Source organism: Apium graveolens, chromosome 1 (assembly GCF_009905375.1).
Source record: "Apium graveolens cultivar Ventura chromosome 1, ASM990537v1, whole genome shotgun sequence".
Taxonomy (NCBI): domain Eukaryota; kingdom Viridiplantae; phylum Streptophyta; class Magnoliopsida; order Apiales; family Apiaceae; genus Apium; species Apium graveolens.
The window spans coordinates 85,787,930-85,860,018 of record NC_133647.1 but is presented as its reverse complement, the minus strand read 5'-3'; positions in this window follow the sequence as shown (position 1 = coordinate 85,860,018).

Here is a 72,089-nt window from a genome sequence, read left to right as displayed (position 1 = left end):
GTCCTGAGTCCTTCGCAAGTACTTAAGGATGTTTTTCACTACTTTCCAGTGGTCTTCACCTGGATTGGACTGATATCTGCTCGTCACACTAATTGAATAAGCAACATCAGGCCTCGTACACAACATCGCGTACATGATAGATCCTATTGCTGAAGCATAAGGAATCTTACTCATACGCTCTCTTTCCTCAGGTGTCTTAGGAGACATTTTTTCGGAAAGGGACACTCCATGACTCATCGGTATGAGACCCCTTTTGGAGTTTTCCATGCTAAACCTTTTAAGCACTTTCTGGATGTATGTACCCTGGGTAAGACCTATCATTCTTCTAGATCTATCTCTATAGATCTTCATACTGAGAATGTAGGAAGCTTCTCCCAAGTCCTTCATGGTGAAGTTCTTTGATAGCCATACTTTGACTGATTGCAGCATCGGTATATCATTTCCTATAAGAAGTATGTCATCCACATACAATACAAGAAATGTTACCGTGCTCCTACTAACCTTCTTGTAGAAACATGGTTCATCCATGTTTTTGATAAAATCAAACTCTTTGATTGTCTCATCAAAACAGATGTTCCATCTACGAGAAGCTTGCCTTAAACCATATATGGTTCGCAGCAGCTTACACACTAGGTGTTCATTTCCCTTGGAAAGAAACCCTTCCGGCTGTGTCATATACACTTCCTCCTCAAGTTCCCCATTGAGGAAGGCCGTTTTCACGTCCAATTGCCAGATTTCATAGTCGTAGTAAGCAGCAATCGCAAGCAAAATCCGAATAGATTTTAACAGGGCTACAGGTGAATAGGTTTCATCAAAGTCAATCCCTTGTCTTCGATTAAATCCTTTTGCCACTAGCCTAGCCTTATAGCTCTCCACCTGGCCATCTGCTACAATCTTTTTCTTATATACCCACTTGCACCCAATAGGCTTAACACCTTCAGGCGCTTCAACCAGAGTCCATACTTGGTTGGTATACATAGATTCCATTTCGGATTTCATGGCTCTATGCCATTTCTCTGAGTCAACACTACTCATAGCCTCATTATAGGTCTTAGGGCCGTCTTCATCAATGATTGACAACTCATTGTCATTCTCAATGACAAGGCCATAATACCTCTCAGGTTGGCGAGACACTCTCTCTGACCTACGAATGGGCTATTCCACAGAAGGTTGTTCAGTCTGAACAGGTGTTTCCACTTGAACCGTAGTAGTTTGTGCTTCTTGAACTTCATCAAGTTCAATTTTGCTCCCACTGTTTCCTTCAAGGATAAACTGCTTTTCCAAGAAGGTAGCATGTCTGGAGACAAACACCCGATGATCGGTGTAAAAGTAATACCCTAAAGTCTCTTTAGGATATCCCACAAAACTACATTTTACGGATTGAGATTCCAGCTTATCTGGGTCAACTTTCTTGACATAAGCTGGACATCCCCAAATCTTAACGTGTTTAAGACTCGGTTTCCTTTCTTTCCATATCTCATATGGAGTTTGAGGAACAGATTTGGAAGATACCTTATTCAGTAAATATGTTGAGGGTTCCAATGCGTAACCCCATAGGAATACTGGAATATTTGCATAGCTCATCATGGACCGAACCATGTCTAACAGAGTTCGATTTCTCCTTTCAGATACCCCATTCAACTGTGGAGTATATGGAGGAGTCCACTGGGAGACTATACCATTTTCTTTGAGATAATCTAGAAACTCTCCATTCAAGTATTCTCCACCTCGATCTGATCGAAGAGTTATAATACTGTGTTTGGTTTGTTTCTCCACTTCATGTTTATATTCCTTGAACTTTTCAAAGGCTTCAGACTTGTGTTTCATCAAGTACACATATCCGAATCTAGATCTATCATCTATGAAAGTAATGAAGTACGAAAATCCTCCCATGGCTTGCGTAGACATTGGTCCACATACATCTGTGTGTACCAATCCTAGCAAATCTGCAGCCCTCTCTCCATGTCCACCAAATGGAGATTTGGTCATTTTACCCAATAGACAAGACTCGCACGTAGGATATGATACAAAATCAAAGGGGTCTAGTAACCCTTCCTTATGCAATGTCCAAAGTCTATTTTCACTAATATGACCTAGCGTACAGTGCCATAAATAGGCGAGATTTTCATCATCTCGTTTTCTTTTATTAGTTTGTTCAATCTGAAGTAAATCATGTTCTACGTCACATACATATAGACCATTATTTAAAATTCCACATCCATAAAGAACATTATCTCTAAGGATAGAACATTCATTATTCTTAATAATAAATGAAAAACCATCCAAACCCAACATAGGGATAGAAACAATATTCCTCACAATAGAGGGAACGTAATAACAATTATTCAAAATAATAGTCTTGCCCGTAGGCATATGTAAACTAAATGATCCTACAGCTATGGCCGCAACCCTTGCTCCATTGCCCATACGTAGAATCACCTCATCTTTTTCAAGATTCCTACTTCCCTTTAGTCCTCGCAACGAATTGCAAATATGAGAACCACAGGCGGTATCTAATACCCAAGTAGAAATTTGACCTAGTGACATATTAACTTCAATCATGAACATGCCTGAATCAGAATTGGTAGTCTTACTACCCTTCCTCTTCTTCAATTCTGCAAGGTAAACCTTGCAGTTTCTCTTCCAGTGCCCTAACTTGTTACAGTGAAAGCATACAGCTAAATTAGGATCAGTCAACTTGTGAGCATCTAGTATGCTCCTGAGTGATAGTGCAGAAGACATAATATAGTAAATCTGTAAATGATAAACACATAACAACACTCAGCAAAAATTCGATTTCATTTTAAAAAACACTATATGAATCGGGTCTTTATTCATAAGTGGCTCCCACTAGTTTACCTAATTTATTCAACCCCCTACGTGAAAAATTAAGCATTCATAATGCTAGTGGGAATAGGGATCCTACATTCCATTACACAACCCCGGCTGTGGCACGAAACGCCATGTAATGTTCAATAGGCAGACAACTCTTGTCAATTACATCTAATGTTATTCCCTAATCAAACTTTAGCCTCTTTAATAATTGAGTCACAGTTGTGGCACGACAAACTCAATATTCTAAGTCAAGTCTAACCCAATATTCCGTACAATTGAATCAGTCCCCAAAGGCCCACGGCTGTGGCACATAACGACCTTTAGATTCTTATTCAATGTACACATCTCTATGTAATAGACAAGTATTTCTTATTTCGAAATCAAAGCCCTCGGCTGTGGCACGAAACGACAATGATTTAAAAATAAGAACTACTTTCTATCATGTTGGAAGGCTATGACCGACACAAGCCCGTTGTGTCATTGGCCAATTACTACTTGATATTATTTAATTTTAGAGGGATTATATTATGTTACAATCATAATCATATTATAAAGAGATTCTTCCTTTTAAATTAAATATTTCAAATCAATAATCAATAATCAGATGATTCCCAGATCGGGTGGAGCATTGTCAAGAGGCGTCACTTAATAACCCTTTCTTACAGATAGAAATCTGTTGTTGACAGAATCATCCTTTCTCTCATATCGAAAATTCATATTCAATTACGTGTTTCACAAACACAAGAATCTCATGATTGTATTCATTATATTGTTCTTAAGGTTATGAAACAATTTCACTATACTAGGTTGTCTAACAAACGCCTTATGTTCATTTAAGTTCACCTAAATCTATCATCGCATGATAAACTAAGCATATATCACATATATCAACATGAATAAACATCAAGGTGGGCATGTTATATCATCTAGCACATTAGTCTAAGCATTATACATCTCTATGTATCACATGAAGCATTTAAAAGCAATTAAAAATAGTCAAAAACAGCTTTAAAACACTTCATGGAAATATAAACAGTTCAAAACTTTTATATAAACTAAAATTGATCACTCCATTAGATCCGTCTCGGAAAAACGAATCCAACGGTATATTGCACGCCTAAAACGGAGTTACGAAACTCCCAGAAAATCAATTTTAATGTAAACAGTCGGGCTGTAACGCATTACAGGAACGCGTTACAAGCCCTGTAACACATTCTGGTGATGCGTTACAACCCTTTTAAGCCATTAAAAGGTGTAACGCATTCCGTGAATGCGCCACAAGGTGTAACGCATTCCCGGAATGTGCGACACCCCTTTATTTTATTTATTTTTTTCCCTGCAGCAGCCGCCGTCTTTTTCCTCAAACGTCGTGCCGCCGTACATCTGACTTTTCTCTGTCTGCTTTTCCTTTTCTCTGTGCAGAACAACACAGACAGCAGTACAGATATATATACATACTTACAAATAATATATATATATATAATTTATTTAATTACGAATTTAATTGCAACAACTTCAAAAATTCATAATAAATAATCTATACATCATAAAATTATGAAAAAAATACCCAGACGATCTACAACACTTGTAGAACCCAGATCAACATTCAAAATTATTCTGAGAAATGATTTCTCATCAGACAAAATTAATCCATGATATAACTTGTAAAAATCATAATTAATTCATACAAGCACATAAAATTCTGAAATTTTTACCACAGATCTATATGCATACAACCTATGCTCTGATACCAATGATGGATTTTAATCGCAGCGGGAGCATGGTAAAACACTTTTAGACATATAAAATCCAAATAAAAGCATATAAATCGTGGTAAAAACATAGGGATCGATTACTAACCTTTAATATGCGATCCAAAAGCAACGTTCGGAGATTTTTAGCAGCTGCTCCTCAAACGTGAAGCACTCCACCGGTATCCACCAATAAAACGACGTTAAGGAGGAGGAGGAGGAGGTGGAGAGAATTTGGTTTTCTAAAACTTTTGGGTTTTTAGGTTCAAATGAAAATTGGGTCTAAAATAGTATATTTATAGGCAAAATTTTCAGCTGAAATTTTCCCATAAATAATATTATTATTATCCCATTTATTATTCTCATTAATAATTAAAACACTTTTTAATTATTAATCCTTTTTCTAAACACTTTAGAAATAATTCTCTCTCTTGATTTAATTTCCAAAAATTAAATCCTTTAATTAATAATATTAAGAACTTTTCTTAATTAATTTATAATCAATTAAATCTCATTTAATCAATTATTAAATTTGCCAATTAATTATTTATTTCATAAATAAATAATTATCAGCCATTATTAATTAATTCCTCCACCATTAAATCATTCTCTTTTTATGGTGTGACCCTATAGGTTCAATATTAAGCCGGTAGTAGAAATAAATAATAATAAAACTATTTTATCATTATTTATATAAATTCTCTAATTTATTAAATATGATTAATTAATTAATCACATTTATTCTACATCATGAGGGATACTTCTCAGCATATCGCGACTATCCGGATAATATGAATTCACTGCTTAGAATACCAAGAACCTATTCAGTGAATAGTTACCGTACAATAAACTCCTTCTACCCTACAATGTCCTGATTAAATACAAGGCATGGATCTCGTGTCAAGCCTATCTAATTCAATCACTTGCTTACCATTTACTATGCTTAGTTCTATACAAATTAGAAACTCCTTTCTAATTTCATTTACTCTGCCCAGAGATTCCTGAACTAGCATAAGTGGATCAGCCTTGAACATTCGCTTCCTTCACTAGAAGGGGTAGATCCTTTATTGATCGTACACTATCTTCGTGTACAAATTCCTATACCCAGTAGAGCCCTAATAATTGTCCCTGGAGACTAAGAACTAAACCAAAGCATAGTTCAGTGTACACGAGATGACTATGATGACCTCAAGTCTAAGGATACTTGTACAACTATGACTATGTGAACAACTGCTGACACGTGAGTGAACTCCATCAGTTGTTCAGCTGTGCGAGTCATGTTCAGTGAACTTATTCTATAATAAGCACCTACATACTAGCTATAGTGTCACCACACAAATGTCTATGAGAACAGACATCCTTCATAATGAAGCAAGCATAGTATGTACCGATCTCTGCGGATTATTAATTACCAGTTAGTAATCCTACGACCAGGAACTATTTAAGTTTAGAGTTATCATCTTTTAGGTCTCACTATTATGATCTCATCATAATCCATAAAAAACTTTACTCTGAACTATGGTATATCTTATTTAAACACTTAAATAGATAGAGCCCGTAATAAAAACAAAACAAGTCTTTTATTAATATCAATGAAATCAAAACAGATTACATAAAAAGTTATTCCTAAATCCTAATACATGATTGGACTTAGGACATATTCCTTTCACCTCCATTCCCGATAACAACCAAAATTGGAGGAATAGTTTCGTCGGGTTATGTTGGGAGAATGGCGACTGGGGCACACTCTTCAAATCTTCCTTCGGGAAGGTTAGTGATGGTAGCCTCAAATCCATTCACTTAACTCCCGAGGAAACTGTTATTTATAATGAGCTTACTCGGGATGACGGCACTACTACTAGCTGGACTCTCTTAGAGGAGTTCTCCCTCATTCATGTGGGACTATCCTCTATTTCTCAACAGGGTATTTTTCTTCCCTTCTCAATTTTATTTCGTTTCATACATTATTAACACCACTTATTTTGTTTCTATCTTGTTTTGCAGCTGCTAAGGACATCAAATAGGATAATGTGCCTCCCGTTGAAGAGACTGCCAGGATGAAGAAAGCTCGGCTCATAGGCCTAGACACTCGAGGAAAGGCCACGGAGCCTATCTTCTTACGGAAGCACAAGGAGCCCATGAGGGAGGCTTCAGCTGAGGGAGCCGAAGCTCCCAGTGCTCCTATTACTGTTGCTACTCCTGTTGTTGCTGCTACAGGCGCCTTCCAGCCTATTTGGGGATTCCTCCGAGGGGATACCATGGTGGGATCCACCAAGCATGCCTGGGATTGGTCCTACCATGGCATGACTCCCAAAGATTTTACTGACGTGGTTGCCACCCTGACCTAGAGAGAATAAAGCTCATGGGAGCTCAGTCTCTGGCTTCGGTATGACCTTTTCTTGAATTTATCTTTCTTATTTGTAGCATTCACTTGCCTTACATTTTGCTTATTGTTTCATTTCAGTCTAACGCCTATTTTCAAGGTGCTGTGAGGCAAGCCGAGTCCTGGAAGCGGGCTTCTGACAAGGCCGACAATGCCCTCAGGAGGCAGCAGAAGAAGTATGCTGCTCTAGAGAAGAAGTTCAAGCGCAAGGAGGAAGAACTCAGAGAATCTAACGCCGAGCTGGTGGTGCTTCAGGCCGAGAAGGATAAGGCTATAGATAACTATCTGGACTCGGAGGAGTTTGCCCAGTCCATGAGGATAAGGGATGACTCAGTCTTCCCCGGGTTTTTTAGGACTGGTTGGGACACGGCCCTTGGGACCGTGAACGAGGCTTATCCTGATATTAACCCGGCGGACTATGTCTGCCCTGATGACGAGGCTTTGCTGCAGAGGTTTCGCACTCGAGTAGTTGTCTCGGATCACATCCCTCAGGACCCGCTTCTTCCTCCTCCCAAGTCTTTTTCCAGGCCTGCTGAGGACGACAGCTCTTCCTCCTCCTCCGAGATGACATAGACTTCTAGCGAGAGCGGAGGGGATGACGATATGGATGCCGAGGGCACCTCAGCTCCTTAGAGCTTTTCCAGCCCTGCGTGGCTTGTTTACTTCATCTTATTTTCGAGACTTTATTTATCAAACTCTTGTAATATTTATTTGATCTATTTTATTTATCAAATTTTATGCTTGCATTTCACGCATTTAGTTTTACTTGCCTTGCCATAGAGATTCAAACATATTTCAAAAAGTTTATGAATTTTCATAAATTATTTGGGATTCATCCCTTACACGACTCTTAATAAACCTCAAAATAAAACTAGAACATATAAATCCTAAGCAAGCAAAGCTTCAAGGTGCTTTTCAACCTTCTTGTCATCTTGACAAGTGAGAATCGTATCCAATCGCCTTACACATAGTAAACCTTCAGGTTTTGTGCATGCCAAGTTCTCGGGACTTCAAAACCATCCATAGTCTCCAGCTTGTAGGTTCCTCTACCTTGAACACTCTTGATCTTGTATGGCCCTTCCCAATTTGGGGCAAGCTTCCCTTTCTGTCCTACACCAGAAGCTTCTACCTTCCTCAAGACCAAGTCACCCTGTTTGAAGAACCTTTCTTTAACCCTTAGGTTGTAGTAAAATGAAGCCTTTTTCTGATATTCCACTATCTTCACATGTGCCTCATCTTGTACTTCGTTAATTAGATCCAGGGCTAATCTTTGCCCATCCTCATTTTCCTCAGCATTGAAAGCTTGAATCCTGGGAGAAAAATGTGATATCTCCACAGGAATAACTGCTTCTGCCCCATATGCTAACATAAAGGGAGTTGCTCCAGTTGTAACTCTACAGGTAGTCCTATAGGCCCACAGTATTGGAAGTATCTCATCCACCCAATTATTCCTCGATTTCTCGATCCTCTTCTTCAGTCCATCCAGGATTATTCGATTCGCTACTTCTGCTTGCCCATTGGCTTGCGGTGAGCCACAGAGGTGAACCGTAACTCAATTTCATTTTCCTCACAGTACTTCTTAAATTCCTCGTTGTTGAATTGTGTTCCATTGTCAGTGACTAGGATGCGGGGAATCCCATACCGGCACATAATATTTTCCCACAGGAATTGTGCAACCTGCTTAGTTGTGATTTTGGCCAAGGGTTTGGCTTCAATCCACTTAGTGAAATAATCAATGGCTACAATCAGGAACTTCCTTTGTATCGTGGCCATGGGGAAAGGCCCCAGAATATCCATTCCCCACATAGCAAAGGGGATGGGCGAGTTGATAGAGGTCAGCATCTCGGGGGGTTGTCTAACGACCGGTGCATGCTTCTGACAGCGGTCACACTTCTTCAAATATTCTTTGGCATCAGCCATCATTTCTGGCCAATAGAAGCCTAAACGGGTTATCTTATGAGCTAAGGCCCTGCCCCCCAAGTGTTGCCCACAAATACCTTCATGTACTTCTTCAAGAGCCAAGCTTGCCTCATCGGGCCTGAGACACCTTAAGTAAGGAACCACGAAAGATCTTTTATACAGAATCCCATCTATCAAAGAGTACCTTAGTGCCCGAACAGCTAACTTTCGTGCTACAGTAGCATCGTTTGGAAACCAACCGGTTTGAATATGAGTCTTAATGGGATCTATCCATGACGTCCCCAGACCTATAGGAGCTACAAGCTTAACATCAATGCTCCGTGTCTTCAGGACACGGAAGTAGACACTTCCTGAACTTTCCTCAATCTCGAATGAAGCAGACTTTGATAAGGCATCTGCCTTAGCATTTTCCTCCCTTGGAATGTGCTCAACATGGCATTCATCGAATTGGGTCATCACAGCCCTTACTAGGCAGACATATTTAGCCATCGTATCATCCCTTGCCTCAAACTCTCCCTTCACCTGGGATATAAGCAACTTCGAGTCTCCACAGACCTTCAAGTTCTTGACTCTCAGTGTCCCTGCTAGACCGAGACCAGCTATCAGAGCTTCATATTCTGCCTCATTGTTTGTGGTTGGGAAGTCTAACTTCATGGCATACTCAATCAAGAACCCAGCAGGGCTTTGTAAAACCAAACCTGCTCTGCTTGAATTTTTTTTTGATGCTCCATCAAAATAGAGAACCCAATATTATTTCTCCTTATCATCATATTCCTTGTCCCCCTTATCAACTTCCTTGTCTTGAGGTATGGTATCCTCCTACCCCCCGACTTCTTGGTTGGGTATGGTACATTCCACCACGAAGTCAGTCAATGCTTGGGCTTTTATTGCCGTTTGTGGCTTATACTTGATGTCGAATTCTCCCAGCTCTATTGCCCACTTGATCAACCTCCCACTAGCCTTGGGACTATGAATGATACTTCTCAGGGGCTGATTTGTTAGCACCTCAATTTGATGAGCCTGAAAGTAAGGACGTAGCTTTCTTGAAGCCATTACCAGGGCTAGAGAAAATTTCTCAATAGTTAAATAATTCAACTCAGCACCATGCAGAATTTTGCTAACATAGTATACGGGTTTCTGGATTTTCAGTTCCTCCTTAACCAATACAGCGCTCAAGGCACTCCCTGAAATGGCTAAGTACAACTATAAAACTTCATTCAAAACCGGCTTGGCCAACAACGAGGTCAGGGCCATATATTTCTTTAATTCCTCGAATGCCTTCTGGTTCTCCTCACTCCATACAAAGTCCTTAATGTTCTTTAGTGACTTAAAGAACGACAAGCACCTGTCTCCTGACTTGGAGATAAATCATCCTAGCGCAGCAACCCTTCCTGTGAGCTTCTGAACATCCTTGACAGTTTTGGTGGTTCCATGTCCAGGATTGCCTTTATTTTATCGGGGTTGGCCTCGATCCCTCTTTTGGAGACCATCAATCCCAAAAATTTTCCAGATCCTACTCTGAAAGCACACTTCGTAGGATTTAACATCATCTTGTGGTACCTCAGGACCTCAAAAGCTTCCCTCAAATGGGTTATATGATCAGTCTTTACTAGACTTTTGACTAACATGTCATCAACATAGACTTCCATAGTCTTGCCAATAAGATCCTTGAAAATTTTATTTACCAACCTTTGATAGGTGGCTCCTGCATTCTTAAGACCAAATGCCATAACAAGATAACAATAAACACCGAATTCAGTGATGAATGATACCTTTGGAACGTCATCCTTGTGTATCCTAATCTGATTATACCCACTAAATCCATCCATGAAGCTTAGCATCTCATGCCCAGTAGTGGCATCTATCAAAGTATCAATCCTTGGCAACGGAAAATAGTCCTTACGGCATGCATCATTCAGATCTGTGAAGTCTATACACATCCTCCATTTTCCATTGGCCTTCTTCACCATTACAGGGTTTGCTAACCATTCAGGAAACTGTATCTCCTCAATGAAACCGGCCTCTAAGAGCTTCTCAACCTCCTGTTTTATAGTTTCTTGCCTTTCTGGAGCAAAGTTTCTTTTCTTTTGCTTCACTGTCTTCCGATTTGGTTCCACATTTAACTTGTGAGCAATCAGTTCTGGGTCTATGCCTGGCATATCAGCAGCTGACCATGCAAACACATCACTATTTTCTTGCAAAAATCTCACCAACTTCCCTCTGAGGGGCTCCTTGAGTGTGGCTCCAATGAAAGTCATCCTCTCAGGATTCTCGGGGGCTAAAGAAATCGAAACCAAGTCTTTCGATGGCTTTCCTCTTTTCTCATCATTCTCTCGGATATCCATATCTTCAATAGGAAGAACCTGCCCCCCAACTCCATCTGCCCTCAAAAAGGCTACATAACAGCTTTTAGCCATTTTTGGATCTCCTTTCTCTTCTCCAATCCCATTCCGGGTCGGAAACTTCATAACTGAATGGTAGGAAGACGGGACTGCCTTGAAGGCATGTATCCCTGTTCTCCCCATGATAGCATTGTAAGTTGAACTAGCTTTTACTACCACAAAGTCCAACATCTGTGTTGCTTGCCTTGGTTCCTGTCCTATGGTTGTTGGCAACTTGATTATCCCTTCCACGGGGCACTCCACTCCCGCAAATCTATATATCGGCATGTCGGTTGAGGTCAATTGGGAGTCATTATATCCCATCCTTAAAAAGGTGTCATGGAGCAAGATATCCACTGAAGCACCATTATCCACACGGACCCTCTTAACCGGGATATTTCCTATTATAGGTGTTATGACCAACGGGTCGTCATGAGGAAACTTCACACCCTCTAGGTCAGAATCATCAAAAGCCAATGCCACTTCTGTCCTGGCCCTCTTCGGTCCTCTTGGTTGGGGATTCTGCCCCTGATCGTCTTGGTCCCTCCTACGATCCTCAAAGTTCTTTCTTCCATTGTTATTCCTATCCCCTCCTTCTCCAGTGTATTTGTTCAATCTTCCTTTTCGAATGAGGAACTCAATTTCATCTTTCAGCTATCTACACTCATCGGTGTCATGACCCACATCTTTATGAAATCTGCAATACTTGCTCTTATCTAACTTGGAAGGATCAGCCTTCAAGGGCTTAGGCCAACGAATATCTCGATCTTTCTCGATTTCCATCAAGATTTGGCTTTTAGGAGCGTTCAGCTTAGCGTATTCAGTGAACTTTTGCCCAGGTCCTCCCTTCTTGGGGGGTGAATCGGGGTTTTGCTCAATTCTAGGATATTTGTCCTTAGCAATATATTCCAGGTCAGTTTTCCGCTTCTTGCCTCCAGTGGGCTCATTACTCACTACGGTCTTTCTCATGCTATCTTCCACCTTTATGTACTTCCCTGCTCTATCCTGGAGCTGCAACATACTTTCAGGGGGCGTTTGGCCAAAGACATCTTGAAAAACTCATCCCTAGTTCCTTGTTGCAGTTCTATCATTGCGACCTTGTCATCAAGGTCCGGGACTTTTAAAGCTTCCTTCGTAAAATGATTCAAGTAGTCTCTCAAGAATTCCTTTGCTCCCTGCACAATGCTCATGAGGGATGCTGAACTTTTCTCATGCACTCCCCCACTGATGAACTGCTTAATAAAAGCCTGACTTAATTCTCTGAAGGACCCGATAGAGTTCGGGGGCAGACGACTATACCATCTTTGAGCCATACCCGACAGGGTTAGAGGAAAGGCCCGACACTTAATAGCGTCGTTCACGGGCTGCAATAACAGTGCATTGGAGAATGTCCTGACATGATTAACGGGATCTCCCCTGCCATCATAAGCTTTGATAGTGGGCATCTTGAACTTCCTTGAGATGTGGGTATTCATTATCTCTTCAGTGAATGGTGGAGTAGGATCATCAGGATCTCCAAGGGGAAGAAGATTGCTTGGATCAGCTCTTGGGACTACAGCCCTTCTTCATGTCGGACCATCCAGGTCTATGATTGGGGGAGGATTTCTCCCCCTAGGTGGTAATGGGGGCCTGGGAACCTGGTGTGCCTCCAAGTCACGCTTCAGCCTTTGAATCACAGTCTCATGGGCCTTGATTCTCTCCTGCACTTCTTGGGGATTCACCCCTCGGGTGCTCCGAGGGCGTTAGTTACCATCGGCTCTTTCCCAACACGTCTCCTTCTTGGGGCCACTTCATCATCCGAAGATTCAGAATCTCTCTCAGTATAAGGACCGGAAAATTCCCGGTCCTCCGGGATAGGAACCAAACCTTGTATGTAGGGGGTGTTTGCCCCCGCGTTTCACTCCGTCCAACATGTCCACTTCCTCCAACCTCGGGGTAAAGGGGCATCCCATAAGGGGGGTTAGTGGTTAAAACAGTTGAATATTCGTACCCAATGGGTCGAGAATTCACAGGTGTATATAGTTGCTGAAGTTGGGGATTCGTACCTTGAGGAGCCGTGGGAATCGTCCATTGAGGTTGAGGTTCAGTTGCCCCTACCTGGGCTCCTCCTTGGGTGACGGCATAGGTTGAATGTAATAACCCCTTTTGAACTTTTTGTAACCCTTATGAATAGTGTTTTTGCTGATTATGCTGAATAAGAAAACTTTTCATGCCACACTATGTAGGGGTTCTTTTATTGTTATTCTGAGATCTTATTAGTACTCTGTATGGTATATAAGTATATGTAAAGATCGTCAGAATCCAAATTCGAACACTTTGATTTTTCCCGAAAATCCACCAGATACCGAAAAAATTAAGTATAAGGTAACAGGATAAAAAGGATTTAAATTCAAGGATTATAAGAGAGGATCATAAAAGGAATATAATGTAGTGAGAAAGGTTAAGGAAACCCAAGTAATAAGATCCCGGGTATGATCCCTCAAATGATAAACGAAAATGAAAGTTAAGCGAACCGTATAGCAGATCAGCGGTCATTAGCCAAGTAATTAGAAGATAATCAAAGAGGTTATTGATGATGATGTCATCAAACCAATAAGAAGAGGACAAGCATGTGAAGATAACATAAGAATGATGACCTAAGCATGACCAAAAAGGGAAGGAAGTGTGGTTGATTTCAAGCCACACAAAAATCACCATGGTTAAAAGGTAATTAATTAAAAAAAAAGCAAAAACAACCAATAAACAAATCATAACACCAAAAACACAAAGTTGACTTCCCATTTTCAAGCAAAAGCTCTCGGCCCCTTCCATTTTGCAAGAAAAGAAAAACCCAAATCCAAGTTCCAAGCTTCATTAATTAGTGAGGTAATTATCTAAGGTTCCTTGTGCATAGATATAAATATCCTATAAGTTTAAGCTTCAAATTCCTTCAAAATATCTTCCTAAAATTCATGGAAGAAGAGGGTGAATAGTGTTTTTCAAGAATTTGAAATTTTGTTCTTGAGTTTTTGTTTAGATTAAGCTTTGGTAAGGACTTTCAAGGGTGATTCCAAGCTCCTTAGTTACTTTTACTCACCAAGGAAGGTATAATCTCATACCCTAGCCCTACTTTTGTATATTTAGAGTTTTTGTTTTTGGTATGGTTCATGAGAAGCTTGATTATTGTGTATTTAGAGATGTGTTGGTTTTGTGATGTGTTTGGAGTTGAAAATCTTGTTGATTAGTTAAAGAACTTAAGTAAGCTTTTAGTTCATGTTTGGGAAGTAGTATAAATTGGAAATATTGTGTTTTTGGGGCTGTTGTAGTAGTATATGGAGGAAGTTTGGTTGTAACAATGATTGTGGGTTGTTTGTGAATTGAATTGGAGTTGTACGAAATTGGTAATCGCGTAAACATAGCCGTCGTAATGTCCGATTACCCTAGACTGTTTTTGTTCTTAACATTGGGACCCGTGAACTCACTGTTAGGTTTTGACCATTGCCATGATTAGATAGTTCATGTTACGAGCTTCGTTTTGATATGTGGTTCGTTTGAATCCGATGTACGGTTTAGGAGAAACGACCGTTTTAAGTAACGGCGCTTTGCGACCGAACTATTACCCCTCCCCTTACTTTGAAACATTGGTTAAAGACCTTAAATGACTAATTGGAGTATAAAACATTTATTTAAAGTGGATTAGGCAGTTGGAAAGGTGCTCGCGAAAAAATCGCCTTAAAACTCTTAATGGTTAATTTATTAAAAATGGTGGAGTCGGGTACTCGAGCGACTTAAGAGAATCGTTGAGCGCAAAGCGAGCGTTAGAGTCTAATTGGTTAAAGTATAGATTCATAAGCGACTTTGGTTTAATTCCAACTTATATATGGTTTATAGGTTACCAGACTCATCCCAGGACTTTTACCACCCCCAGTCGCTCAGGCAAGTTTTCTACTCGTTATACTATTGTTGTGATGTATATATGTATATGCATTATCTTGTGATAGATGCATGTTGGTTAATTAGCAATCTATTGTGATATATTGAAGCATGCTGATATGGTATATATATGCATGTCTGTTTCGTAATCTGGTTATCTATCTGTTGATTTCAATGCTTATAGTTGCATAATACCTATGCTAGAGATAAGCAGTAGTTGCGTATACCCTTAGTATAGGGGACCCAAAGGTGAACATTTTCTAAAACCGGGAGTCGATGTTCCCGAGTATATTATATATATATATATATATTTATATATATATAGATATAGTTTTCAAAACTATTAATCGAATAAGGTTTATTCGATAACTTTATTTTTTATTAATGAATATTATTTGAATATTCATTCGAGGACTTATGACTCCGTTTATTCTATTTAATGAATATTATTTTAATATTCATTCCAGGACTTATGACTACATTTATTCTATTTAATGAATATTATTTGAATATTCATTTGAGGACTTATGACTCCGATTATTTACTAATTAATATTCTTTATTTTATTAAAGAATAATGTGTCGATAATCAAACTTACTTTTGATTATACAAATAAAGATAGTACTTTCGTATACGTATGTCTTTGGTTATTTAATATTCATTTCAAGTATAAGTTTTAAAAATTCTACTTCGATTATATTTAAAAAGATCATCCTTATGGGAATATTATTTAATTAATAATATTCGGATATTTTCTAATATATCGGGACTGATTTATTTCGTTAAATCAACATTACTCCAAACATTCTTAAAAATGTTTTCGAGTCTTCAAAATGATTTTTAAAAGTTAGGGTGGATCCCAAAACCCATTTTTATATTTAAGATCTTCCATTCGAAGGGGATTTAAATACTCATTCAAAACCTGAGGGATCCGGCTCTGTGGTGTGTTTTATATTTGCAACAAGTTTGCTGTGTTGACAAAAGAGTTTTTGATTACTTACCCAACACTCGGGAAGTAAAATTCTAGGAACAAGTTAATCCATTAATAGGCATCGTCTGGGAAATATCGGTGAGTTTTCCTTTCCAACTAGATACGACTTCTTAGTGGAGCCGTATCAACAAGCTTCTACTTGGGGAAAGGGAGAACGAGATTTACGTTTCAGGGTCATGGATTTCATCTGAACTAGGAGTGGAGTAAGTGGTCGAGTGGCAACGGCCCAGCCTTATTATATTGGTCCAAATGGCCTGGAAGTTCCGCTAAGAGGGTCCATTCCTTAGGAGTCCAGTGTTCGGTTGACAAGTAAATCCGACAGGTTCTCCTCTACATGTAGAAAATGGTGGGGTTGCACTACTACGACTGATCATCGTAAGTGGTCTTCCTGGCGCGGTAAACTCCTGTAATGAGTTCATCATCCAATTGGATATTTCTGCAACATTACCCGGAGCATTTCGGTCGAAAGGCTACGAATGGGTGGTTGCCGAAGCATTGACAGGGTTAAGCAATTATAATGGTGTTTTCATCAAATGAAGTATCTCGTAACTTCATTTCATTCAATAATATTTCAAAGATTGGATCTATTTGAGTCTTAACTTGTGGTCTCATCTATGAGATGACCTTTTAAAACCTATAATACTTTGAACAGTGGTAGTTCAAGTAGTTTTATAAAATGGTATAAGTATAGTGAAGTAATCGGTAACTTCATCTTCCTTTAAGCTTATATCCAGTAAGTAATTACCTTACACTCGATAAAGGTTTCCAGTAAGTTATCCATTTAGATACTTGCATTATTGTTACACTATATATTATCTTGCGAGCTGTAATGCTCACTCTTGCTTCATTTCTTCATCACACAACAACAGTTAGGAAAGATGGCCAGACTCAAGCAGACCCAGCGCAAGCGCGTGGGAAGCGTCCCGCGTCTTCCCGTTGATGTTGTAGCTACTATAGCTGTAGAGGTAGATCTATTGGTAGATCAGGCATTCTACTTTTGGAAACCAATTATGTATAATTATAACTTGTGGCAGATAATGGCAATTAACTGTAAACTTATCAAGTAATCATTTTGGGTTGTAATAACTTTTAAATTGTGGATTCAAGGACTTGTACTTATTTCAATTTAATCTCTGAGACTATAACGGGTTGTGGTGTGTGTTAGTGTGGGGTCACAGCATGAGGTTATTTATTATTAATTAAGTTAAGTGATATTGTGGAAAGAAAGACTGTGACGACCCGGATCCCCGACCCCGGATCTGGGGGTGTTACAGAAATGGTATCAGAGCCAAGCGTTATAAACCTCAAAGATGATGCGACGATATAATAATAAACTCACAAAGATAATAAGAACTCTTTCCAAGTTCATAGTCGGACTACTTAAAGTAGCACTGATAGTTAAAACCCTTACGGGAACCCTTATAAGTATCATGATAGTAACTTAGCTCGTTTAATGCGTAGGCACATGAGATAGAGGACCCAGAGATGTTCGAGCGTGAGCATGATGAGGCACTGCTAGATGCTGAGGATCAGGAGGAGCCTGAGATGGAGGAAGAGGAGGAGGAGGACCCCTCAGAGGAGTCAAAGACGGAGGTTGTGGCAATTTTAGATGAGGAGGACCCGGATGAGGTCCTAGTAACTGAGGAGCATGTCGGAGCTATGGTAGAGTACATTGGTATCCCTTTACCCTCACTCTCGGTGGTCAGAGCTCCTACCCCTCCACCACTATCCTGGAGCCCTTATGAGGACAGCTCTGAGACCCATACTTCCGAGCCTAGGCAGACCAAGGAGACACCCCCAGTGGCTCCCGATTCACCACCTCTCGACCCTGCTCATAGGCAGTCTTTGTTAGCTCACAACTATGTTCAGGATGTACTGAGGACCCGAGTGGCTGTTGTTGAGGCCCGGCTGGATGAGGTCAGGAGGGAGTTGGATGCGGAGAGGGCGGGTAGGTGTGCCCGAGCTTATGAGACTAGGGCTACTATACCCCGATCCTTGAGGAGGGAGCTGACGGGGATAGAGCTCACGGCCCGTGCGAGACTCCGATCGCTCTAGGGGGACAGGTATGGTAGGATCTCCAGGCGGCAGGCTGACTACATCTTCCGGCGTGCGATGGAAAGGGTGTGGGAGCTGACCCGCTCTGGTGTGTGATTCAGGACCGGTGATGGGATAGTTTAGTCGTCTAGTTAGTCGAGGCCATAGTAAGAGCCAATTTTCCGGGATAGTTGACTTGTATATAGCATCCCTTTCTCTAACTAGACAGATAGACTCTTGTGTATCACTTTTGGGCAGATGGCTGTAGCACTATTGTACTTTTGACCAGATCAAACTATGTATTTCTCGCATTATGTATATATTTGTTTCCTTTCAGTTCAGTTCCTTAGTGACGAGATCAGTGTTTTTATCATTATTATTTCTGCACTTCTTTTAGAATTGTCATAATATAATAGAATTCCGAGATACATTCTCCCCATTATAGAAACTGTGCAAGGCACAATTTTGTGTATGATTGTGACCTAACGTCGAATTTCCCCAAAAAAAAATTTATCAGTATCATGCCGCCAAGAAAGATTGGAACTAGGGCGAACCCTGGATCTGAGGACCAGGAAAGCCATAACCAGGACGGTAGGAACCAAGAACACAGTGAAGAGGAAGATGAGGATTATGTTGAATAGGATGACTCTCTGTATGAAGAGGAGGAGGAAACATATGATATTGAAGGATTTCAGATAGAGGCTGCAGAAGGAGAAACTGAGGTTGAGCAACCAGTACCAAACCCAGGCATGGATCCCATGGGACAGTTCAAGCAACTACTAAGGCAGAACTTGAAACGTCAACCCAACCCACCCCCTCAAGGAAATAACAATGTCGTGGCAAACTCTTTCAGGGCTTTTAAGTCCCTTAAGCCCCCTGAGTTCCACGGATCAGCCGACCCAGTTGAGGCAAGGGCATGGTTAAAGGAAATGGAGAAATCCTTTGAGATTCTGAGTACCGATGAGGCACAGAAGACTGTATTTGCTACCTACCTTCTGAAAGGAGAGGCCAATTATTGGTGAGAGGCCAAGAAAAACATGGAGACAGATGCTATCATAACCTGGGAGAGGTTCAGTCAGTTGTTTTTGGGAAAGTATTTCCCGAGGTTTATGGAGAACCAGATGGAGCTCAAGTTCTTGGAGCTAAAGCAGAATAACTTATCTGTAGCAGAGTACGAAGCAAAATTTACCGAGTTATCAAGGTTTGTGCCGGAGTTTGTGAGCACCGAGGAAAAGAAAGCTAGGAGGTTTCAGCAGGGACTGAAACCGTGGATTCAGAATAGGGTGGAAATCCTTGAGCTTACGGATTATGCCACTCTGGTGCAAAAGGCAACAATTGCAGAAGCCGAAAGTGAACAGATGCAGAAGAAAGGAGAGAAGAAGGGAATAAAGAGGAAAAGTATGAGCATGGGTGGAGGTTCCGCCGGAGGGAGCTTCCCAACTAGATTTAATCGAGGAGCAGTGTCCCTATCAGGAAGGAGCACTGGGTTTAAGCGGCCCGTGAGTGTGAATGTGAGCCAGAGCGGCCAGAAGTCAAGAGTGTCCTATTCCAACCAGTCTCGACCCCCATTGCTAGCCTGTAACACTTGTGGAAGGATGCATTCTGGGGAGTGTAAGGGAAAGCCAGTAACCTGCTTTAAGTGTGGTCTAGTGGGCCACTATTCCCACAAGTGCCCTTCATCAGTCCCTGCCGTCATTCCAACCACCACTTGTCATCAGTGTGGACGCCCGGGTCATTGGAAGAGGGAATGCCCAATGAACAAACCAGCAGCTTCAGGAGCAAGCAGAGCTGCTTCTAATAAGCCACCTACTGCGAGGACTTTCAACATGACAATCCAGGATGCTATGAAAGACTCAGATGTCATAGCAGTTTTCCTTTCTCTAAATTCAGCTAGTGCAAATGTTTTATTTGATTCAGGAGAAACTAAATCTTTTATATCAAGAGACTTTGCGCGTAAATTAAGACTTAAGGCTGAACCCTTGATAGAACCCTTACGAGTAGAAATAGCCAATCATGAAGTTATTCCTGTTAACTAGATTCACCCCGCCTGTGAGTTAGGCATAGGGGAACAATCTTTTAGTGTTGATCTGATTCCTTTTAAATTAGGGGAGTTTAATGTAATTTTGGGAATGGAATGGCTATCTAGCAATGATGCTCAGATAGATTGTAAGGGGAAGAAAGTTAAGTTGAATATCCCAGGAAAGAAAGAAGTCATATTTAGAGGAAAGAGGCAGACGCATAAATTTTTGACTATGGCCCAGGCCAAAAGGATGCTACGAAAAGGAAATGAGGCTTACCTAGCCTATGTGGTGGACACGCAGAAGGAGGTGCCCAACTTACAAGATATTCCGGTAGTCAACGAATTTGAAGATGTATTCCCACAAGACCTTCCGGGATTACCACTCGATAGAGTGATTGAATTTGCTATTGAGTTAGCCCCGGGGATGGCGCCAGTTTCAAAGGAACCTTACTGGTTAGCCCCATTAGAAATGAAGGAATTAGCTACCCAATTGCAAGAACTCTTGGATAAGGGTATGATAAGACCCAGTGTGTCTCCGTGGGGATCACCAGTGTTATTTGTTAAGAAGAAAGATGGGAGCATGAGGCTGTGCATCGACTACCGAGAGTTGAACAAGCTAACCATAAAGAACAGGTACCCGTTACCTAGAATAGACGATCTGTTCGACCAGCTAAAGGATGCTGTTTATTTTTCCAAGATTGACCTGAGAACGGGATATCACCAACTAAAGATTAAACCCGAAGATATTCCCAAGACCGCGTTCCGTACCAAGTATGGGCACTATGAGTTCTTGGTAATGTCCTTTGGATTAACCAACGCCCCAGCGGCTTTCATGGATTTAATGAATAGAGTATTTAAGAAGTACTTGGATAAGTGTGTGATAGTTTTTATCTATGATATTTTAATCTACTCAAGGACTGAGGCAGAACATGCAGAGCATTTGAGGATAGCTCTAGGAATACTCAGAGAGGAACAGTTATTTGCCAAATTCTCGAAGTGTGAATTCTGGCAGAATGAAGTACAGTTTTTAGGACATGTGATCAATAAAGAAGGAGTATTGGTCGACCCCTCCAAGATAGAGGCGGTCTCAAATTGGGAAAGGCCAACCACACCCACAGAGGTAAGGAGTTTCATAGGATTGGTCGGCTACTATCGTAGATTTGTACAGGACTTTGCGAAGATCGCAACCCCTTTGACACGACTTACTCGTAAGACAGAGAAGTTTGAATGGACGGAAAAATGCGAGAACAGTTTTCAGGAATTAAAGAAAAGGTTAGTAACGGCCCCGGTGTTGGCATTGCTAGACGGAAAAGGAGGTTTTGTGATATATAGTGACGCGTCGCACAAAGGATTAGGGTGTGTGCTTATGCAGCACGGTAAGGTGATTGCGATGCGTCGAGACAACTGAAGGAATATGAGATTAGATATCCTACTCATGACCTTGAGCTCGCGGCAATAGTTTTTGCCTTAAAAATTTGGAGGCACTACTTGTATGGAGAGAAGTGCGAGATTTTCACAGACCATAAGAGCCTCAAGTACATATTTACGCAGAAAGAGCTCAACATGCGCCAGAGGAGATGGTTAGAGCTAATCAAGGACTATGATTGTGAGATTCTCTATCATCCGGGGAAAGCCAATATGGTGGCTGATTCCCTTAGTAGGAAGGAAAAACTCAGAATGATAATGACTTCGGAAGAATTGATAAAGGATTTCGAGAGAATGGAAATAGAAGTAAAGGTAACCGGAACCGGAACTGAAAAGCTGTTTGAGATCTCGATGCAGCCAGAGTTATTGGAAAAGATTAGATTGTGCCAAGGGAAAGTAATGAATGAAGGCAGAGAGTCAATGACTGGAGAAGAGATCCATACTGAGAGAGATGATAAAGGGATAATGAGGTACTTCTACCGGATTTGGGTTTCGAACGTTCAAGAGCTTAAAGACGAGATTTTGGCAGAAAGCCATAGTTCAAGGTATTCCATTCACCCGGGAAGCAACAAGATGTATAGGGATTTGAAGGAGTATTACTGGTGGCCCAACATTAAGAGGGACGTAGCAGAATGGGTAAGCAAATGTTTGACTTTCCGAAGAGTAAAGGCAGAGCACCAGAAACCCAATGGACTTTTACGACCCCTGGAGATTCTCGAATGGAAATGGGAACAGATACTTATGGATTTTGTTATCGGCTTACCAAGAACGAAAGCCAACCATGATGCCATATGGGTGATTATAGACCGACTGACAAAGTCAGCTCATTTCATTCCTATCAATGAGAGATACACAGTCGATAGACTGGTGGACATTTACCTTAAGGAAATAGTGACGCGACATGGAGTCCCAGCGTCCATTATCTCAGACCGAGACCCCAGGTTCAACTCCAGATTTTGGAGGAGCTTTCAAGAATGTGCGGGGACCAAGTTAAACATGAGTACCGCTTACCATCCCCAAACGGATGGGCAGAGTGAAAGGACGATCCAGACACTAGAGGATATATTGAGAGTCTGTGCAATAGACTTTAAAGGAAGTTGGGATGATCACTTGTCGTTGATCGAGTTTTCTTATAACAATAGCTTTCATGCTAGCATCGGAATGCCGCCTTATGAGGCCCTGTACGGAAGAAGGTGTCGATCTCCCTTATACTGGGATGAAGTAGGAGAGCGGAAGATGCTCGGACCAGAAGTGGTCCAAAGGACCAAATATATAGTGGATCTCATCAGAGGATGGCTGGTAGCAGCCCAAGACAGACAGAAGAAATATGCAGACCTAGCCCGAAAGGACAAGGAGTATGAATTGGGGGACTTAGTACTGTTAAAAGTGTCCCCTTGGAAGGGATTAATGAGGTTCGGAAAGAAAGGGAAATTAAGCCCCAGGTACATTGGACCTTTTGAGATATTAAGACAGATCGGGAAGTTAGCTTACGAGCTAGCCTTGCCCCCGAACTTGCAACAGGTTCATAATGTGTTCCATGTGTCAATGCTAAGGAAGTATCATCGGGATGCCAGACACATAGTGGAGTACGAGCAGGTGGATATGCAACCAGATCTGACTTACGTGGAGAGACCAGTAAAGATTATGGATAAGAAGGAGCAGGTGCTTCGGAACAAAGTGATCAAGCTAGTCAGAGTGCTATGGCAGAATCATAATGTGGAAGAATCAACTTGGGAACTAGAGAGCGCAATGCTAGAAAAGTACCCCCATTTGTTTTCTATTTGATTCCGGGACGGAATCCTTTTAAGGAGGGGAGACTGTAATAACCCCAAAATTTTGAACTTTTTGTAACCCTTATGAATAGTGGTTTTGCTGATTATGCTGAATAAAAAAACTTTTCATGCCACAGTATGTAGGGGTTCTTTTATTGTTATTCTGAGATCTTATTAGTACTCTGTATGGTATATAAGTGTATGTAAAGATCGTCAGAATCCAAATTCGAACACTTTGATTTTTCCCAAAAATCCACCAGATACCGAAAGAATTGAGTATAAGGTAACATGATAAAAAGGATTTAAATTCAAGGATTATAAGAGAAGATCATAAAAGGAATATAATGTAGTGAGAAAGATTAAGGAAACTCAAGTAATAAGATCCCGGGTATGATCCCTCAAACGATAAACGAAAACGAAAGTTAAGCGAACCGTATAGCAGATCAGTGGTCATTAGCCAAGTAATTAGGAGCTAATCAAAGAGGTTATTGATGATGATGTTATCAAACCAATAAGAAGAGGACAAGCATGGGAAGATGACATAAGAATGATGACCTAAGCATGACCAAAAAGGGAAGGAAGTGTGGTTGATTTCAAGCCACACAAAAATCACCATGGTTAAAAGGTAATTAATTAAAACAAAAAGCAAAAACAACCAATAAACAAATCATAACACCAAAAACACAAAGTTGACTTCCCATTTTCGAGCAAAAGCTCTCAGCCCCTTCCATTTTGCAAGAAAAGAAAAACCCAAATCCAAGTTCCAAGCTTCATTAATTAGTGAGGTAATTACCTAAGGTTCCTTGTGCATAGATATAGATATCCTATAAGTTTAAGCTTCAAATTCCTTCACAATCTCTTCCTAAAATTCATGGAAGAAGAGGGTGAATAGTGTTTTTCAAGAACTTGAAATTTTGTTCTTGAGTTTTTGTTTAGATTAAGCTTTGGTAAGGACTTTCAAGGGTGATTCCAAGCTCCTTAGTTACTTTTACTCACCAAGGAAGGAATAATCTCATACCCTAGCCCTACTTTTGTATATTTAGAGTTTTTGTGTTTGGTATGGTTCATGAGAAGCTTGATTATTGTGTATTTAGAAATGTGTTGGTTTTGTGATGTGTTTGGAGTTGAAAATCTTGTTGATTAGTTAAAGAACTTAAGTAAGCTTTTAGTTCATGTTTGGGAAGTAGTATAAATTGGAAATATTGAGTTGTTGGGGCTGTTGTAGTAGTATATGGAGGAAGTTTGGTTGTAACAATGATTGTGGGTTGTTTGTGAATTGAATTGGAGTTGTACGAAATTGGTAATCGTGTAAACATAGTCGTCGTAATGTCCGATTACCCTAGACTGTTTTTGTTCTTAACATTAGGACCCGTGAACTCACTGTCAGGTTTTGACCATTTCCATGATTAGATAGTTCATGTTACGAGCTTCGTTTTGATATGTGGTTCGTTTTAATCCGATGTACGGTTTAGGAAAAACGACCGTTTTAAGTAACGGCGCTTCGCGACCGAACCATTACCCCTCCCCTTAATTTGAAACATTGGTTAAAGACCGTAAATGACTAATTGGAGTATGAAACATTTATGTAAAGTGGATTAGGCAGTTGGTAAGGTGCTCGCGAAAGAATCTCCTTAAAACTCTTAATGGTTAATTTATTAAAAATGGTGGAGCCGAGGGTACTCAAGCGACTTAAGAGAATCGTTGAGCGCAAAGCGAGCGTTAGAGTCTAATTGGTTAAAGTATAGATTCATAAGCGACTTTGGTTTAATTCCAACTTATATGTGGTTTATAGGTTACCAGACTCATCCCAGGACTTTTACCACCCCCAGTCGCTCAGGCAAGTTTTCTACCCGTTATACTGTTGTTGTGATGTATATATGTATATGCATTATCTTGTGATAGATGCATGTTGGTTAATTAGCAAATTTTTTGATATATTGAAGCATGCTGATATGGTATATATATATATATATATGCATGTCTTTTTCGTAATCTGGTTATCTATCTGTTGATTTCAATGCTTATAGTTGCATAATACCTATGCTAGAGATAAGCAGTAGTTGCGTATACCCTTAGTATAGGAGACCCAAAGGTGAACATTTTCTAAAACCGGGAGTCGATGTTCCCGAGTATATTATATATATATTTATATATATATAGATATAGTTTTCAAAACTATTAATCGAATAAGATTTATTCGATAACTTTATTTTTTATTAATGAATATTATTTGAATATTCATTCGAGGACTTATGACTCCGTTTATTCTATTTAATGAATATTATTTGAATATTCATTCCAGGACTTATGACTCTGTTATTCTATTTATTGAATATTATTTGAATATTCATTCGAGGACTTATGACTCCGATTATTTACTAATTAATATTCTTTATTTTATTAAAGAATAATGTGTCGATAATCAAACTTACTTTTGATTATACAAATAAAGATAGTACTTTCGTATACGTATATCTTTGGTTATTTAATATTCATTTCAAGTATAAGTTTTAAAACTTCTACTTCGATTATATTTAAAAAGATCATCCTTATGGGAATATTATTTAATTAATAATATTCCGATATTTTCTAATATATCGGGACTGATTTATTTTATTAAATCAGCATTACTCCAAACATTCTTAAAAATGTTTTCGAGTCTTCAAAATGATTTTTAGAAGTTAGGGCGGATCCCAAAACCCATTTTTATATTTAAGATCTTCCGTTCGAAGGGGATTTAAATACTCGTTCAAAACCTGAGGGATTCGGCTCTGTAGTGTGTTTTATATTCGCAACAAGTTTGTTGCGTTGACAAAAGAGTTTTTGATTACTTACCCAACACTCGGGAAGTAAAATTCTGGGAACAAGTTAATCCATTAACAGGCATCGCTTGGGAAATATCGGTGAGTTTTCCTTTCCAACTAGATATGACTTCTTAGTGGAGTCGTATCAACAAGTTTCTACTTGGGGAAAGGGAGAACGAGCTTTACGTTTCAGGGTCATGGATTTCATCTGAACTAGGAGTGGCGTAAGTGGTCGAGTGGCGCCGGCCCAACCTTATTATATTGGCCCAAATGGCCTGGAAGTTCCGCTAAGACGGTCCATTCCTTAGGAGTCCAGTGTTCGGTTGACAAGTAAATCCGACCGGTTCTCCTCTACATGTAGAAAATGGTGGGGTTGCACTACTACGACTGATCATCGTAAGTGGTCTTCCTGGCGTGGCAAACTCCCGTAATGAGTTCATCATCCAATTGGATATTTCTGCAACATTACCCGGAGCATTTCGGTCGAAAGGCTACGAATGGGTGGTTGCCGAAGCATTGACAGGGTTAAGCAATTATAATGGTGTTTCCATCAAATGAAGTATCTCATAACTTCATTTCATTCAATAATATTTCAAAGATTGGATATATTCGAGTCTTAACTTGTGGTCTCATCTATGAGATGACCTTTTGAAACCTATAATACTTTGAACAGTGGTAGTTCAAGTAGTTTTATAAAATGGTATAAGTATAGTGAAGTAATTGATAACTTCATCTTCCTTTAAGCTTATATCCTTTAAGTAATTACCTTACACTCGATAAAGGTTTCCAGTAAGTTATCCATTTAGATACTTGCATTATTGTTACACTATATATTATCTTGTGAGCTGTAATGCTCACTCTTCCTTCATTTCTTCATCACACAACAACAGTTAGGAAAGATGGCCAAACTCAAGCAGACCCAGCGCAAGCGCGTGGGAAGCGTCCTGCGTCTTCCCGTTGATGTTGTAGCTGCTATAGCTGCAGAGGTAGATCTATTGGTAGATCAGGCATTCTACTTTTGGAAACCAATTTTGTATAATTATAACTTATGGCAGATAATGGCAATTAACTGTAAACTTATCAAGTAATCATTTTGGGTTGTAATAACTTTTAAATTGTGGATTCAAGGACTTGTACTTATTTCAATTTCATCTCTGAGACTATAACGGGTTGTGGTGTGTGTTAGTGTGGGGTCACATCATAAGGTTATTTATTATTAATTAAGTTAAGTGATATTGTGGAAAGAAAGACCGTGACGACCCGGATCCCCGACCCCGGATTTGGGGGTGTTACATTGAATGTGGAGGCACCTCCACGGTTGACGAAATCGTTTGGATTGTCCCCGCAGGTGTCCCTCCTTCAAGGACGCTGCTTGTTCTCCGTGTTCTCGCCATGGTTGTTGTTGTGCCTTCCCACAGATGGCGCCAAATGTTATGGATTAAAAACTGAGATATATAATTGTTGTATTTATCACTAAGGAATGTGAGCTTCGAGGCTCGATTTGACTGCTCTTGTGTTTCGTGACTCAATCTGCCTTAACAAGATGCCTACGTACCTTGCTGATTGCCAAGGATCAAGTCAAAAAACGTAGTTCTGATTTGTGGGGTGAGGCCCCTTATATAGATGTTGGGAGTCCTTGAATTGGACTTGGTATAGGAGACTTGGTGGTCAAGTCTCTGAATTAGAATGGATTTTGGAGTCCTAGGAAGTAGGAAGCTGATTCTTTATCCCATGAGGTTCCTTGGAGGCCAATCTACAAGGATTTATATTCCCACTAGGACTTATCTTAATAGCTGTTTTTCTCCCTTATTAATTAATTACGAAATTAATTAATAATCAAGGTTTTGGGCCTTCTTTGTTCCATCAGGCCTGATCAATGTGTCAACCTTTTTGGTCTGAATATCATACATCTTCTTATTGGGCCTTACAGCCCAAATCATGTGTAATTAATACAACATTAACTACGTAATCAGGATTTATTTATTCCCTATCAAACCGTAATCGCAATTGCGACCAAGATTGAAAATTTAAGATAACCATTATATGAAGTTTAGTGTGATTTTAACCTCACAACCAAATCAAACTTAACCGCGTACACCCTTACCTGAGGGTGACCACAGAGCCAGCTCATAAAATATTATATTTTGTTAACAAATTCTCTCTCTATCCCATTTATTTACAATTTTCTTTTTCTCATATTCAACACGCATTTTAAAACTATTATAAATTATAAATTTATAAATTTTTAAAATTTTTTTATTAAATAAAAGTTTAAACATCATATTTTTATTTAAAAAAATATAAAATAATTATAAAAAATATATTTTATAAAAGTTTTAGAATGTGTACTGAATTCAAAGAGGGAGTATCTATTAGCTATAACTCATTACTCGTTACTAATTCTAGAGATTAGCATGAGAGAAACAGGAGAGATAAATGTTCAAAAACAGGAGAGAGAAACAGGAGAGAGAAATGTTCAAAAAAGGAAAGAGAAGCATGAGAGAGAAATATTCAAAATCATGGAAGCATTGAGCCAAAAACTTATGGGAAGATAGATGAACTTCAGTTTATCTTCAATTATGCTCACCTTGTTGATTGTGATACCCTCCAGGTTGTTATTTACAATCAGGATTGTAAGATAACGGAGGCGTTAAGGCAGATTCATGCAAAGACACTTAGGTTCAGTAACCAATCTAAGTTGGCAACTAGCTCTTCTCCAAAAAATCAAGGCACATCTAATCAAAGTCAAGATTATGGGAAGTCTTTTGCTGAGGTGGTAAAAACCTCGGTGCATGTTTTGTCTCATCAAAAGACTGTGAAGCAACACAATAGGAATGACCAAGTAAGCGTCAACAGGGGAAATCATAGATTTTCTTCACTAAATTGCATGAGAAGACTTCTCAGACTGAACTCTGGAAATCTCTTAAACAACTCTGTCCAATAAAATACATCAAGTTCCCCTTAAATAGAGATAGATTTGGTAACAGATTCGGGTTTATCAAAACAATGAGCAGAGAAGGTGCAATGAAAATAATGGAAAAGGGCAGCTCATTAAGTTTCTATGGGGAGCCACCAAGCCTCTCATGGAGTAGACATGGGAAACCACAAGCAAGGAACAAGTTTGATAAAACTAGAGCGGAGAAAGCTATTGCTGGCCAGGAAAGGCGATTGGACCATCTAAATATAGCTAAAAAAGATAAGGTAACACCTGAGAAGGATAGCAAGTCACATAGGCCACAAACTAAGAATATGTCTGTCATGCATAGAGTTGAAGAACTTAAGGCTGGCTGGGAAAATCAACATGAGCAACTCAATACAAGTTATGGTAATAAAGAAATTTCTGTGAAGGGGATCAAATCTCCACTCCATATCAAGGAGGTAGAAAAGGTTAGAATCAACAATAGTTTGACTGTAGAAATGTATGAAGATTACAGTCCTGATTCATTATCAGAATTGCTGCTTAGTCAAGGTTGTCCTTGTCTCTTTGTAGCTAAGGTTCAAAAATGTATTTTCATTGTCACCTTCTTAAACATTAAGGATAAGGAGTTCATTGTTTGGGATGATTTATCTATCTGGATTAAATCACACAAAGACTCTATACTAAAAGATTTTGTAGCACCTAGAAAAGCCTGGATCAACCTCATTGGTCTTCTAGATTTAGATTTTAAAGTCAATACTTAGTGATTGGGGTAGTCTGGTGGCGGTGGAAAATAGTAACAGGATTTTTAGTGACCTCAAGACCCCAACCATTTGTATTAATACATTTATTAAGGAGAAGATTAGAGCTCCGTTAAAATTATTCGTTGAAGTTGATCCTTTTGATGTTTATTTAGTTGAAACCCATGCCTGCCAAATAGCTCAAAAAATATTAAATCAACCATGTTGGAAGACCAAGTATATGAGGACATTAGCAACATGAAGCAAGATGAATTATAGAGGCACTCTTCAGCTGAAATTGAAGTTAATGAACAAGAAGGGATAATGGCTCAACCTAGTGTAAGCTCAATAACTAATTGTAGTACTAATACTGATGATAAAACTCAAATGGATGAGGTTCTTTCTAGTGATCCCTCTGACATAGAGCCGGTGGCTAAGGAATTGGAGTATAGTGAGGCTAGGATTCATGATTGGCGTCAGAATTTCAAATTTGAAGACTACTTTGTGGACAGTGATTTTAGACCTGTCAATTGCATTTGGAGATATAAGGATGATAATAACTCGGAGAAGGATAGCCTCATCTCAAATACAGAAATTTTATCGAATGCAGGGAGTGGAGATGAAAATATTCAAATGGATGAATTTGAAGAGAAAAAGGTGTGCTCCAAGCTTGGGAAACTTAAAATGAAAAGGGGAGGTGGAAGACACAAAAAGACGAGTACTTTCAACTTTTTTGATTAGTCTTTGAAGAGTCAAAAGCAAAAAAGGCAATGCAAGAAGAAAAAGAAATAATATAATAGTGAAAAATCTTCATCAAATCAGGGTGTCTCTTCTCTGGTAAAGAAGATCTAGCTAAAGAAGTATACGAGGTAAGGGTCCAACTCGGTCTAACTTTTGGGAATGATGAGAAAGAGGATATTGAGTTAATTAGGAAAAGGCTCCAGCATTCCAATTAATTGTTTCTTTGGTTCGCCTTCTTGATTAGTTGTCAATTTCATGCAGAACTTAAGTATCACCAGTTGGAATATTAGAGGCATTGGCAATGAGGTAGCTAAGGCAGACCTCTGTAGATTAATCAGAGATTCTGGTTCTTCCATAATCTTTATCCAAGAATCAAAAATCCAAGGCTGGTCTAAGAGAAATATAGATGCAATCTAGGACAATATGAACATCTTTTGGGAATCAGTTGATGCTATCGGTCTATCTGGTGGCCTTCTTACCCTCTGGAATAGCATGTGTGTTTCCCTCGTTAAAATATTTTCTTCTCACCATATACTTTGGTGTAGAGGGGCTTTGAGGAGTTCGGGTAATTTTATTAATATAACTAATGTTCATGGTCCGTATTTTGAACGTTAAAAAATTAAATTATGGGATCAGCTTGGAAAGTTGTCCAAGGATTTTGTTAAAGAAGCTATATGTATCATGGGAGACTTCAACAGTGTTCAGAAAAAGGAAGATAAAGAGGGTTGCATTTACCATGAGAGGGATTCTAATAGATTTAAATTATTTGTAGAGGATAATTTGTTCGTGGAAGTGTGTGGGGCGGTATTGATTTTATATGGTTTGGTCCCAGCAACAAAAATGGTAAATTTGATAGAATTTTGATTAATGATGCTTGGAGATTAAACCTAGAGTAATGTTGTAAAAGGTGGTTTAAGAGGCACTCTGATCACACCCCAATCTCTATCTACATTTCTGAGATGGATTGGGAGCCTAAACCGTTCAGAGTTTTTGATGCCTGGCTCGAAGATGTTAGTTTCCAGGAGTTCGTGATCAACCTGGAAAAATCAGAGATCATAATTGTTTCAGTTCTATAAAAAAAGGTGAAGATAGCTATTAAGGAATGGAAGGCCAGGGAGGATATTAATCCGGATAAGGAGATTACAAATCTGGAAAGAGATATAAATATGGTTGGAAGTAATAATTGAGAGGTTAATATGGGGTTATAGGATCTTTATAGACAAAGATCCTTACAAATAAAGCAAAGAGCGTGTCTTAAATGGAAAATTGAGGGTAACTTTAACTCTAAGTTTTTTCATAAACTGGTATAAAGAAAAAGATACTGCAACATAATTCAAAGTATCAAGGTAAATAACATCATTCTTATTGATGCAGATAGCATTAAACAACCTTTCTATAGTCATTTCATGAGTTTTTTAAGGAGCATGATAATGCCCTTCTTTGCTCGCTAAAGGGTTATTTATTGGATGAAGGTCTTAAAGATGATGTGGAGTGTTTAGAAAAACCATTTTTTATAGAAGAAATTAGTTCAACCCTGGATGACATGGATTCTTCAAAAGCTCCAGGACCTGATGGTTTTAATGTTGGTTGGATAAAAGTCTTGTGGCCATGGTTCAAAAAAAATAATTTAGATTCTTCTTAAATTTCCATTCCACTGCTTTTATCCCGATAGGAGAAAATTCCTCATTTATCACCTTGATCCCTGTTGTAAAAGACATGCATGTACTTTAACAAGACTAAGACAACTTATCAACCCTAAGTAAGTTGTATTGTTATCTAAATTTATATTATGTACTTGTAACACTTAAAGTCTGTAAAAATGCAAAGGAGCAGACTGGAGTCTTTTTCCTAAAACAGTATCAAGCCTAAGGATTCTATCTGGAAGAAGATCAAGAAGATTATGCCTCAGAAGAATTTTGAAGAAGTTTGGAGTTGAATAAATCTGTTTGGAGAAAAATGTTTTAAGTCAAGATCTCTACAAGTCACAGATTTAATGTTATAGAGAAGTCATTCGAGAACTCTAGAATGACTTATCGAGAAGTCATTCAAACTCTAAAGAGTACCGACGGATAAGAAATATCTACTCGACGGATGAGCTATATATCCACTCGATGGATGAATAACATCTACCCGACGGATGAGCAATATCTACTCGACGGATAAGCTATACATCTACTCGACGGATGAGCAATATCTACTCAACGAATAAGCAATATTCACCGGGAGTAGAGAAGTCAGGAAAGCTACTCGAGAACTCAAAAATATATCGACAAGTCATTCTTTCATGAGAGAACTCAGAGTTATCGACAAGTCTATATCCATTCGAGAACTCAGAGATATCTACAAGTCAAGTGAAGTTATGAAGACTAGAGATCTCGATGAGCTGAAGACCTCTACAAGCCAAACTCATTATGGAGTACTAGAGATCTCGATAAGCCTTTGTACTTATTGAGATATCAAGTGTTCAAATGAATCAAACTGGAGATCTCAAAGTACTGTCTCAAACTACAAAATTGCGGATCAGTTTAATATCCAAGATAAACAATCAACAAACAATCCAACAGTTGGATTGACAAGTCTACAAAAAGCAGCTTGAAGTGTGTGCAAGATCAATGGCAAAGATTAACTGACAGAGGAAGATTAAAGTAAACATGGGATACTAAAGATATGCTAAGCCAGAAATGGAAGATTTGCTTTTGTATAAATAGAAATGATAAGTGACAGTTTAGAAAAGCTAATAGCATGTTTATTATCCACTGTGTAAACCAGCAGTTAATTGAGCTATAAAGTTAACACTGGTCCTCTAGTTAGAAGTAACAATTTAGATCAAAATTCTTGTAACACTCTCGAGAAGAAGCTGAGCTCTTGAACTTCGAAGAGCTTAAAAATTTTGTAGGAAAGCATCTTAATTTTTAATACAAAAATTAAGTGAGTTTTGAAGATCTATGTTCTTTATTTTGTGCAAGTTTAATTTCTGCATGAACACTTTTCTATATAAGATTTAATTTACTTTGTTCAACCATTATCTTTCAAGAAAAGTCTAAAATCAGAAAAACACATTCACCCCCCCCCCCCTCTATGTGTGATTCATTACCTAACAATCACCAAGGTCCCAGACCCCTCCTCTGTCAATGATTACTGCCCAATTAGCCTTATTAACTGCCAATTTAAGTTACTCCTTAAGGTCCTTGCAAATTGTCTCAAACCCCTTTTCACTAAGATCATTGCAAAAGATCAGTTTGTCTTCATTCAAGGAAGGAATATTGCAAAATGCATTCTGTTTTTCAATGAGGTAATCCATAGTATCAAACTACAGGAAAAGGATATGGTCATAGTTAAGATTGATTTTTCTAAAGCTTTTGATTCTATAAACTGGAGTTGTCTTCTTCATGTGATGAGATGGCTTAATATGGGAGATAGATGGTGCACATGGATTGAACAAATTCTCTCATTTGTGAGAATTTTTATTCTTATCAATGGTAATACCAAAGAAGAGTTTTCTCCACAGAAAGGTGTATGTCAAGGCGATCCTTTAGCTCCATACTTGTTTCTGATTATTGGAGAAGTGCTAAATAGATTTATAAAAAAGCTCAGCAACTAGACATTATTCAGGGTTTTAGCTCTGATGAGCTAAATAGGCCTGTGAATATTGTTCAATATGTAGATGATGTTTTTTTCTTTTCTCACGACCTGAGAAATATTTGTGGGGCTTGAAGAATATTTTGCTTCTCTTCCAGGTAGTTACAGGGCTTCATGTAAACTTTAGCAAAAGCAACATCTATCATGCAGGTAACATGATGCATAAACTTTCTCATGGTCTTGGCATTTTTCAATGTAAGCAAGAAAAATTGCCATTTCAATATCTAGGATCCTGGATTGGAGCAAGTAGCAAAGATAAAAATTACTGGTATTATTCCCTAACAATACAACAAGAATTACAGAAGGGGGGTTGAATGTAATTCTGGCTACTTTTTCAGATTATAAAAACGGTTCTAACTGAATATATATAAGTGTTTGATTTACAGAGTGCGGAATAAAAGAATTATATAAATCAAAACACAAAGTAATAAAAAGACAAGCTTTTAAAACTTTCTGGTGGATTTGAATGTATCCACCAAATATATATATATATACTTATATTTATATATCAGTTTGAGAACTCTGTGTAGCTTAAAATGGCTCACATCTGCTTTACAAGTAGAATAAACAAACTACAGAGAAATTCTTGACAAGTACAGCTTTTTCTATCTCTTTTTAAAATGTGTTTGCTTAGTTGAATGTTCTACTAGCTACACTTGGTTGATATATCACCAAGTTTACATGACAATGAGACAAGATAATAAAACAAAACATATCTAGTCTAACTCCATGCTACTTCACTACTCTATTCCAGCATCTTTGAATATCTTCACAATTGCATGGAAATGGTAATGCTTCTTTGTCTCAAATTCCTCCTTAACAGGCTGCCACATTCCTTTTGAAAACACCCAACGCATGTGACTGTGTTGTCACTGTCAACAAATATTTGAATTTGATCATCCCTCGGGTACATGTTTGTCATCCGTCGGGAGGCTTTATTGATCATTCATCGGGTAGCTTTGTCAATCATTTGTCGGGTAGTTTTGTTGATCATCCGTCAGGTATCTGTTTATTATCCACTATGTAAACCAGCAGTTAACTGAGCTATAAAATTAACACTGGTCCTCTAGTTAGAAGTAGCAATTTAGATCAAAATTCTTGTAACACTCTCGAGAAGAAGCTGAGCTCTTTAACTTCGAAGAGCTTAGAAATTTTGTAACAAAGCATCTTAATTTTTAATACAAAATTAAGTGAATTTTGAAGATCTGTGTTCTTTATTTTATGCAAGTTTAATTTCAGCATGAACACTTTTCTCTACAAGATTTAATTTACTTTGTTCAACCATTATCTTTCAAGAAAAGTCTAAAATCAGAAAAACACATTCACCCCCCATGTGTGTGATTCATTACCTAACAAGTGGTATTTGAGCAAAATCTGAAAGAAAACAGATTCAAGATCTTGGAAGAATGAATACACAGAAAATCAGTAGCATCAAAATTCCTACCTTTGACAAAGTTAACTATATTCTTTGGAAAAAGAAAATGATGTTGTTTATCAAGATGGCAAATCCATTCTACATTCAAATCCTCAAGAATGGACCCTTCATTCCTATGGTAAGGGTTGAGTAATCTACAGATGGAGACATTGTCATACCAGCTCATTATGCTCCAAAAGATCCTGCTGAGTTGACAGATTCTGAAAAGGAGAAAGTTTCCCTGGATAGCAGCTTGCAAATGATATTGATTGAGTCACTTGACAATGTGATATACAACAATATTATCAGCTGTGAAACTGCCAAGCAGATATGGGAAATATTGAGATACTGTGTGAAGGAACTGAGGAGGTTAGATCAAATCAAAGAAGGATACTGATTTCTCAGTATGAGGGTTTCATGGCTAAGCCTAAGGAAAGCGTTACTGATGTGTTAGAAAGATTCAACAAGCTGATAAATGACTTGCAGCTTCAAGACAAATACTATGAAACTGAAGAAGTGAATCTAAAGTTCTTGCTTACTCTCACTGACCATTTGGAACAAAAGATCTCAACAATCAGGGAAGGAAGAGACTTGAGCAGAATAACTCTGGAAGTTCTGTATGGGATTCTTAAAACATATGAACTAGAGATGATTCAAAGGCAATCGCTGAAGTCTGGTCAAGGACATGTGGTGGATCGCTCAAGTGTTTTAATTGTTAATGAAAGTCACTCCTTCAATAATGAACTAAGATACCAAACTTCAGATGCCATATCAAGTGAGCAGAGAACAAATGATTTACAGGAGCAAGTCATCTTAAAGTTGGAAAATGATGAGTTTTACACTCTTGAAGAACTTGATGAGCTAGATCAGTCAATGGCTTATCTGGCTCGAAAATTCTCTAATATTAGAGTAAAGAAGCCAAGGTACTTAGGAATAAAGGATAATCCTTCAACAAAGACAACAGCCGGAAAGAGAAAGAGAAGTACAATTCTGACAGCAACAGTGGTTACAAAACTGGATCTGTTGACAGATCTAATATAAGGTGCTTCAATTGTGATGAACTAGGCCACTTTGCTACAGAATGCAAGAAACCTAAAAAGGCATAGAAAGACAAAGCTTATCTTGAACTGGAAGCAAAGTATGAAGCTCTTCTGAAAAAGCAACAGAGCAAAGCTTACATTGCAGAGGGAAAGAGTTGGGATGATTCAGATAATAATGAAGATGAGGAAGTTGGAAACTATGCTCTAATGTCCTTGGAGCAAGGTGAATCATCCTCATCAAAAGGACAAACATTAATTCTTACCACTATTGATTTAAATGTAAATCAATACAAGGAAACTGTTGAAAAGATGAGCACAGAAATGTTTCACATTCACACGAGCATAGTTGCTGCTAATGAAGAAGTTAGCAGATTAACAAAGATAAATAAGAAGCTTGAGAGTGAGAAGCAGGAAACTGAATTGTTGATGCTTGAGCTTGAAGCCTTAAGACAAGAAAATGCCTATCTTAAGAACAAGCTCAAGTGTGCAAATGAAATTGAAGCAGTGTTAAGGGAGAAATTAGAAAAGAATGAAGTAAAGATGAAATCTTTCAGAAATGCATCTGAACTGGTTGAACAGTATCATGAGAAGAATAAGCCATGTGCAAACATTGCTATTGGCCTCGACTATGAAGACATGAGTGATAAAAAGATGACTGTTGGTGATAAAGGGAAAGCCAAGAAGACTGAGAATGCTCCAACCTTTTTGAAAGAGGTTAATGCACCTACATTCAAAGCATGTGTAGTCAACTTCAGTAAAGAAGAATTGATAATCAAGCAAGAAATTGTTAATGTAGATAAAGAAATGAAAACTGAACAATCAGTTCAGACTTCAAAAAATGAAGAGAAGCTCATGAACAAACACAGTCCCAAGACTCATGTTCAAGAAACCAAAGCTGTAGATGCAAGAAAGAAAAAGAGAAATAGAAATGGAAAAATAGGAATAAATAAAAGCAATAATTTTGCTTATGTTGTAAATGCTCCTAGAAAGAAGTGTGAAAAATGTGGCTCTTCAAATCATCTAACTCACCTTTGTAAAAAGGTTGTTAGCAAGCCAGATGAAGGAGCTTGCAAATACAATGAAGCTAATTCTAATGATCCCTATTCAGTTTGTGACAAGTTTGACTGCATTCCTTGCAACATGAAGATAATGAAGAGTTGCCATAAACTGAGAGTAGACCTTAAAGAATCAAGGAATTAATCTACATCAGAAGGAAAACATGGACAACAATCACTAAATTCTGTTTCTTCCAAAATTACTCATTCTACTTCTCCTGAAAAAGTTACCAAGAAGAAATTGCCCAACACTGCTTGGGTTTCCAAACACACTTAAGACTCATTGTGTACATGGCAAGTGAAGAAAGTCATATGGATCATAGATAGTGGATGTTCCGAGCATATGACTGGTGGTAAAGCCCTGCTATCACAATTTGAGGAGAAAGTTGGCCCATTTGTGACCTTTGGAGACAACAACAAAGGACTCAAAATGGGATATGGCAAGAATGTATTGAAAATATTGTCTTTGATTAATGTAGCACTGACAGCTGATCTTGAAGTGAGTCTTTTCAGAATTAGTATATTGTAGACAATGGTCTCAAGTCTTATTCTACAAGGAGAATGCAATGTTATTAGCAAGAAAGATGGTGAAGTTGTTCCTAAGTGAGCAAGTAAGGGAAGCTTGTTTGTTGAAGATTTTGACTCAACAAATAACAAATGGTATTTGCTACTTCTACACCAAGGTATCAGGAGAAAGAAACAAGCTTACTCAAGTTGAAGATTGTAAAGTTTGTCAAATTAAGGAAATGAAGAAACTCCTAATAAGAGAATCATGAAAATGGAAGCTCATCTCATACACCTGAGTTTGATTGCACAGCCTCAGGGGGAGAAAGAGGATCTTCAAATAATGGAAGGAATCTCAACTTGGGATTATGACATTCCAAGGGAATCAGGTTTGGAGCTGTTGGTTTCATAGATGCAAATTATGTCTTTCTAAGTCCTGTATCCTGATTTAGCATTAAAACTTCTTGCACCAACAGAAAAATAGCTAGCTGGCATTTTTACTAAACCTTTGGATGAAGAAACTTTCACTAGACTTGTAAGTGAAATTGGATTGCTCAATTCTTCATCCTAAGTCAAGAACTCAGCAAATGTTGTGCAGCAGATTAATCTCCAGTAAATCAAAATTAATTTGATTAAATTAGAAATTAACTGAAATATGAATTATAAATATTTCAGAAATCTCTGTATATTTGTCTTTCAAATTTAATTAACTGGGAATTTTTCAAATTCTGAGTAAACTGCTTAGTTGTTAATTTACATCCTTAATATGTAAAATTAACTCAAGGTAGAATTACAATAACCAAAAGTATCTAGAGAACTGAGTTCTCGATAAGTATAAAGTGACTTCTCGACAAGTCATTTTAGGACTTCTCGAGTGAGTCTTCGATTAGTCAACTTACTGACTTCTCGAGTGACTTCTCGATAGGTTCAAAATGACTTATCGATAAGTCCTTATAGAGTTCTCTAGTAGTATTCATTCACAGAGTTCTCTATAAGTACAAACTTTAACTCATCAATAATTCAGAACTGAAATAATTTAAATCAATAAATTATTTTAGTAAAATACTTTTGGAAAATGCATTCTAATTTTATTTTGAATTTATTCAAGTAAAAGTAAGAATTAATTCAGTCCACTCTTGGGGATAAACTGGGTATTTATTCGACATTTCGATAAGTCAAGTTTGAGTTCTCTATAAGAGTGATTTAAAATGACTTCTCCATATGTACTTCACTTCTCTAAATGACTTCTCGATAGTCAAACTCCAAATGTCTATTTTTGAGTTCTCGACAAGTCATCTTCTTTTACTATAAATACCCAGACTTCTCGATACATACTTATTTACAGCCTTCGAGATCTAAAGTGCCTAGATTTCAATTCACAACCGTTTTCTCTCTCGTTTTTCATTCTTTCTCAGAGATCTTTCCTACCCATTCATTCTCATCAATCAACCATGGCTCAAAATGTTGCTAGGGCATCTATCCCGGAGAAAGGAACTAATTATCTTGCTTTCACTGATGCAAACCAAGCTCCTGATAGTTTTAAGGGGTTTGTAAAACTGCTGTCTGAATCCTATCTTGCAGGTGCCTTGACTGCAAATCCAGTACTGTATCTAGATGTGCTGCATGATTTCTGGACTACAGCTGTAGTGAGGGCTGATGTTAACAACAACTCTCTCTCTGGTGGTGACATGCACAATTAGAGGCCAACAAATAGAATTCATTGATCAAGATGTGAATAGAGCTTTGGGGCTGCCAACTGAGAATCTGGTGGAGGTACCAACTCCTAATGAGCTGACTGAGTTTACGGACTTTATTAATTATGGTGGGAGAATCAACCTGTCAAGCTTAAACAAAACCAATCTAAGAAAGGAGTGGTCATTCATCTTTGACTCTGTAGTAAGGGCCTTTACTTACAGAAAAACTGGATATGACAAAATCCCAAGTGTTGTGCAAAAGCTGGTGTATTCAATTGCCCACAATAGACACCTGAATATAAGTCTACTGATCCTGGAAGAACTTGCAAGCAGGCTTATTATGCCCCTAACAGCTAGAGGTAAGGAAATGTTATTTCCTAGATTTATTATGTCCACTTTAAATAATAAAGTAGCTGACATACATCTGTTGAATGCTATAGATAGTACTAAAATAGGCAATTGTAAGCAAGTGTCCAAGATAATATTTGGCTCACTTACTACAAAGAATAAGGTCAATGTAAGTCTGAAAATCACTCCATTTATGTTGGAAAGATTTAAGACCTGTCCTTATCCTATGCCTGACATGAGATCAAATGCGCAATCTAGTACAACTATGATTCCTGAACCTATGAAAGTACAAACACAGGATCACCAATAGGGATCTTCCCAAGCTGCAACCATTCTTTCACAATCTTTTTAAAGCAGCTGAGGGTCCCAGTCAAAGCAGAGAGTTTGATGAACTGCTTAAAGCACTCAGAGTTTCTCTCAATAACAATTTCTTCACCTACAAGAAAGCATTGGACAGGACAATAAACTCAATAAGAGTGATCTTGGTAGTTAAAGACAATTTCAAGGAAAGAAGGATAGTGGTCAACATCAATGACTCAGGGGTAGACAGATGTATGCAGGTGTCCCGTAACTATCTTATCTCTAGGAGGGCATCCGAATTAGATGTTTTGATAAGTAAAGTCAAAATTGTGATTCATGAAGATACTCTCTTGCTAACAGAATTGAAGAATGCACAAGTAGTTGATTTCCCAGAAGCTTATCTACAGCCTAGCAAGGGAATGGCATATATTTGTTCTACTACCAAACATTTCAAACATTTTCAAGTTCCTAAACAGTGTGGCATGGCAAACAAAAGGCTCATCATGACTCTGGAAACTGAGCTGAAAGTAAAAAGGAACAAGACTGTTGAAGATGAGGAGATGATAAAAATGTTGAGAAGATATCTGGATAATGTAGAAGCAAACTTGCCCAAAACAAAAATCAACAAAGATGATTTGGATGATGATGAGCAGAAGAAAGATGATCAAAATCCTTCTGGCTTAAATTCAAGTCAGTCTACTGAGCCATCTGGAAGCAGGGGTGGAGAGAAGAAGGAGGATGACAAGAAAGATGAAGACACAAGGAGAAAAGGGGAAAGGAAAAGCAGAAAATCTCATGATAATTCAAAAACTCAAACAACCCTAAATATCCAAACTCAACCACCTCAAACCTCAGCTCAACTCATAACATCAACTATCTCTAACATCAAATCTTCCCAAACACCTAAGCCAAAATTTCTTTATAGATAAACTATCAACTCCTTCCTAAAAATTTCAATCACTTTAAGCCTCACAAACTTCAAGAAATTAACAACCCTACCTTTAGCCAAACCTTCACTAAAATTCAATCTCAAATATGTGGGAAGAAAGCCTAAGAAAGTCAAGCCTGTAAAGGAAGTAGAAGTCACTGAAAGGGCCATCTGTAATTGCTTCAAGGAATCTAACTTTCTACCTCTAAATTGGTGCATCACAGATGAAGATCATTTCCAAAATTCAGCTGAGGAAATTGTCAAAGTCTGGGTTGTATCACTGAGAGAAGTTAGAGTCTATTTTAATGATGGTACATTCACTCTTCTAAACAAAGACTTAATGGATTCTTTGACTCCTTCAGAAATTAAGAGAGTGCTAAGTTTGTTAAAAGGGAAGGACACTGTTACAAGAACTTGGAGATCTTCTTTGGCTGAATGGTTGATTGAAAGGGAGGAAACAAATAAAAGAGATAAGGCTGAAGCTGAAGAAAGAAGAAGGAAATATGATGAAGAAATAGATATGTTTATAAAAAGATCAGAAGAGTTGAAAGCAAAAGGAATTAGTAGAATCTCTAAAGATGGTAGATTTCTAAACATTGAAGTTGGTGAATTCTTAAGATTCAGGTTAGAGTATCTGGACCAAGGGTGCCCTAAGGCAGCAAGGCAAAAACTTATGGAAGCTCTAAGTGGAACACTCATCATAGAAGAACTTGAAATTCTTGATCACTTGAAGGATAAACTTAGAGAAGAAGCAGTTGTAAAAACTGTCTTTACCTGATTCCTGTAATCTTGGAACTTGGTGAATCTTATGTTGTACAAGTTGTAATTTTATCAAGCTTTATGTTTTAATCTTATTTTCCATCAGCTTTAAACTTGGGGTTAGTTAACAGGCATGAATTTGTGTGAAACAATCTTCTCACAAATTGGGGGAGATTGTTGTAAAATACATGCATGTACTTTAACAAGACTAAGATAACTTGTCAACCCTAAGTAAGTTGTATTGTTATCTAATTTGTATTTTGTACTTGTAATACTTAAAGTCTATAAAAATACAAAGAAGTACATTGGAGTCTTTTCCCTAAAATAGTATCAAACCTAAGGATTCTATCTAGAAGAAGATCAAGAAGATTATGCCTCGGAAGAATTTTGAAGAAGCTTGGAGTTGAATAAATCTGTTTGGAGAAAAATGTTTTAAGTCAAGATCTCTACAAGTCACAGATTTATTGTTATAGAGAAGTCATTCGAGAACTCCAGAATGACTTATCGAGAAGTCATTCAAACTCCAGAGAGTACCGACGGATAAGCAATATCTACTCGACGGATGAGCTATATATCCACTCGATGAATGAATAACATCTATTTGACGGAAGAGTAATATCTAATCGACGAATAAGCTATACATCTACTCGACGGATGAGCAATATCTACTCAACGGAAAAGCAATATCCATCGGGAGTAGAGAAGTCAGGAAAGCTACTCGAGAACTCAAAAAGATATCGACAAGTCATTCTTTCACTAGAGAACTCAGAGTTATCGACAAGTCTATATCCATTCGAGAACTCAGAGATATCTACAAGTCAAGTGAAGTTATGAAGACTAGAGATCTCGATGAGCTGAAGACCTCTACAAGCCAAACTCATTATGGAGTACTAGAGATCTCGATAAGCCTTTATACTTATCGAGATATCAAGTGTTCAAACGAATCAAACTAGAGATCTCAAAGTACAGTCTCAAAGTACAGAATTGCAGATCAGTTTAATATCCAAAATAAACAATCAACAAACAATCCAACAGCTGGATTGACAAGTCTATAAAAAGCAGCTTGAAGTGTGTACAAGATCAATGGCAAAGATTAACTGACAGAGGAAGATTAAAGTAAACACGGGATACTAAAGATATGCTAAGCCAGAAATGGAAGATTTACTTTTCTATAAATAGAAATGACAAGTGACAGTTTAGAAAAGCTAATAGCATGTTTATTATCCACTGTGTAAATCAGCAGTTAACTTAGCTATAAAGTTAATACTGGTCCTCTAGTTAGAAGTAGCAATTTAGATCACAATTATTGTAACACTCTTGAGAAGAAGCTGAGCTCTTTAACTTCGAAGAGCTTAGAAATTTTGTACAAAAATTAAGTGAGTTTTGAAGATCTGTGATCTTTATTTTGTGCAAGTTTAATTTCTGGATGAACACTTTTCTATACAAGATTTAATTTACTTTGTTCAACCATTATCTTTCAAGAAACTTTAGCAAAAGCAACATCTATCATGCAGGTAACATGATGCATAAACTTTCTCGTGGTCTTGGCATTCTTCAATGTAATCAAGAAAAATTGCCATTTCAATATCTAGGATCCTTGATTGGAGCAAGTAGCAAAGATAAAAATTACTGGTGTTATTCCCTAACAATACAACAAGAATTACAGAAGGGGGGTTAAATGTAATTCTGGCTACTTTTTCAGATTATAAAAATTGTTCTAACTGAATATATATAAGTGTTTGATTTGTAGAGTGCGGAATGAAAGAATTATATAAATTAAAACACAAAGTAATAAAAAGACAAGCTTTTAAAACTTTCTGGTGGATTTGAATGTATCCACCATATATATATATATCAGTTTGAGAACTCTGTGTAGCTTAAAATGGCTCACAGCTGATTTACAAGTAGAACAAACAAACTACAGAGAAATTCTTGACAAGTACAGCTTTTTCTATCCCTCTTTAAAATGTGTTTGCTTAGTTGAATGTTCTACTAGCTACACTTGGTTGATATATCACCAAGTTTACATGACAATGAGAAGATAATAAAACAAAACATATCTAGTCTAACTTCATGCTACTTCACTACTTTATTCCAGCATCTTTAAATATCTTCATAATTGTATGGAAATGGTGATGCTTCTTTGTTCTCAAATTCCTGCTTAACAGGCTACCACATTCCTTTTGTAAACACCCAACGCATGTGACTGTGTTGTCACTGTCAACAGATATTTGAATTTGATCATCCGTCGAGTATATGTTTGTCATCTATCGGGAGGCTTTGTTGATCATCCGTCGGGTAGCTGTTTGTCATTTGAATCCACTTCACTTTTACAGAATTACAAGACATCTCATATTTACAATTAATCAACCTATTTTGCATATCCACTAGTAGTCAACATGACTCATATACTCCTACAGAATCTACACAAAGTTGTTTGCAGAAATGTGCTACAATACTTATTTGTTACATAAGCTATTCACCCGGTGGATGTCAAATTGTCATCCGTCGGGACTAGAATAAATCATCCGTCGGGACTATATTTGATCATCCATCGAGTGCTACAAAATTCACTAATTTAAATCTACTAAGGTGTTTTGTTTAATTTATCATCAAGTTCACAACATATTCCTAACAATCTCCCCCAATTTATGTATACTGGAAGTCTGGAATTGTAGCCATAAATTAAGAGAAACTTGATGATAACAAAACACCCTAATGATACAGATTGAAAAGTAGTATATAAAACTGACAAGTGCAGCAATATTTACTGAAAATTGAACAAAGCAAAGTATACAAAGAATTCTCACAATCAATTTTCAAGGTGTTCCTCTAGTCTGAGCAGATAAATCTATTTCCTTGATTGTCTGGATTTCTTCCCAAGCCTCCTGTTGTTTTCTTCTATCTGATTTTGGAGTTTTGTGTAGAATTCAAGTTCATCAGCTTCAGATAAATCCAACATTTCTTGCATTTCCAAAAGAGTCTCATTGCTAGAGATACTCATTTGGTCATCCAGTCTGAAGAATCTTCTATCTCCCTTATCATCCATGAATTCCATCAGCCAATAAGGCCTCAAATGCACTCTCTTTCATATGAAGGGAATAGACAGAGTTTTTGGAAGTGCATCTTTGGCTCTATTGCTCATTAGCTCCTCTATTTTCTTTAGGACTATTCTCCTTGCAGTCACATTAAATCCAAAGTTCTTTTGGAAGGATGAATAGACCTTTATCTGTACAAATTGGCTTTCTTGAAGAATCCTGTGAAGTGGCCATGTGATCTTTTTCCCTCCCTTGTACTTGAACACTAGCCTTCCAGGAAGATGTCTATAAGCATCAATCCCTCTTACTTCTTCCAATTCTTCCAAGTAGAGGTTTATTTCAGAGAACTCCTTGATTTCACAAATGTATAAGAGATCTTCCTTGTTGACTGTAAGTTGAGATTTGGTTAGGGTCTTGGATCTGAGAGTCACAGGCTTCACTTTCTTGATTGATCTAGTCTTTGTTCTCTTTGTCTTGTTGAAGATAGGAAAGTTTAGTTCATGAATTGGCAAGCTATCCCAGTCTACTGACTCATCCTTTGGAATTATGGGCTCACCATGAATATTCCTAGTTGGATCCACCACTTTGAATTCTTCAAATACCACTGAGGGTTTTGATCTCTGAGTTGAAGTTGTAGACTTTTTGGGAATGTAATCTTCCATTTCCTCATCACTGAAGTCCAATTTTCTCTTTATTCTTTACTTGTACCTTGGTTTCTTTATCTAGTGGGGTTCATTTGCATTTTCTGATCTTGAGGTTCAGCAATCACAGATGGTTGTGCAGAAATCTCTGTTGTAGTCTTCACATCTTGAAGTTTGGCCAAGATATCAGCTTGCTCCTTCTTTTGTTTGAGCTTCTTAGCATCTAAGGCAGCCTGCTTCTTTTCTTGCCTGATTCTTTCCTTCTCTTCCTTCTTAGCTTGTACAAACAGAGGGTGTCCAGCCACCACACAAATTTCCATACCATTTCTGTAGATTTTGGCAATTCTTCTTTTAAGTGCTGAATCAGTAGGATCTTTGAAAAATGCAATTGACCTAGCCAACAACTTCTTCTTATCTGCCCTAGGTGTCTCATACACAATATCCATAGGATTTTTTTCTGAAAATCTTGAGTAGTTTCTTTTAGGCTTCAGGACCAGATTTGCCTGTGGAGACTTTATACAGGATGTTTGACCCTTTTCCAGATAACTCAAACTCATTTTATTCATAGAAATCTGCTTGACTTGAGAGTGATGATTAAAGAATTTGTTTGGTTTCTGAATTAGTCTAAATTTCTGTTGAATTTCTGCATCTGTTTTCCTCTATTTTTCTTTTAATTCCTTCTTAGCTGCCGCTACATCAATCTTTAGCAGTTTATCATTTGATTTCAGTTTTGTAACTGCCACATTGATGATGTCAATGTTGTCCAAGGCTTGTGGCTTAGTGAAAGCAATTGTTGGCACAATTACTTTGCTGACTTGAATGTTGAGTTGTTTCTCCTCCTCACTTGATGAGCCTTTCTCCACCTTTTTGTTAGCATCAAGTTGGAGAGTGAAAGGGAGTTGAGCAGCCACCAATTATTGGAGCAGAGCAGTCTGAGTTTCTTGATTAGCAAGTAACTAGGCCATTGATGTAACACCCCCAGATCCGGGGTCGGGGATCCGGGTCGTCACGGTCTTTCTTTCCACAATATCACTTCACTTAATTAATAATAATAACCTTATGCTGTGACCCCACACTAACACACACCACAACCCGTTATAGTCTCAGAGATGAAATTTAAATAAGTACAAGTCTTTGAATCCACAATTTAAAAGTTATTACAACCCAAAATGATTACTTGATAAATTTACAGTTAATTGCCATTATCTGCCACAAGTTATAATTATACATAATTTGATTCTCAAAAATAGAATTCCTGATCTACCAATAGATCTACCTCTGCAGCTATAGCAGCCACAACATCATCGGGAAGACGCGGGATGCTTCCCACGCGCTTGCGCTGGGTCTGCTGGAGTCTGGCCATCTTTCCTAACTGTTGTTGTGTGATGAAGAAATAAAGCAAGAGTGAGCCTTACAGCTCGCAAGATAATATGTAGTGATAACAATAATACAAGTATCTAAATGGATACTTACTAGAATCTTTATCGTGAGTAAGGTAATTACTTACTGGATATAAGTTTTAAAAGAAGATGAAGTTACCAATTACTTCACTATACTTATACCATTTTTAGAAATCTACTTGAACTACTACTGTTCGAAGTATAATAAGATTCACGAGGTCATCCCATAGATGAGACCACAAATAAAACTTGAAAATATTTGATCTTTGAAATATTTTGAAAAGAGATGAAGTTACGAGATACTTCATTCAATGGATACACCAGTAAAAATGTTTGACCCTGTCAATGCTTCGGCAACCACCCATTAGTAGCCTTTCAATCGAAATGCTACGGGTAGTGTTGCAGAATTATCCAAATGGATGATGAACTCATTACGGGAGTTTACCGCGCCAGGAAGACCACTTACGATGATCAGTCGTAGTAGTACAACCCCACCATTTTCTACATGTAGAGGAGAACCTGTCGGATTTACTTGTCAACCGAACACTGAACTCCTAAGGAATGGACCGCCTTAGCGGAACTTCCAGGCCATTTGGGCCAATATAATAAGGCTGGGCCGGCGCTACTCGACCACTTACGCCACTCCTAGTTCAGATGAAATCCATGACTCTGAAACGTAAAGCTCGTTTCCCCCTTTCCCCAAGTAGAAACTTGTTGATATGGCTCCAACAAGAAGTCGTATCTAGTTGGAAAGGAAAACTCACCGATATTTCCCAGGCGATGCCTGTTAATGGATTAACTTGTTCCAAGAATTTTACTTCCCGAATATTGGGTAAGTAATCAAAAACTCTTTTACCAAGACAGCAACCTTGTTGCGAATATAAAACACACCACCGAGCCGGATCCCCCAGGTTTTGAGCGAGTATTTAAATTCCCTTTTTAAAAGGAAGATCTTAAATATAAAAATAGTTTTGGGATCCGCTCTAACTTTTGAAAATCATTTTAAAGACTCGAAAACACTTTAAAGAGTGTTTGGAGTAAAACTGATTTAATGAAGTAAATCAGTCCCCAGAATATTTAGAAAATGTCTGAATATTATTATTTAAATAATATTCCCATAAAAAATAATCTTTATAAAACAATTGAAGTAGAAGTATTAAAACTTATACTTGAAATGAATAGCAAATAATCAAAGATATACTTATACGAAAGTAATATCTTTATTTGAATAATCAAAAATAAGTTTGATTATCGACACCTTATTCTTTAATAAAATAAAGAATATATTTCAGCAAATAATCGGAGTCATAGATCCTCAAATGAATATTCAAATAATATTCATTAAATAATATAAACTGAGTCATAAGCCTTCGAATGAATATTCAAATAATATTCAATAATAACATAAAGAGTCATAAGCCCTCGAATGAATATTCAAATAATATTCAGATAAATAAATAAAAGGAGTCATACGCCCTCGAATGAATATTCAAAATAATATTCAATAATAAAATAAAGTTAAAGCTATCGAATAAACCTTATTCGATTAATAGTTTTGAAAACTATGACCATATATATATATAAATATATATATATATCCATATCCATATATACAAAATCTACTCGGGATCCTCGACTCCCGGTTTTAGAAAATATTTTCACCTTTGGGTCCCTATACTAAGGGTATATGCAAGTTACCGCTATCCTCTAGCATAGGTATTATCAACTGAACCAACAGATATATATTCCAAGAATACAAAACAGGCATGCATATATATACCATATCAGCATGCTTCAATATATCGCAACATTTGCTAATTAACCAACATGCATCTATCACAAGATAATGCATATACATATATACATCACAACAACAGTATAACGGGTAGAAAACTTGCCTGAGCGACTTGGGGGTGAGAAAGGCTCGGGACGAGTCTGGTAACCTATAAACAACAAGTAAGTTGGAATTAAACCAAAATCACTTGTAAATCTATACTTTAACTAACTTAGACTCTAACGCTTGTTTTGCGCTCACCGATTCGCTTAAGTCACTCGGGTACCCTCGGCTCCACCATTTTTAATAATTTAACCTTTACGAGTTTTAAAGCGATTCCTTCGCGAGTGTCTTACCAACTGCCTAACACACTTACCATAAATGTTTCATACATTAATTAACCCTTTTTGGTCTTTAACCTATGTTTCAAAGTAAGGCGAGGGGTAAGGGTTCGTTCGCGAAACGTCGTTACTTAAAACGGCCGTTTCTCCTAAACCGTTCATCGGAATCGAACGAACTACATATCAAAACGAAGCTCGTAACATGAGCTATCTAAACATGGCAGTGGTCATAATCTAGCAGGGGGTTCTCGGGTCCTAATGCTATGCACAAAAACAGTCCAAAGAAAATCGGACGTTACGACGGCTATGTTTACGCGATTTCCCAAATTTTAAACCATTCAATACCAACCACAAATCAACCCCAAATCAATCATACAACCAATATCCTTCCAAACCACATCATAACAGCCCCAACAAATCCACATTAACCATTTATACTTATTCCTCACATGAACTAAAAGCTTTACTTAGGTTCTTTAACTAATTACCAAGATTTACAACTCCAACAATGCAACAAAACCAACTAATCTCTACAAACTCAACCAAACTTCAACCAATCAAGCATCATGCTTCACATATGCTATATCAAACACATTCAATCCTAATTACTCAAAACTAACGCTAGGGTTTGTAGTTTATACCTTCCTTGGAGAGGTGGGAGGAGCTAGGAAGCCTTAAGAAGCTTTGAGAAGTCTTAAGAATGCTTGGATCTTCAAGAAAACAAGAAAACTTCAAGTTAAAAAAACTTGAAAACACTATTCATAGTCTTCTTCTTTGATTAAATGAAGAAGATTGAGAAGGAATTAATGGCTTAAACTCATGATATAGTCCTAACTAAGCATGAAGATGATTAGGGAATTATCTTACCAATTTAGGAAGCTTGGATCTTGGATTTTGAATTTCTCTTGCCTTTTGAATAGTGAAAAGCCGTGAGCAATGAAGAACAAAGCCTTGGTTGCTTTTGATTTTTGATGAAAATGATTTTACTTGGCTTGGTTGATTGGTTTTTGTGCTTGCTTTAGTCAATTACCTTCTTGCCCTTGGATTTGTGTGGTTACAAAGCCACCACACCTCCTTCCTTCCCATGTCATGCTTATGTCATCCTCATGATGTCATCCTCACTTCCTTGTCCTCTTTCTATTGGTTGGATGACATCATTCCCACTAATCCCTTTGATTAACTTCCTAATCGTTTGCCTAATGACCGCTGATCTGTTATACGGTTCGCTTAACTTTCGTTTTCATTTATCGTTTGAGGGATCATACCCGGGATCTTATTACTTAGGTTCCCTTAACCTTTCTCAATACATTATATTCCTTTTTATGATCCTCTCTTATAATCCTTTAATTTAAATCCTTTTTATTCTGTTACCTTTTTCTCAATTCTTTCCGTATCTAGTGGATTTCCGGGAAAAATCAAAGTGTTCGGAAATTGGATTCTGACGATCTTTACATACACTTATATACCACATAGAGTACTAATAATATCCCAGAAGATCAATAACAGAACCCCTACGTAGTGTGGCATGAAAAGTTTTCTCATTCAGCAAAAACACTATTCATAAGGGTTTCAAAAATTTCCCAAAAATTGGGGTTATTACAGTCTCCCCTCCTTAAAAGGATTCCGTCCCGGAATCAGATAGAAAACAAATGGGGATACCTTCTTAATATTGCACTTTCTAACTCTCAAGTCAATTTTCCCACATTGTGGTTCTACCATCAAACTCTGCCTAGTTTGATAATCCTTCTCCTAAGCACTTGTTCCTTTTCACTCTATAACTTTCCCTGGTTGCTCCATATAGGTTACGTCGGGTTGCATATCTATGCGCTCATATGCCTCTATTTATCTGGCATCTGAATTACACTTCCTTAACATTGATACGTGAAACACGTTACGACCTGCTACATGTTCTGGGTTAGGGCTAGCTCATATGCTAACTTCCCAAATGTCTTAATATATCCAAGGGTCCAACAAATTGTAGACTTAGTTTTCCTTTCTTTCCGAACCTCATCAATCCTTTCCAAGGGATACCTATAACATTACTAGGTCCCCTATTTCATACCCTTTGTCCTTTCGAGTCAAATCAGCACACCTCTTATGTCCATCTTGGGTTACTACCAGCCGTCCTCTGATTAGATCTATCATATCCTTGGTCCTTTGGACTACTGCGGGTCCGAGCATCTTGCGCTCTACAACTTCATCCTAACATAAGGGAGATCGACATTGTCTTCCCTCAAGGATCTCATAAGGCGACATCTCGATAATGACATACGATCTATTGTCGTAAGATAACTCAATCCGCATTAAGTGATCATTCCAATTCCTTTCAAGTCTATTGCACAGACTCTCATTATAGCTTCTAGCATTATAGCTTTTGCTTCTTAATACCCATTCTTTTCCTGTTCGTAATCGCTACTACCTTCCGTTCCTAATATTATACTGGTTATACTTTTGCTCGTTAGCGTTCTATAACCTTTTAATAACCACGTCAACCTTAGTATCACGAATGTGTTCCCATTCCGCATACTACCACCACTTTATTACTCCTTTTTCAGTTGTTTCTATTTTCCAAAATTTGATCAATCAAATAGAAGTAAAGGAATTTGTTGAGAGATCACTATGATCATGAACACTTGTTATATCACATAGTTAGTACAGAAGGTGGCCAGCCTTTAGTACTTGACAAGCAATTAAACAACATGTGGTATCCTACTAGGCTTCTATCACAAAGATAGATAGTCATTCGGCAATACCTCCCCTTCTAGAAGGGTTGTTCTTCTTAGCTTACATGAATGAAATGAAAAGAAGAGAAAAGAGCGAACTGAAGAGAATTGTATATATATGTAAAAAATATTGCCATAAAATATCTGGCTTGGAATCTACCTCTGAACTATAGAGGTTTGTCATAGGAGAACAAAACATATATGTTTATATCAACATCAAGTGTTATAGCATCGTATTTCACATGCCTAAATATTTTTGCCATTCCGTCCATCATTCTATGGACCCATGCTCTTCCTCGAGCTTATACACAATCACCTTTGAAACTCCCTCGACATCGAAAATTGAATCTGGGATCTCATTCTAGACATCATCGTTACTAGAATTCTATGCTTGCACCGCAACCTTCCTCATATAGTAATACGACTCTCTTTTTATAAGAAGGAATAAATATTCAATTGGTAGATACTCTACTTAATTAGTCTATCAATGATAACTTATACATTACCACGACCCGATTAGTGGTACTCAACCTCAACATCCATTCCAATACAACTCTCACGGTTGTAATCAGCTCACCACTCGCAGAATCATTGCTGCATTACTATGGTCCACTACTAACCTACTGTAGTCATTTATTTTCCATGAAGTCTTAATAGCTAACCATACGGAGTCCATACATCTCGTATCAATTCCTTCTAAGGAGGTAACATGATCACCGTTCATGATTCATGAAGAACACTCATGATCCTGACATACATACATGACATGAAGCAGATAAAAGTGCAGAAGAGTTTCAATCAAAGCAACGATAGCAGGTTAATACCATTCTTAATCATACGCCCTAAATAGAAGAATTAACTCAAGGGTTCATCTAGTCCTTTTTGAAATATGGTCTTGGATTATTCTCAAGATAGGACCTTCTAAGATAGATATCCCGATCATGGCGATTACACGAATTAAACCTTTACCAACTACTATTACGGTTGGGTATTGCACAGTCATCAGAAGGAATGTCAATCTTCCAAACCATAATACAACCTTCACAGTTTTAACCATCATCACTATATTCTTTTGGCACACACGCCTATAATTATCCACTTACCCTTAAAGTGTCGGCCACCTCTTTGGCCTTTCCTGATAGTAAAATTTCCTTACAGTCAATGTCACATTAACCACCTCCAAATAAATTTCTACCTTATTTCAATCACAGCTTATGTGAAAATGCTTTCCTTAAAATCTGATGAGTAAAAAAAAAATCACCATTTTTCCATAAGTTATTGCCTCAGTCTTTAGAGGCTAATCACTTGTCATGACTGACTCTCAATCATACTTAGAACATCTTTTATCTTAGGTCCTAATTGCCCTGAACAATTTCGACCTTTACTGGTTCGATCCATACTTTCTCGTGGTTTAACACGTGCCCCACTTGGCAACATTATAATTATGTCATATTTCCTTTATCAACATTTTTATTCTTGAGAATTTTGAATATTACCTTTCTCCTTGTAAAACCTCTAAGGTTATCCTTCAATCGTTCCTCCTGTATTCCCTAGATACAGGGCATATCAAAATACCATTCACTATTACTAGAACCATTGTCTATATACATCTGAAAAAAAAATTCTCCACTGATTCTTTAAAGGTTGTTATTACCTTAATCCTTTCCAATTCATACTGTCAAATTTCATACTATCCCTATTAAGGGTGAAATGCCAACCTTTATGCATTCCCCTAAGATTCATTTTAAGTTACCGATGTTCTATCCTTAATTCCACCTTTGAAAAGGTACATGCATCCATCCATGGATAAATAAAGTCATATATCCCTGATAAGGGTATCTTATTCAATCATTCCCACCTCGATAGTATATTCCTAATTTCACAATAACATCTGTATACAAAATGAGGTTAATCAAAATGGCCTCCAAAAGATAACAACGGTTATCCGCTTTTCTTGCCTAATCTGGTAACGATAACATGGATGTTCTGGAAGATATTGGTCGTGTTCAACGTGAACCTCTTCTTAATAATTCCTTATTTACTTTTGTTGTTTATCTCAACAGTCATCTCAATGTTGGGATATCTCTCATACCTGGCGTCTCCCTTTCTGGGTATCGAGCCACCGGTCTTACACTTCACATTCTTGAAGGTCACTTCCTTCATCCAATTTTCCTAATTTCTTACTTCCTTGTCTCCTCAGTCTATTTGCGTCTCATTATTTATCCTTCGAATTATCTCAAGGTTTCCTCGAATCTTCCCAACTTACAGGGGATAAAATATATGTATCTCTTATACCTTCAACCATCAATTTAACTCATGGTGAATCACTCTCATCCGGACGATTACATACTTTTCTATTTCTATTTCTACGAGTCTTTAGGGTTTCCTCATACCCAACTCCCTTATCATTCCTCAACTCTCTTGCCTTTATATTCCTTTCTCTTATCGTTATTTCATGAACCAACACAACATAAGCATTGATTTCAAACATCCCGTCATTCTGGATTCGTGTCTTCAGAATGAATCTTGATAACTTTTACAACTTAGATTCATAATTCATCATACTCGTCTGCCTTTGTTCTGGCTCTTAAGCTTTTACACTATCTCCATAACCTTGGGAAGTACTTTCCTGAAAACAATTGACTGAACTTAAATCAGTTTATTATAATCTCTTGCTCCGTGCCTTCCTTGGCCTTTCACCAGCGGGTGGTCTCTCTCTTAGGAGGGTAAGTGACAAAAACAGTCTTTTGTGGTTCGTCAATCATTCAGAATCTCAAATGATTCCTCTATTTCCTTTAGCCAGGCTCTTGCCTCGACTAGGTCAACCTGTTCCCTGGGAACTCTGAGAGCTTAGCGACTTAAAGGTCATGAAAGAATTTCCTACCGCATTGTTTCCTCAAGGTGGTGGTTGGGGATAATAGTCTAAGTTCTGTCTAGACAGGTCCATGAATTGCCGTATAGGAGTACCGTCTCGGGTCTCCTTTCCTTACTCGACTTTCTGTTTCCTTAGTATGAAATGTTTCATCCTACTCCCCATAATTGGGGTCATCTTTTAATTTAAAATCCTCATTTTCCACTCCATCATGTCATGGGTTCCTTCTATCTTGATGGCGACCTCCCTGACTATCACGTTCAGGGTTTGCTCTAAATCTTATTCCTCAAACTATGGCTCTCATCTAAGTTCTCATCCTTACGCTCTTGAACTTTCGGAACCCAAATTCTATAGGAATACTTCATTATTCTCTTATCATCTTTCTCGGTATTAATCTCATATTTATTTTTTTTTGGCTCTCTGCCTTCATTCATCACCTTTCTCTGGCACCGTATGCTCTTTTCCAATAATTCGGTCTCTATTGCAATCTCAAACAGCTTTTCGGTACCGGCTCCGGTTACCTTCACTACTATTTCCAAAATCTCTTATAAACTCTCCAAAAGACATTATCATCTTGAGTCTCTCCTTTTTACTAAGGGCATCAGCCACCATATTGGCTTTCCCCGAATGATAAAGAATCTCCCAATCATTATTCTTGATTAGCTCTAACTGCCTCCTCTGGCATATGTTGAGCTCTTTCTACGTGAAAATGTACTAGAGCACTTATGGCTTAGGTAATTCTCGCACTTCTCTCCATACAAGTAGTGCCTCCAATCCTTAGGGTAAAACTATTGCCACGAGCCTAAGCTCATGAGCGGGGATATCGAATTTCATATTACCTTAATTGTCTTGACATGTACGCGATTACCTTACCGTGCTGCATAAGCACGCACCCTAAGCCCTTGTGCGAAGCGTCACTACACTTCACAAAATCTCCTTTTCCATCCGGCAACGCCAGCATAGGGGACATCACCAACCTCTGCTTCAGTTCTTGAAAGCTGTTCTCACATTTCTTTGTCCATTCGAACTTCTCAGTCTTACGAGTAAGCCGCGTTAAAGGGGCTACTATCTTTACAAACTTGAACGAACCTCCGGTAGTGACCGGCCAATCCTACCTCTGGTAGTCGACCAAACCATGGTCATCAATTCATCAGTGGTCCTTTATCCAATCCTGTCAGGATCCTCCATGGGATCCTCCTCAACAACTATCCCTTCTAGGACAACATCCTCAACCGCTAAATCCTCAATATCAACATCATCCGGTCCTGCATTAGGACACTCTATCGGATCCACAATACGATCTCCAATTAGTAATAAAATATCATCGCGATGTTGCTCCTCAACCTCAGGGTTCGGAGTCCCGCTACCATATACCATAACGAACTACGCTCCTATCACGATATTTATAAGGGTTCCCATAAGGGTTTTAACTGTCAGTACTATGTTAGGTAGTCCGACTATGAACTTGGCAAGAGTTCTTATTATCTTAGTTAACTTATTATCTTAACGTCCCATCATCTCTGAGGTTTATAACGCTTAGCTCTGATACCATTTCTGTAACACCCCCAGATCCGGGGTCGGGGATCCGGGTCGTCACGGTCTTTCTTTCCACAATATCACTTCACTTAATTAATAATAATAACCTTATGCTGTGACCCCACACTAACACACACCACAACCCGTTATAGTCTCAGAGATGAAATTTAAATAAGTACAAGTCTTTGAATCCACAATTTAAAAGTTATTACAACCCAAAATGATTACTTGATAAATTTACAGTTAATTGCCATTATCTGCCACAAGTTATAATTATACATAATTTGATTCTCAAAAATAGAATGCCTGATCTACCAATAGATCTACCTCTGCAGCTATAGCAGCCACAACATCATCGGGAAGACGCGGGATGCTTCCCACGCACTTGCGCTGGGTCTGCTGGAGTCTGGCCATCTTTCCTAACTGTTGTTGTGTGATGAAGAAATAAAGCAAGAGTGAGCCTTACAGCTCGCAAGATAATATGTAGTGATAACAATAATACAAGTATCTAAATGGATACTTACTAGAATCTTTATCGTGAGTAAGGTAATTACTTACTGGATATAAGTTTTAAAAGAAGATGAAGTTACCAATTACTTCACTATACTTATACCATTTTTAGAAATCTACTTGAACTACTACTGTTCGAAGTATAATAAGATTCACGAGGTCATCCCATAGATGAGACCACAAATAAAACTTGAAAATATTTGATCTTTGAAATATTTTGAAAAGAGATGAAGTTACGAGATACTTCATTCAATGGATACACCAGTAAAAATGTTTGACCCTGTCAATGCTTCGGCAACCACCCATTAGTAGCCTTTCAATCGAAATGCTACGGGTAGTGTTGCAGAATTATCCAAATGGATGATGAACTCATTACGGGAGTTTACCGCGCCAGGAAGACCACTTACGATGATCAGTCGTAGTAGTACAACCCCACCATTTTCTACATGTAGAGAAGAACCTGTCGGATTTACTTGTCAACCGAACACTGAACTCCTAAGGAATGGACCGCCTTAGCGGAACTTCCAGGCCATTTGGGCCAATATAATAAGGCTGGGCCGGCGCTACTCGACCACTTACGCCACTCCTAGTTCAGATGAAATCCATGACTCTGAAACGTAAAGCTCGTTTCCCCCTTTCCCCAAGTAGAAACTTGTTGATACGGCTCCAACAAGAAGTCGTATCTAGTTGGAAAGGAAAACTCACCGATATTTCCCAGGCGATGCCTGTTAATGGATTAACTTGTTCCAAGAATTTTACTTCCCGAATATTGGGTAAGTAATCAAAAACTCTTTTACCAAGACAGCAACCTTGTTGCGAATATAAAACACACCACCGAGCCGGATCCCCCAGGTTTTGAGCGAGTATTTAAATCCCCTTTTTAAAAGGAAGATCTTAAATATAAAAATAGTTTTGGGATCCGCTCTAACTTTTGAAAATTATTTTAAAGACTCGAAAACACTTTAAAGAGTGTTTGGAGTAAAACTGATTTAATGAAGTAAATCAGTCCCCAGAATATTTAGAAAATGTCTGAATATTATTATTTAAATAATATTCCCATAAAAAATAATCTTTATAAAACAATTGAAGTAGAAGTATTAAAACTTATACTTGAAATGAATAGCAAATAATCAAAGATATACTTATACGAAAGTAATATCTTTATTTGAATAATCAAAAATAAGTTTGATTATCGACACCTTATTCTTTAATAAAATAAAGAATATATTTCAGCAAATAATCGGAGTCATAGATCCTCAAATGAATATTCAAATAATATTCATTAAATAATATAAACTGAGTCATAAGCCTTCGAATGAATATTCAAATAATATTCAATAATAACATAAAGAGTCATAAGCCCTCGAATGAATATTCAAATAATATTCAGATAAATAAATAAAAGGAGTCATACGCCCTCGAATGAATATTCAAAATAATATTCAATAATAAAATAAAGTTAAAGCTATCGAATAAACCTTATTCGATTAATAGTTTTGAAAACTATGACCATATATATATATATAAATATATATATATATATATCCATATCCATATATACAAAATCTACTCGGGATCCTCGACTCCCGGTTTTAGAAAATATTTTCACCTTTGGGTCCCTATACTAAGGGTATATGCAAGTTACCGCTATCCTCTAGCATAGGTATTATCAACTGAACCAACAGATATATATTCCAAGAATACAAAACAGGCATGCATATATATACCATATCAGCATGCTTCAATATATCGCAACATTTGCTAATTAACCAACATGCATCTATCACAAGATAATGCATATACATATACATCACAACAACAGTATAACGGGTAGAAAACTTGCCTGAGCGACTTGGGGGTGAGAAAGGCTCGGGACGAGTCTGGTAACCTATAAACAACAAGTAAGTTGGAATTAAACCAAAATCACTTGTAAATCTATACTTTAACTAACTTAGACTCTAACGCTTGTTTTGCGCTCACCGATTCGCTTAAGTCACTCGGGTACCCTCGGCTCCACCATTTTTAATAATTTAACCTTTACAAGTTTTAAAGCGATTCCTTCGCGAGTGTCTTACCAACTGCCTAACACACTTACCATAAATGTTTCATACATTAATTAACCCTTTTTGGTCTTTAACCTATGTTTCAAAGTAAGGCGAGGGGTAAGGGTTCGTTCGCGAAACGTCGTTACTTAAAACGGCCGTTTCTCCTAAACCGTTCATCGGAATCGAACGAACTACATATCAAAACGAAGCTCGTAACATGAGCTATCTAAACATGGCAGTGGTCATAATCTAGCAGGGGGTTCTCGGGTCCTAATGTTATGCACAAAAACAGTCCAAAGAAAATCGGACGTTACGACGGCTATGTTTACGCGATTTCCCAAATTTTAAACCATTCAATACCAACCACAAATCAACCCCAAATCAATCATACAACCAATATCCTTCCAAACCACATCATAACAGCCCCAACAAATCCACATTAACCATTTATACTTATTCCTCACATGAACTAAAAGCTTTACTTAGGTTCTTTAACTAATTACCAAGATTTACAACTCCAACAATGCAACAAAACCAACTAATCTCTACAAACTCAACCAAACTTCAACCAATCAAGCATCATGCTTCACATATGCTATATCAAACACATTCAATCCTAATTACTCAAAACTAAAGCTAGGGTTTGTAGTTTATACCTTCCTTGGAGAGGTGGGAGGAGCTAGGAAGCCTTAAGAAGCTTTGAGAAGTCTTAAGAATGCTTGGATCTTCAAGAAAACAAGAAAACTTCAAGTTAAAAAAACTTGAAAACACTATTCATAGTCTTCTTCTTTGATTAAATGAAGAAGATTGAGAAGGAATTAATGGCTTAAACTCATGATATAGTCCTAACTAAGCATGAAGATGATTAGGGAATTATCTTACCAATTTAGGAAGCTTGGATCTTGGATTTTGAATTTCTCTTGCCTTTTGAATAGTGAAAAGCCGTGAGCAATGAAGAACAAAGCCTTGGTTGCTTTTGATTTTTGATGAGAATGATTTTACTTGGCTTGGTTGATTGGTTTTTGTGCTTGCTTTAGTCAATTACCTTCTTGCCCTTGGATTTGTGTGGTTACAAAGCCACCACACCTCCTTCCTTCCCATGTCATGCTTATGTCATCCTCATGATGTCATCCTCACTTCCTTGTCCTCTTTCTATTGGTTGGATGACATCATTCCCACTAATCCCTTTGATTAACTTCCTAATCGTTTGCCTAATGACCGCTGATCTGTTATACGGTTCGCTTAACTTTCGTTTTCATTTATCGTTTGAGGGATCATACCCGGGATCTTATTACTTAGGTTCCCTTAACCTTTCTCAATACATTATATTCCTTTTTATGATCCTCTCTTATAATCCTTTAATTTAAATCCTTTTTATTCTGTTACCTTTTTCTCAATTCTTTCCGTATCTAGTGGATTTCCGGGAAAAATCAAAGTGTTCGGAAATTGGATTCTGACGATCTTTACATACACTTATATACCACATAGAGTACTAATAATATCCCAGAAGATCAATAACAGAACCCCTACGTAGTGTGGCATGAAAAGTTTTCTCATTCAGCAAAAACACTATTCATAAGGGTTTCAAAAATTTCCCAAAAATTGGGGTTATTACAATTGACTTCTCCACATCAGATAATCTAGAGTCCATGGCCTCAACCTTTCTATTGAGATCAGCTTCCTTCCTCAGTTTCTGAGCTATCTCAGTCAAGGTGGTTCCAGGAAGTCTAGCATCCAACCTTGCTATGAAATCCTGTTTTACTTCAGAAACTTCTTTCTTAATTTAATCCACACTTTGACTATGTTGGAGAGCTTGAATATTGTGCAGTTGAAGGGCTTCAAGATGTGCTGAAAGTAGTCTCTTTGTGTTGGCATTTGTAGATGCTTAATGGTTGTTTGGGTGTCATGAATGAGCTTGAATATTGTTGATTGGAGATGTGAGTACGAACATTCTTTAGTTAGCATCCAGGCAGGAATATCTGCATCTCCTCCTATTCTCATGATGTCTTCCTTATCATCCCCACCAGCATCCCCAAATGAGTCTTCAGCCATCTCAAAATCACTGCCAGTAGTTGAAGGTATAGCAGTGATTGCATCATTTGCTCTTTGTAGAGATTGAGTAGTGTGCACTAAGTTGAGCATCTTTTCAGCCTCCTCATTACCTTGTACAGCTAGAGTTTGATAAGCTGTAACAGGATGAGTAAATGTCTCAGCATCTAGAGAAATAGAATCTATGACAACTTGATATTTTTGTTGAAATAGTCTTTTCCTTTCTGCATCTCTGACATTTATTGACTCACTAGAAATGGTATCCATCCTTATCTCTCCAGTACCTGCATTTCTCTCATGTTCTCTCTATTTTTGCATAAAAGGCTCCCCTTGTCTTCCCACCCTCACACCCTCATCTTTACCATCTAAGGTGGGACTCCCCTCACTCACTTTTGCCAGTCCTAAAGAAATGGACTGCATAGGTTCACTCATTTTCTCTCCTTTTTCCTTGGAGCAACCCAGCCTCTCACTTAGTTCACTCCCTTCCCTCAGTCCTAAGAGTGATTATACTACTACTAAGTCCTATGCACTTGTGATAATTGAACAAATTTGAAGTTGTGCAGAGACTCCCGACGGATGATGAATATCCGTCGGGATAATAGTTTGGCTAGCCGACGGAAGACTGCTGTTAGGCACAACCGTCGGGATACAATCCTTACTCGACGGATGAAGAATATCCACCGGGATAGAAGAAATGAATGAGTTTGGAGTGGAGACTATTATAGCCTCTGTGCAGATTGATGAAAATTTAGGCACAGATGTCTCAACAGACTCAGAAAGAATCGGTAAGTGAGCCAACAAATAATCTAAAAGATGATGCTCACTTGCTTGGATTTTTGGCTTCTCCAATAGAGTTAAAGATGGAGAATTTGGAAGTGATGTATTGATCATATCAATATCCAGTGAGTGTGTGGGTGAATTTGGTGTTTCAGGTGCTTCATTATTAATGACTTTGGCTATGACTCCATATTTATTGGAGCCACATCAATCTGACTTTGAGATGGTGCAGTGACTGGGTCTTTAGCACCAGTTTGCACTGTGTGAGTTCCCTGTGCATCCCCAAGGGTTTTTGATCTTTTCTTTCTAACATAAGTCTGTGGTGAACTTGTGTCCCTAACCCTCTTGGCCTGTGCTCCTGGTTGGGAGCTTGTTTCAATAGTAACATCATTTTGGGAGGATGAAACTAGAATTGAGCTTATATTTTTATTAACAACCATAGTTTGTTGGGAAACTGTGGTGTGGCTAGGCTTGGGTACAGTAAACTCACCAGCCTTATCCTTAGGGTTTTCTTGATTTTCACCCTGTCCCTCACCTTGCTCCCTCACCTTCACACTCCCCTCTTTGTGTTTAGTAGATTTTGCAACTGATTTCTTTTAAGAGAAACCAGAGGGGGCTTTATTAGCTTTGGATTTAGAAATTGTTGTTTTGGTAGCTTGGGTAGGCATCTTTTGGGGCATTGACACAAATGTCATTGCTTCACTTGAAGGAAAAGAAATGTGTGAGGTTGGAAGAGTGTAGACAGTGGTGTTTACCTCACTTACCTGAGGTCCCTCCATGATTGGAAAGTAAAGGAGGGGCACCTCTTTATGGTGACTTACCCTATCGAGATCAACAATGACTCTCCTTTCTTGAACCCAACAATTCAGTTTGTTGGTTGGGTTCTCAACAACAATATTCTCAATAAGATGGTAAGCAAGCAACATAAAGAATCTAGCATAATAAATACTTTTACCTCTCTTATTAAGTTCTCCTAACTTATAACCTAACTCAAACAAGACCAAGTCACTGAAATTAAAGTACTTATCAGTAACTAGCATGTTAAGCATGGAAATATTAACAGAGTCAAAATTGCTAATTTTACCAGAAAATACTTTAGTTACCACATCACACAGATAGCTCCATTCCTTTCTAAGACCTAGCCTCCTAATTTCACTTAACTTAGAAGTAGGAAGTGCATAGCATATATAATTTAGCATGTTAACTATATCAGTATCTATGTGTGGAACAATAGCAGTGTTATCTGGAATTCTAAAGCATGCTTTGACAATGTCACTATTAATGGAAAACTGCTTACCTTTGAGAGTGAAAGTTATGGTCCTGTCAGTAGAGCTGTACACAGCAGTTGTCCATATCTCCTCCACAACTTCACAGTAGATTGTGGGTGATTTCAGCATAACATAACTGAGTTTACAGCTCTTCACAAAATCCATCATCTTGTGAAAGTCTCCAGAATGAGGAATCTCCTTGTTTGATATATTTGAGATGTCATGTCTAATATGATTTGTGTTTAGTTTTCAGAACTTAACAACAGGACAAATCAGGACTTACTGGAAGTCAGAACTTAATATCAGAACTTAAGGTCATATCAGAACTTAAGTGCGGGAAGACTTTCAGTTAAGGAAGGAAGCTGATTTACAGGAGAAGATCGAGACTAAAACAAAAGAAGATGTGCATTGAAAAGAGTTAGAAGACTGGAATACTTGTAGAAGATATATGACTGATATATTTTAGGAGACGGAATTGTATTCCATATCAATTAGAAGTTATCTTGTAACTGTGTGCTATATAAACACAGACTTAGGGTTTACACTATATGTGTTATCATTATCGAGAAGATTATACATTGTAACCTAGCAGCTCTTAGTGATATTTGTTCATCACTGAGAGAGAACAACCGTTCTTATTATAACAGAGTTTATTCAATATACTTGATCTTTGTTACATACTTGTGTTAAATCGATTTGATTGTATAAACACTGTATTCAACCCCCTTCTATAGTGTTGTGTGACCTAACAAGTGGTATCAGACCCCGACCCCAACTAAGCCCACCAAAACTCAAGAAAATCAAAACACTCAAACCCACAATCGATATGAGATAATTAGGGTTCCCATACTGAAACCTTCTGAGTATCCCATATGGAAAGTGAAAAATGGCTATGTTTCTGGAAGCTACAGATCCAGAATACCTTGATAGAATTAATGAAGGACCACATAAGCCTATCAAGCTCTCTTTTGTAGTTGCTGATCAACCAGCAAAGACCATACCAAAGGAGAAAAGTGAGTACATAGCTGAAGATATCTCATCAATTGCTAAGGATGCAAGGGAAAGGCATTTGCTGCATAGTGCCATTGATAATGTCATGTCAAACAGGGTAATTAATTGCAAGACTGCAAAGGAGATATGGGATGCTTTGGAGACTAGATGACAGGGAACTGATGCAATCAAGAAGAATAGGAGGACTATACTCACTCAAGAGTATAAGCACTTTGACTCAAAAGCTGATGAGTCATTAACTGACTTATATGACAGGTTTGTCAAACTCTTGAATGATCTGTCATTGGTGGACAAGGAATATGATCTTGAAGATTCAAATCTAAAATTCCTTTTAGCTCTTCCTGAAAATTGGGATTTGAAGTCTACTACCATAAGAAACAACTATGACCTTACTCAAACTACTCTTGATGAAATTTATGGTATGCTCAAGATTTATGAACTTGAGATGGATCAAAGGAGTAAGATGCATGGAAGAAAGTCAAGGAAAGTTGCTCTTAAAGCTGAGAAGGAATCTCCTAAAGTGGCTGCCTCAAAAAGGGGCAAAGGAAAGGCTCTCATCATAAAGTCTGATTCAGAGTCATCATATTCTGTTGATGATGATTCAGCAACTGAAAGTTTACCTGAAATGGATGCTGATGCTGAGATGCAACTGTGTGCTCTTATGGTGAAGGGTATCACAAAGATAGCCTACATGATATTCAGAAAGGGAAAGAAGTTTTCCAAGAAAGGTGTAAGTTCTGATAAGAAAGGTTTCAGAAAGTCTGAAGGCAAAGGAGGAAATTCTGACAGAGGAGACAACTCAAATGTCAAATGCTACAACTGTGGTGATAGATGCCACATATCTCCTGACTGCAAGAAGGGAAAAAGTGACAAAGGCAAGGCACTTGTCACAAAGAGGAAAAGCTGGACAGACACTTCGTATTCTGAAAATTAGGTGAACTATGCCTTGATGGCAAATGCTGATAGCAGCCCTGAAACTGCTGAATTGAAGGTACCTCAAACAACTTATGCTTTTCATACTGATGATATTACTGAGTTGAGATTATATCTTAAAACCATGTTTATTAGTTATAGAGATCAGACTTTAACATGTAAAAGATTAACATCTGAAAATCTTGCCTTTAAAAAGAAAAATGACTATTTAGAAAAGGAGTTAGTTTTTTTTCATCAAACTAAGAAAGAAAGAGATGATGCTTTGTATGTTAAAGATGAACTGTTAAAATTGAATGAATCTCTAAAAGCTGAGTTAGAAAAGGAAAAAGAGATTATCAGAACTTGGACTAACTCTGGCAGAACAACTCAGAATCTTCTAAGTAGTGGAAACTGGAAAGAGGGCTTAGGTTATGGAGATGATAAAAGTGAGAAAAAAACTATTCAAATTGAGCCAATTGTTGTTCAACAGACTACTAAGCCAAAGGTAAATCCTGTTAAGTTTGTAGCAAAAACTGTAAAGTCTGATTCTGAAAAGATGAAAGAGTCTAGGACAGAAGTCAAAGAAAAGTCAACTTCTAATAAATTAAAACAGGATAAACCAGCTGAAGTCAACATAGGCTTAATGACAAAGAAGCAGATTAAGTATAAGCTGAAAGAGATTAAAAATGTGAACAAGGTAAAGGAAGCTAGGAAATATAGGAATGGAAAGGAAGGTGTGAATAAAAGCAATAACTATATGCATGTTCCTAATGCTCTTAGAAAGAAATATTATAACTGTGGAAACTCAAACCATCTTGCTTCTTTTTGCAGGAACAATCAGGATATAAACTCTTTACCTCATAGAATAGGAGTTAAAAGTCAGTCTGTTAGGTTTAAACCACATAATTCTTGTTTTCATTTAGTAGTTTATGGCATTCCATTTATACTTGTAAGGAATATCATAGTTTGTACTATGATTATTATCAAATAAAACCTTCTTTAAAGAAAGTTAGTATTATTCCTTCTAGTGTAAAGTCTGATGCAAAGTCTGATATAAACTCTGATAAATAGGATGTTAGCATAAACTCTGAAATTAAATCCGCTACAAATGCTAACAAACTTAAAAAGGCCAAAGGATCCAAGAAAGTCTGGGTCCTTAAAACTAATCAATAGTGGTCTTTGTGATTGCAGGGCAACAGGAAAAATATCCTAGTATTGGACAGGGATGTTCAGGACATATGACTGGAAATAAAGCCCTGCTATCATACTTTGTGGAGAAAATTGGCCCAGGAGTTTCTTATGGAGATGACAATATGGGAAAAACTCTGTGATATGGCAATATCAATCTTGGGAATGTCATCATTGAAACAATAGCTCTTATCTCAGGACTTAAACACAATATGCTAAGTGTGAGCCAAATCTGTGACAGAGGCTATCATGTGGATTTCTTTGAAGAACACTGTGAAGTTGTAAGCAATTCTACAGGCAAAGTAGTTCTGAAAGGTTACAGGCATGGTAACATTTATGAAGCCAGACTTTCAACAAGTTCTGATGGTTCTGCAATCTGTCTGTTAAATAGAGCATCAATTGAAGAAAGCTGGAGTTGGCACAAAAGACTCTCTCATTTAAATTTCAACAACATAAATGAGCTTGTAAGGAAAGATCTTGTCAGAGGACTGCCAAAATCAGTATTTGCTCCTGATGGCCTTTGTGATTCATGTCAAAAGGAAAAACAAAGAAAATCTTCATTCAAGAGCAAAACTGAATCTTCAATTCTTGAGCCTTATCACCTATTACATGTTGATCTATTTGGTCCAGTCAATGTCATGTCTATTGCAAAGAAGAAATATGCTATGGTTATAGTGGATGAGTTCACAAGGTACACTTGGGTGTATTTCTTGCACAAGAAGAATGAGACTGCATCTACTCTAACTGATCATGTCAAATAGCTGGATAAATTGGTCAAAGATTCTGTCAAAATTATAAGAAGTGATAATGGCATTGAGTTCAAGAATTCAGTCATGGAAGAGTTCTGCAAATAACATGGAATTAAGCAGGAATTTTCTGCACCTGGAACTCCACAGCGAAATGGAGTTGTAGAAAGAAAGAACATGACTCTTATTGAAGCTGCAAGAACTATGCTTGATAAAGCAAGGCTTCCAACCTACTTTTGAGCTGAAGCTATGCAGACTGCTTGTTTTACACAGAATACTACTCTGATCAACAAGCATGGAAAAACACCATATGAGATGGTGAAGAAAAAGAAGCTAAATCTGAAATACTTTGTGTTTTGTTCTTAAGACTCATCCTGAACAGCTGTCAAAATTTGATCTAAAAGCTGATGAAGGAATTTTTGTTGGATATCCACTTTCCACAAAAGCCTTCAGAGTCTACAATTTAAGAACAAGGGTTGTCATGGAATCTATCAATGTATCTTTTGATGATAAGAAGATTACTGGACTTGAAGATTTCAATGATCATGATCAGCTGAGATTTCAAAATGAAGTTTTAAATTCTGATTCTGTAAATTTTGATGACTTAAAATCTGATCCTGTAAGTTCTGACGGGTTAAATTCTGATGTCATTGAAACTGCGGTAACTACTCCAAGGGAAAATGCACCTATTCAGGGGGAACAAACTGAAGATCCTACCACAACTCAAGACTCTCAAGAAGCATCAGAACCTGTCACTGGCTCTTCAAGTTCTGATTCATCAAGTTCTGATGAGCCAAAATCTGATAATTCTGGAAACTCTGATTCTTCAAATCCTGAAGAATCTAATCCAAATTCTGAAGTCTCGGAGAGCATAACAACATGAATCATGGGGGAGGATCCAGTTCTAGAAGTCAACTTCCATCTGCAAGGAAGTGGACCAAATCACATACACCTAACTTAATAATTGGTTATCATGAAGCAGGTGTCAGAACTAGAACTACAACATCAAATGAATGTCTCTATCATTCTTTTCTATCTCATACTGAACCAAAGAAAGTGGAAGAAGCTCTTCAAGATGCTGACTGGGTACAAGAAATATAGGAAGAGTTAAATGAATTTGAAAGAAATAAAGTCTAGACCTTAGTGGCAAGACCAAAGAACAGATCAATTGTTGGCACTAAATGGGTGTTCAGAAACAAAACTGACAGTGATGGCATAATTACAAGAAATAAAGCAAGGCTGGTTGCTAAAGGCTACTCTTAATAGGAGGGTATTAATTATGATGAAACATTTGCACCAGTTGCTAGATTGGAAGCCATAAGAATCTTTTTGGCTTATGCTGCTCACAAAAAGTTTAAAGTCTTTCAAATGGATGTGAAAAGTGCTTTTCTCAATGGAGAATTGGAAGAAGAGGTATATGTTGAACAACCTCCAGGATTTGAAGACTCAAAATTTCCAAATCATGTCTACAGATTAGACAAAGCACTTTATGGCCTTAAGCAAGCTCCAAGGGCATGGTATGAGAATTTAGCTCAATTCCTTCTGGAAAGTGGATTTCACAGAGGTACAATTGATAAAACACTGTTCTACCTCAACCATGGAAAGGACTTACTTTTGGTACAGAGATATGTTGATGATATCATATTTGGTTCTACAAATGCCAAACTTTGTGAAAGGTTTGCAAAGCTAATGCAGTCAAGATATCAAATGAGTATGATGGGAGAACTTCGCTATTTTTTGGGACTTCAAGTCAAGCAAAATGAAGAAGGTACTTTTATCTGTCAATCTAAGTACACCAGAAATTTACTGAAGAAATTTGGAATGCAAGATTATTCAACTGCATTCACTCCCATGGCCACTGCAACCAAGTTAGATAAAGATACTGGTTCATCAGTAGATATTACTAACTACAGAGGTATGATTGGCTCTTTACTCTAATTAACTACAAGTAGACCTGATATCATGTATGCTACCTGTCTTTGTGCAAGATTTCAGGCTGATCCAAGAGAACCTCATCTAATAGTTGTGAAAAGAATTTTCAAGTATCTCAAGGGTACAGCTGATCTAGGATTGTGGTATCCTAGAGAATCAGATTTTAAGCTAATAGGTTACTCAGATTTTGCAGGATGCAAAATAGACAGGAAAAGCACTAGTGGAAGCTGCCAATTTCTTGGAGGCAGATTGGTTTCTTGGTTTAGCAAGAAACAAAAATCAGTTTCCACATCAACTGCAGAAGCAGAATATATTACTGCAGGAAGCTGTTGTGCACAGATTCTTTGGATGAAGAATCAGTTACTGGATTATGGGTTAGAATTTTCTAAAATACCTATTTACTGTGATAATTAAAGTGCTATTGCTATGACAGGTAATCCAGTTCAACACTCAATGATAAAGCACATCAGCATTAGGTACCATTTCATAAGGGAACATGTGATGGAAGGTACAGTGAAATTGCATTTTGTTCCAACAGATCAACAACTAACAGATATTTTCACAAAACCACTATGTGAAGCTACTTTTACAAGACTGGTAAATGAACTTGGAATGGTTTCAGGTTCTTTCTCAAAATCTGCTTAGTTATTGTTCTCATACATCAGACTTTATGATCAGTGTTTATAGATTGTCTTATCTTCATGTAATCTGTACTTAAATTGTAATACATTAAATGCTGATTGTTATCTGATGTGGATCTATATACTCTGATAGTGTTTTGAATGTTCTTTGACTATTCAATCCAATGAGGATAACTGTGCTAGATGCTGACCTAGTAGTCTTTAACATACTAGAAATTCCATGTTTGAATTAATTTTTTATGTGGAAACTCGTTAACACAAGCAAATTCTGATTTTGAGCTTAGTCAAATTTACTTTGTGTATCTTATTCCTAAGTCACAAACTAGATTCTTGCTTCTTATCTATCAAATTATGATGTCAGTAAATCTTAAGGATGAACCACATGCTTGATAAGCCTCACGTATCTGAAGAAAAGAATTGAAATCAGGTACTCCTTTGAGATCTAGAGTAAAAATGTGGAAGGGAAGACCCAAGTGCATTGCTGGTATTAAGTAATATGCATTAGAAAAGCAAATAAATTTTTCTTGGTGACTTTTCACATTCTCTGATTACTGGAGAAATACTCTGATAATAGCATAAATTCTGATAGCAGTTATGACTCACTTACACTGAGAAGCCACTGTAAAAAGGAATTTCAAAAGATGCTTAAAATGAGCACAAACAGTTGAGGTGGATTCTTGCATAAATTTGTTCTATAGTAGACTTCATAATTAATGACAGATTTTAAGCACTTTTCTTAGTTATGCCTTATTTCTAAGATGTACTGAAGTTTATCAGACTTTAATCATTATCTGATATTTTGCTAAATGCACACACTTTCACTCCATATGAATAATAAAAATTACTGTGGTGATTAAGTTGTTTAGACAAACAGTTAAGTGTCATTTGCATAAATTCTGAGGACATGTTCTGATGGAAGTTCTGATGATTAAACTCTGAAGAAACAAGTTAGTATTTGTATGAAGAATCACAGATACAAACATTCACTTTTTGAGTACAGAAGCCATGTTCTGATGACCGTTAAAATCTGATAATAGTCAAGTTCTGATATTAAATCCTGATGGACACCCTGATGCTTACGTGGCATTATTTATTAACTTGACTTAATTGTGGTAAATACTGTAACGGTTATATTTTATCAGAATATAATTAGGTGAGATAAAAACAGTCATAATCTTTGAGTAAGTGGGAAGCGTGTTTTCCTTGAAACACTGCATGTGCACATTTATTACTGCTTAATACCCGTTCCCACTAATAATGTTTTGACTAATGATATGTTGCCAGGTGTCTAAAGTCTATTCTGCTTCAATCATAACAATTGTCAAAAGGAGAGTATACATATGGAAGTTAAAAGATTTTATAATCTTTTACATACTTTTCTTTCTCTAATCTCTCTTTTTCTCTCTCTCACTAATATTCTCTGAAGCTTTTTCTTACAGGACTTTTATCAAACACCTTGTGCACACTCTAATTTTTCACTTAATTCTTACAAAAATGGCACCCAAAGACATCATTTTCAATGGAGCTAAGTTTGTTCCCGACAACTACTTGGCTATTCTTAGCAAGGGTGAAGCTCCATCAGAACTACACTTCATTCAGGACTTCCTTGTTAACTCTGAGATTGGGTATGCTTTGACCCAACCAGAAGCCATCTCTGGAACTCAAGTGCTGGAGTTTTGGAGAAGTGGTATGTATGATGATGGTGGTAATCATGGGTCCCCAAGTATCATCTTTTCAACAGGGGAGGATGCCCATGTGGTGACTTTGGCCATAGTTCGACAAGCACTCCATCTATCATAAAATTGCATATATTTAACAGTTGAGGAGCCGCCTCTTCAACAGCTCATGGCCAATCTGGGCTATGAGAAAACTTTGGCAAAGCTGGGACAGTTGAAGAGACCCAACATAAGGTAGGAATAGAGTTTCTTCTTTGACTGCATCACCAGAACCTTTGCAAACAAATGTTCTAATTTTGATGCAATCCTAATTATCAGTCAATAAATCGGGTATGCTCTCATTCATCAAACTCATTTTGATTATGCAAGTGCTATTTTAGGCTTTATTGGGGATAGGATGATAGAAGATAGAAATACAGTTTACTTTGCTAGATTCTGTCAGCTTATTTATAGTTTTTGTTGCTCTGATGCACCCCAACTAGCAAGTGAGTTAATTGAACCATTTAAGCTTGCTAAGAGAGCCTTTACTGACTTATTATCTACTGATAGTAAGAAAACTATTTTGAGACCCCTCCAAATTCCTACTTCTGTCAAACAGTTTTTGGTAAATTCTGATCCAGCCACATATTCTACCATATATCCTGATGTCCAACCAACCCAACCTCCATCAGCACCTCCAACAACTACACAACCAACAACCTC